Source organism: Chrysemys picta, unplaced genomic scaffold (genome assembly GCF_011386835.1).
Source record: "Chrysemys picta bellii isolate R12L10 unplaced genomic scaffold, ASM1138683v2 scaf142, whole genome shotgun sequence".
Lineage (NCBI taxonomy): Eukaryota > Metazoa > Chordata > Testudines > Emydidae > Chrysemys > Chrysemys picta.
In genome coordinates, this window is record NW_027052849.1 from 48,904 (window position 1) to 120,452 (window position 71,549).

The 71,549-nt window shown below is 50.5% G+C and overlaps 1 long non-coding RNA gene across 1 annotated transcript; it reads left to right on the top strand.

Moving 5' to 3' along the window:
- Window positions 1-15,600: 15,600 nt before the first annotated feature.
- Window positions 15,601-44,431, top strand: LOC135978146 (uncharacterized). Its single transcript, XR_010595576.1, has 4 exons — window positions 15,601-16,440; window positions 19,093-19,113; window positions 19,500-19,532; window positions 41,118-44,431. It is a non-coding gene; the product is annotated as an uncharacterized LOC135978146 (long non-coding RNA).
- Window positions 44,432-71,549: the final 27,118 nt, after the last annotated feature.

The window sequence follows — 71,549 nt, forward strand, 5'->3', positions numbered from 1 at the left end:
TCCAATGCAAAGTTTGTCATGTCGGGTGTCTTCAGAAGGTTTATGATGCACTGAGCATTGTTGTTACAATAATGTTATAGGTAGTAATTTCATCTATATAGTTGTGAGGCTGAAAATGTGTCCTCATGGCTTAAAACAAGCCCAGGCAAAACTCTCCAGGAACAGAGGGGCAGTTCACACCTCATCGAGGCATATATGGGATGAACCCAGCCCAGCCTCACAGGAACAAAGGACACTGGCCTAGGCAGCAACAAAGGATCTGTTGGACTCTCAAGTGAGTCACCCCCTTTCCCTTCCTTTGGTCAGTTTGGGACTACGATGAGGTAATGCTCACCTGACTCTGAAGGGGGGGTGGGGGCAAAGCCAAGGGCTGGTCTACACTGGGGGGGGATCGATCCAAGATACGGAACTTCAGCTACGCGAATAGCATAGCTGAAGTCGAAGTATCTTGGATCGAATTACCTGGGGTCCAGACGGCGCGGGATCGACGGCCGCGGCTCCCCCGTCGACTGCGCTACCGCCGCTCGCTCTGGTGGAGTTCCGGAGTCCACGGTGAGCGCGTTCGGGGATCGATATATCGCGTCTTAACGAGATGTGATATATCGATCCCAGATAAATCGATTGCTACCCACCAATACAGCGGGTAGTGAAGACGTACCCCCAGAGGGAAGAAAGAACATGATAATGAGGTGCTTTTGCATCAGTACCCTGTACAATTCCTTACAGAAATAGAACTGTTAAATAACAAGTCGAAGTTATTGATAAATATATTCAAGACCACCAAGATCATGAAATTCTTAACATTTGACAGATTTCCCCCCCTTAACTATAATGATCTTGTCAGGATTTTTACCTTGAAATTAATTATATTTATTCTCACTTTTGCCTTCAACATAGAGGTTTTTTTTTGCCTGTGTACTATGAAGACATAGCAAAATAGATTTAAAAAATAGAATTATGACTAGAAATAGATATAACAACAGTGAACATATTAAAGTCAGTAAACATCAACAGCCTTCGAGTTGAATTCAATACATTACCTTGACGCTGAATGATTGCAGATCAGTGTTTCTCCCTTTCTTTCAGTCCATGGATCACTTCACCAGAGAATCCCTCATGGACCAGCCTCTCTCTAAAGCTACTGGTCCCAAGTGCTTGGGTCATCAACTGTTTTATTCTTGGATTCTGGAGAATCACTAGTGTATTGGAATATAAAAATGAAACTAAGTTATGACTTACATAACTAAGGTCTGACTCTTTGCCTAATTGTACTGCCACTAGTTCTCACATTTTTATCATAGTGTTTACAGCAATGAAGCCCATTTCTGCTGGGTTCATTCAGTGTCTGAAGTAGCATGTTACCATCAATGTGCAGCAATTCCTGCTTACTAATTAATCATTGAATAATTGAATAACCAATACTTCAGTGATTAATAGGGGTCATGAGCTATACTGGTGAATGAATAGTATCTTTGCTATAAAACGTCAGTGTTCGGCATTCAGATTTTGTTTTATATCTTTCATGCAAACATTTGTAAATAAAAATACAATTTTATATATTTTAAATAAATGGGATGGAGGACTCACCACATTCACAAATTAAAGAGGGAAGCAAATATTCTTTTTTTCATACAAAAAGCCATTTTTGGGGATAAACAGTATCAATTCCTGATTTTCTGTTCCTCCTTTGCACTTTGGTGCACCCAGTGAGCATTGTGCTATGGCTGATGTTTATGTTTAAGAATCGTTGGCAGACTGGTCATTTGAAATGAAAAGGTGCCTGGGCTCAAGCAATTTTTTTAATTTCATAACTGATGCGGCCAGCCTAGAGGTGCTGGGGCTCAATCCTGGCAAGCCCTGGCACAAATGAATCCCTGGGAGAGACCCCACTGCACCTGGGTTCCACAGCCCACTGGCAACATGAGCTGGAGGCTCCTTCATGGAGCCCTGAGGTGTTCACAGACAGCAGTGGCCTGCCTCTCACACATCCCTGCCCCTTCTGCAGCTGGGGTTCAGCACCTCGACCATCCCCTTCAGATCTGGCTTCTCTTCTCCCCTCCCCTGGTTATTTATGGTCACCCTGCCCAAAGCCTCAGGAAGCCCAGGGACCTCTTCATAAGCTTGGCCTGGCATTGGCCCAGCTCAGCCTATGCAGCTCTCTCCTTTTCCTCATTCCCTCACAAGTCCAGGCAGAGCTCCCCAGGCAGCATCCAGTCACTCCCCAGACATCTCCTCAGAGCAGCAGGCATAATTCATGGTTCTCTGCCTGATGACCCCACTGGCACTCTCTGGCTTAGCCCTGTCCTTCTTGTGTTCTCCCCAGTAATTAGTTGATCTCTGTTCCTTTTTTCTCACCCTTCCCTTCCTCTGGGGGGGGGGGGGGAGTGGGCACTGCTGTCTGGCAGGCTCAGGCCAAGGGAGGGGAAGAATGAAGGCCCCAGGAAGAGACCTAGCCTGGGAGGGATTTTTCAATCTGTGCTGCATCATTTTTCCTTCAGAGTCCAGCTCCTGCCCCTCAGCAAGTGAGCCAGGGCAGCCATGGGCAAGGGGAGCCCTGGCAGTACGGCTCCAATGGACTGATGCTGCTATGGAGCTAGGATGGGCATCAGGGAGCAGAGTCAGTGTAGAACATATGAACGTAAGAACGGCCATACTGGGTCAGACCAAGGGTCCATCCAGCCCAGCATCCTGCCTGCTGATAGTGGCCAATGCCAGGTGCCCCAGAGGGAGTGAACCTAATAGGCAATGATCAAGTGATCAAGCCCAGGGGCTCTGCTCAGATGGCTAGGATCAGTGCAGGTGCCTGAGGCTTTCACTGGTTTGTGGATAGGTCCTGCAGCCTTTTCACAAAGGGCCAACCCTGCCCACTCCCCCCATGCGATGATGTGGGGAAAGGTCTAGGAGGGGCCCAAACAGACCTGCTCTGCGCCACAAAGTGAACAACAGAGCGAGCTAACACAATGTCACCGGCTCCTGCGATTTTATTGGGAGTCTCGTGATACTTGGTGTTTGACAGAGAACCCCAGCTCCTGGAGTCAGGTGACTAGGTGAGAGACTCAGTTTTTATTTAAACAAAAAAAGTCAGTTTTTAAGCCCTCCTGGTTGCAGACAGAAGCTTGAAAGTGAGTGCGGCCAGAAGTCTTGGGAGAAAATGTGTTTTGTTTCGGTTTTTTTAAATAAATTTCATGGTGTTTTGGGGGCCAGGTTCATGACTTTCTAACATTTGGGGTCAGCAATCCTGGTAACATGATGCCAACCATAACTGATCCTGGTCCAAATAGCCAGTCCACCATATCATCTATTTACCAGCTGGCTTGCCTGGTTTCTCCTGCCAGGGGGCAAATGCAAGGGGTCTCCTCAGGGGATGGATGTGGCTGGGAACATCAGGGGCTGGATAGGGGACGGAGTGGAGGAGTAGGAGTTCAAAAATCCCCAAGCAGACCAGAAGGCATGATTTATTTTTTATCTTTTGGGGGCCAGGCTCATGATTTTCTGTGCTCCTATGCTTGTGGTTGGCTATACTGGTATTTCAAATCCCTCTTCTACAACCAGAATGCTGCTGAGTATCTTCCTATGGGGGTAGGCAGGGTGGTAGGAGGATTTGGGGCTGTGAGCCGGACAGAGGGGAGGGGAGTGGAGGGGAGGAGACTGTGCAAAGCAGAGGGAAATTGTCCTTTTGAGAAATTGCTGATTTCTGCCTGTCTGTCTTGTTAGTGATTGCAAGGGGCGCAGTATGGCAGTGAAGCCGTTTCATTACAATAGCTAGAATGACTAGACCAACTCACCACAGGCTGCTTGCCCCACACAGCATCCCGCATGGGCACGTACAATTTATGGCTTCAACTTTGTTTTTAATTGTATAAAATGGCAGCAAAATTTCAGACTGTCCTAGTGGAGCAGACCTAGGTGCCCTCATTTTAGCGTCTCCCCCACAGCCTCCCAGCAGGGTCAGCTGTAAGCTAGGTTTGAAGAGATTCCCAGGTCACCTCAGGGCCATTAACTGCCTGATCTGACGCCCAAAAGAAGCCAGTCCCAACGCCTCGGCATTTACTGTCCTAGGGACTCTGTGCCCATGGCAAGGAGTGAAACGGCACAGGAGGCAGGTGTGAGAGCACCAGGCTCTGCTGCAAGGGCTGCTCTGTGCTGCAGACTCAGCCTTGTGAGAGGAGCTGGTCTCAGTGTGATGGAGGGGTAGGGTTACCATACGTCCGGATTTTCCCGGACACGTCCGGCTTTTTGGGCTCCAAATTCCCGTCCGGGGGGAAATCCCCAAAAGCCAGACATGTCTGGGAAAATCGGGACATGCGGGCCGGCGGCCGGCGGTCAGCGGTGCCGGGCCGGGGGCTCGGGGGCTCGGGAGCCAGCGGTGCCGGGCCGGGGACTCGGGGGCCGGCGGCTCGGGGGCTCGGGGGACGGAGGTCGGCCGGGCCGGGCCGGGGGCTTGGGGGCCGGCGGTGCCGGGCCGGGGGCTCGGGGGCCGGCGGTCGGCGAGGCTGGGCCGCGGGTGCTCGGCCGGGGGCCCGGGGGCCGGCAGTGCTGGGCGGCCCGGAGGTGCTCGGCCGGGGGCTGGGCCGGGGACTGGCAGTGCTGGGCGGGCCGACCCGGTCTAGGGTTACCATATTTTGAGCCTCCAAAAGGAGGACACTCCACGGGGCCCCGCCCATGCCCCCCCCCGCCCCAAGTCCGCCCCTTCTCCAAAGTCCCCGCCCCAACTCCGCCCCCTCCCCTGCTTCCCACGAATATTTGATTCACGGGAAGCCTGAAGCAGGTAAGGAGGGTGTGGGGGGAGGAGGCGCGTCTCCAGCCTGGGTCGGCTAGGGTTACCATTCATCCGGATTTACCCGGACATGTCCTCCTTTTTGTGCTAAAAATAGCGTCCGGGGGGAATTTGTAAATCACTCAAAATGTCCGGGACTTCCCCCCCCCCCCGGCAGAGAAGAGCGAGCGGCTGGGAGGGCTGCAGGAAAGTCACGGGCTGGACTCCGGAGCAGCTGTAGAGGAGCTCCTCCTCCTCCCTCCCTCCCTGCATTCTGAGCCGGCAGCTCCTCCCCGGCAGCCCCGCGCCCGGCTCCAGCAGCACTGTGCAGGGCCAGGGACCGTGTTGTGTGTTGTGCTGGGGAGCGCAGCCACATGTCCGGTTTGCACAGAGCCCAACACCCTGTTCTGAGCAGCAGGGTAAGGGGGCCAGGGAGGCAGGAGAAGGGGCAGGGAGGTTCTGGAGGGGGCAGTCAAGAAACGGGGGGGGTCGGGAGTTCGGGGGGGGCTTTTTGGGGGGAGTGGAGAAAGTTTTGGGCAGTCAGGGTACAGGTAGGGGGTAGGGTCCTGGGGGGCAGTTGGGGGGGGTCTTAGGAAGGAGCAGTTAGGGGATAAGGAACAGGGAGGCTTAGGTAGGAGGTGGGGTTCTGGAGGGCAGTTAGGAGCAGGGGTCCCAGGAGGGGGCAGTCAGGGGACAAGGAGCGGGAGGGGTGGGGGGTTGGGAGTTCTGAGGGGGAGCTGTCAGGGAGCAGGAGTGAGGAGAGGGATCGGAGCAGTCAGGGGACAGGGAGCAGAGGGGTTTAGATGGGTTGGGAGTTCTGGGGGGGGCTGTCAGGGGGTGGGGAGTGGTTGGATGGGGCGTGGGAGTCCCAGGGGTCTGTCTGGGGGTGGGGGTGTGGATAAGGGTTGGGGCAGTCAGGGGACAAGAGGCAGGGAGGCTTAGATAGGGGGTGGAGTCCTGGGGTGCAGTTAGGGGCAGAGGTCCCAGGAGGGGGCAGTCAGGGGACAAGGAACGGGGGGAGGGTTGAGGGTTCTGGGGGGGTGGGAAGTGGGAGGGGCAGGGGCGGGGCTCCTCCCGTCCTCTTTTTTGCTTGCTGAAATATGGTAACCCTATGGAGGGGGAATGGGGAGAGCTGGGGAAGGGGATCTGGTAGCTGGGCCAGGGGAAGGGGAGTGAGACCCCTGCCCCAGGACTGTGTGAGCAATAGGCCCTGGCTGGGTGAAGGAAACCCACTCACAGGAAGGAGCCATGCAGCTTTTTGCCCCTCTCCATGTTAGCTCCACCCCAGCCTCTTGCCTACCCCTTCTATCTTTGCACCTTCCTCCATGCCTGGAACGCCCACCCTGACCTACTGCCCCAGGCCTGCAGACTTCTCCTCCTCCTCCTTGCTTACACCCATTAGTGAGCCCCTAAACCCAGCCCAGCCTGGAAGCTCCCAGGACAGGGACCATACGACATGCCCAGGGCACTGAGGGGGCTACAGAAATAACATGGGAGTAACCCCAGTAATTTTTCAGACAGAGCAAAGGGGTAAATAAACCAAGACCCAGAGAGTGTGGGGGTGGGGGAGAGACAGAAGGGCTGAAAGCGGAGCTGGGGGAAATAATGTACTGCATGTGTTGTATCCAGTGAGCTCAGCTTCTGTTCCAGTTTCTCAGCTGCCCACAAACTGACCACAATTTTTTCAGATTTATTTGTTATTCAAAAATATTTGCTAAATACGTTTGTCAAATACATTGATCTGCATGGGTTAGTTCTGATTGGACACACAGGTCACATGGGATTGTTTCTGAGTCCTGAATGGATGAATTTAATTCTTATAAACAGGATTTTGGTGCAAATATTTGTGATTCAGGCTTTGGTGGGTTTCCTTGCATTGTGAGAGTTATGCATATGCTTGTTAGATTAGGGCCTTAATTTTCAAACATTGCTTCCCATGAATATTTTATAACATTCAGCAGAAATCCCTGGTTTGCATGGCCATTCCTACCAGGAAGCGCCTTCGACTGATTATACCTGGGGCGAATAGAGAAGGGGCAGGATCACAGCTGAAGGGAGTTCATGGGAGCCAGGCACCTCACTCACACAGGCACTCTTGAAAATACCACTCGGCTTCTGTCTGAATCTTTAAGTGCCTAAATAGCTTTACAAACCTGGGACAGAGACTAAGGGCAGAGTTTGGAAGGTCTGTGGGCACCTAAAGATGCAGTTGGGTGTCTAGTGGGATTTTCAACAGCATCGAGGTGCCTAACTCCCATTGGAAGCTCAGTGCCCAGACACCTTTGAAAATCCCACTAGATACCTATCTGCATCTTTAGACATCAAAACACCTTTGAAACTTTGGGCCCAAGTGACTTGCCTAAGGCCACCCAGGGCGTCTGTAGCAGGGCAAGGAATTGTGCAGCCTGACACTGGAACTTCTTTCAGAGCTGCACCTGAAGCATCTCAGAGCCCCTGAGCTCTGTCAGCACAGGCAGTGGAGTGTTTAATTATCATTTCCTATCAGTGTTTTCTGGAGCACATGGGCTCAGCCTTGCTATTACCCCAACTCAGGGCCTCTCTGTCAGATAAGAGTTCAATGATGTGCAATAAAAAAGGAGACTCTGACCCCCAGAGGCTCCCACTGGACATCGCTCCCCTCTGCAGCTCAATCAACTGATGCTTATTGTTACCCTTTGTCCCTGATGCTCGTCACTTGCCCCTTTCTGCTGCTGTTATCCAAGGTCATCATCTCAGCTGGATTGTAAATGATGGGGGAGGGGAGAATGCCCTGAGTAATGATCGGGAACAGTTGGACAGTAACTAGGGTGTCTTGATAGCTTTTCCCCTTAATTTTTAAATAGGATTTTTCTCTCCCATTCTCACCTCTTTCCTTGGAAACAATAATATGGCCACATAAAAGAACAGCTGATAAAATCACATTGTTAGTTTCTCTTTGCTCCTTCCTCTTCAGGAACTTGGGGTTTGCCACATTCAAAGTGAAAGCTGCACCTGAGTCTTATCTGAGCCTGGATTGGGCTGGGCTGTGAACGTCAGACTCTGGACCACCGTGTCCCTGCAGAATCACTCGGGTCAGCGCAAGGGCTGTTGTTACTTTCTGACATTTTCATTTTCAGGGACAGGGTGGCGGAAACCCAGAGGAGATGTCACAGAGGAGACAGAACTTTGTGAGCTCAGCTCAGTGCCCCCCTGTAACAATAGCCCAGGGGTTGCTAGGACCCTAACAATGCACATAGCAATACACAGGTGATGAGCTGTGCGCTAGGGTCAGTTCCAAGGCCCAGAGAGTCTCAGATACGTCAGAGCCCACTGATAAGAAATGTCATAAGAACATAAAACTGGCCACTTTGGGTCAGACCGGTGGTCCATCTAGCCCAGTATCCTGTCTTCCAACAGTGGCCAATGCCAGGTGTCCCAGAGCGAATGAACAGAACAGGTAATCATCAAGTGATCCATCCCCTGTTGCCCATTCCCAGCCTCTGGCAAACAGAGGCTAGGGACACTTCAAGAGCATGGTTTTGTATCCCTGCCCACCCTGGCTAATAGCCATTGATGGATCTATCCTCCATTAACTTATCTAGTTCTTTTCTGAACCCTGTTATAGTCTTGGCCTTTACAATATCCTCTGGCAAGGAGTTCCACAGGTTGATTGTGCATTGTGTGAAGAAATACTTCCTTATATTAGTTTTAAAGCTGCTGCCTATTAATTTCATTTGGTGACCACTAGTTCCAAATGTGGGATTGGAAGGGCCCTGGAGATGTCAACAAGTCCCAGGGCCGCCCAGAGGATTCAGGGAGCCTTGGGCAAAGCGGGGGAGCTGCAGCACTTGTACTCACCCGGCGGCGGTCCGGGTCTTCAGTGGCATTTCGGCGGCGGGGGGCCCTTCAGTCGCTCCGCGTCTTCGGCAGCACTGAAGGACCCCCCACCGCCGAAATGCCACCAAAGACCTGGACCACCACCGGGCCAGGGCTCGCGGGGCCCTTGCAGGGCCTGGGGCAAATTGCCCCACTTCTCCCCCACCCCGGGTGGCCCTGCCAAGTCCAGCCCCCTGCACTGAGGCAAGGTCCAATAAACTGACAGGGGTTCACCCTTGTCTCTGGGTGCAGTGGGGGAGGGGCATCCTCAGACAAGGCTTTGTGCAGACCTCATTTTGCTGCTCACAGGAGGCAATGCTGGGTAAGCCGAGGGCAGCAGAGAACAGCAGGAGGGAAGGGAGAGGGACTCAGCAGGGAGCCCAGCAGGGACATGGGGTGCTGGGCACACAGGTACTATTGCTGAGATGTAACGTGTTTGTCTATAATGCAGCTGCCACATTCAATAGGAGCAAGGCAGAGTATAGCACAGGGGAAGAGGGGTATGTGTGTGTGTGGTGGGGGGGGAGGGGGCAGCCAGAGTTGGTGTGCCAGGCTGGGCTGTCACCATGTGCATTTTCGGTGAGACCTTGCTAGAAAGGGATTAGGCAGAGGCAGCAGGCCCAGTAGTTAGAGCAGGAGATCTCTGGGAAGGATCCACTGCTGCAGGGAATCTGTGGGGGCGTGGGGGTGGCTGAAGGCAGAAGCCAGCAGAGCCATGTGCCAGGAATCTGCCCAGGCAATAACTCCAGGCCTGCCTGGCTCTGGGGCATGTCTACACTGGCTGTACTGCCGAGTTTGGCCAGCCAGGCTGGGGGGAAGCAGCCAGGCCTACGGCCCTTCTCTGGGTGGGGAGGAGAGGGGGCAGTGGCTGCAGGCAGGAGAGGGGGTGGCTGAAGAATCCACATGTGACACAAAGGTATTATATCTCTCCCCTCCCCGAAATCCCACTGCCTCCTGCTTCTCATTCAGGTGTTGGCCCTCACTCATTTGCTGGCCCCAAATGCAGTGTGTGTGTGGTGTGTGTATGTCATGTGAGGAGGGCAAGGGTTGTACTGGTACCGCGGGGCTGTATGGGACCCCAATGTCTCTGGGCCCCCTAGAGCACACACTGGTCAGTAACCCTGGCCCAGATCAGCAGCCTCTTGTATCGCCTCTTGTGTCACCCTCTTGTAATGTCAGAGGCGGCAGCTCCCCTCCCGTGAGAACGGCTTCGGGATGCTGGGGGAGGGGAAGGGGAGCTCTTCCTGTGGCAGCCCTGATCAACTGTTCAGCCCCAGGATGTGGGAAGAGCAGCGTGGTGGAGGGATGGAGCTTCCTGTATTATCAAGGGACAGGTTCCAGACTGTCCAGAATCACATCACCGTGAGAACATCGTGTGCTAGTTGCTGACACGGCCTGGCTGTGGATTGGAGCTGCGCAGGGAGCCCCATGTACCTGTATGCAAGGGAGCGCCTGTGGGGGGCAGCTGCTGCAATGGGTAGGCTGGGAGGCTGTGGGCTGAGGAGATGGTTCAGCCTCGTCTATGCAGCAAGATGAGCAGCAGCCCCTCCTGCCAAGTGGAGATGCAGCGGATAGTAGCAGAGAATGCTTTCCCCAGGAGAGATGAAACCAGCTCCCTGACGGGAACAAATTGTACCAACAAAAGGGCCACAGGGCGGCTTTTTCTGGCATACCTATGTGGGCTGGGGGTGAGGCGGGTTCAAACTCCTAAGCAAGCTAGCTTTGCCAACACAACATTTATCTGTAGACCAAGCCACAATCTCTCGGGGCCTCCATAACACTGACACTGTCCATTGTAAGGGACTCGGTACAGTGGTGAGGCCCTTTCAGAACAAGAACGACTAGGCCAGCTCAACGCAGGCTGCCCCCCCACACACACACTCACAGAGTCCCACATGGGCACTTGCAATTTTTGTCCTCAATTTTTTTTTAAATCGTATAAAATTCAGAGAATTGCAGCAGGATTTCAGAATGTCCTGGGGCCTAGGGCCCCTCATTTTAGCACCTCCCACACAATCTCCAAGAGCATCCCAGTGACATCAGCTCCAAGTCAGGGGGATTCCCAGATTCCCTCAGGGCCACTCCCAAAGGAAGCCAGTCCCGGGGGCCCAGTGAGTGCGACGTGGCCAGTGAGTGTTAGGGAACGTCCTGCCATTTACTGCCCTAGGGACTCTTTGCTCATGAGGAGGAGTGAAACAGCCACAGGGAGCAGGACTGAGACCACCAAAGCGTTGCTGTACCCATCATGGAATCATAGAATATCAGGGTTGGAAGAGACCTCAGGAAGTCATCTAGTCCAACCCCCTGCTCAAAATAGGACCAACACCAAATAAATCATCCCAGCCAAGGCTTTGTCAAGCTGGGCCTTAAAAGGATGGTGTCATGAATATAAAGGGAAGGGTGACCACCTTTCTGTATACAGTGCTATGGGGTCCCTCCTGGCCAGAGGCACAAAATCCTCTTACCTGTAAAGGGTTAAGAAGCTCAAGCTGGCACCTGACCAAAAGGATCAATAAAGGGACAAGATACTTTCAAATCTGGGTGGGGGGGAAGGCTTTGTCTGTCTGTTCTGTGTGCTTGCTGGAGTCAGATCAAGGAAGCAAGCAATCCAACTCCTATAGAGTTAGTAAGTATTTAGCAAGGAAATGTGTTAGTTTACTTTTATTTTGGCTTGTGTTTTCCTTTGTGTAAGAGGAGGTTTATGCCTGGTTTTGCATCTGAAGAAGTGAGGTTCTTACCCACGAAAGCTTATGCTCCCAATACTTCTGTTAGTCTCAAAGGTGCCACAGGACCCTCTGTTGCTTTTTACAGATTCAGACTAACACGGCTACCCCTCTGATACTATGCCTGGTTTTGTAACTTTAAGGTTTTGCTTAGAGGGGAGATCCTCTGTGTTCTTGAGTCTTTTGTTATTCTGTAAAGTACTTACCATCCTGATTTTACAGAGGTAATTCTTTTACCTTTTCTTTAATTAAAATCCTTCTTTTAAGAACCTGATTGATTTTTCATTGTTTTAAGATCCTAGGGTTTGGGTCTGTGTTCACCTGTACCAATTGGTGAGGATATATTCTCAAGCCTGCCCAGGAAAAGGGGTGTAGGGGCTTGGGGAGATATTTGGGGAAGGTAGGTCTCCAAGTGGCCCTCCCTAAATCTTTGTTTAAATCACTTGGTGGTGGCAGCGTTACCTAATCCAAGGTACAAGGAAGGATTTGTGCCTTGGGGAGTTTTTAACCTAAGCTGGTAGAAATAAGCTTAGGGGGTCTTCATGCGGGTCCCCATGTCTGTCCCCTAGAGTTCAGCGTGGGGAGGGAACCCTGACAGATGGAGATTCCACCATCTCCCTAGATAACCCAGTCCAGTGCTTCACCACCCTCCTAGTGAAATAGTGTTTCCTAATATCCAACCCAGACCTCCCCCACTGCAACTTGAGACCATTGCTTCTTGTTCTGTCATCTGCCACCATTGAGAACAGCCTAGCTCCATTCTCTATGGAACCCCCCTTCAGATAGTTGAAGGCTGCTATCAAATCCCCCCTCACTCTTCTCTTCTGCAGACTAAACAAGCCCAGTTCCCTCAGCCTCTCCTCATAAGTCATGTGCACTAGCACCCTAATCATTTTCATTGCCCTCCGCTGGACTGTCTCCAATTTGTCCACATCTCTTCTGTAGTGGAGGGACCAAAACTGGACACAATACTCCAGGTGCGGCGTCACCAGTGTCGAATAGATGGTCTGCTCTGTGCTGCAGACTCAGCCGTGTGAGGGGAGTTGGTCCCAGCACAATAGAAAGGGGATGGGGAATGGGGAGAGCTGGGGAAGGGAATCTGGTAGCTGGGCCAGGGGAAGGGGATAGAGGAAAGAACCCAGGAAGCTTTTTGCCCCTCACCCTATGTGTTAGTCCATGCCAGCCTCTTGCCTGCCCCTGCCCAATGTCCTTCTATCTTTGCATCTTCCTCCATGCCTGGAACACCCACCCTGACCTACTGCCCTGGGCCTGCAGACGTCTCCTCCTCCTCCCTGCTTACACCCATTAGTGAGCCCCTAAACCCAGCCCAGCCTGGAAGCTCCCAGGGCAGGAACCATAGAACATGCCCAGGGCACTGAGGGGGCTACAGAAATAACATGGGAGTAACCCTAGTAATTCCTCAGGCAGAGCTAAGGGGTAAATACAAGTCAGGAGACCAAGACCCAGAGAGTGTATGTGTGTGTGGGGGGGGGGGCAGGGGGGATTGTGGGGGAGGGACAGAAGGGCTGAAAAGCAGAGCTGGGGGAATAATGTGCAGCATGTGATGTGTCCAGTGAGCTCAACCTCCATTCTGGTTTGTCAGCTGCCCAAGAACTGATCATAAATAGTTGCTAAATACGTTTGTCAAATACATTGATCTATGTTGTTACTTTCTGACAATTTCATTTTCAGGGGCAGGATAGCAAAACCCAGAGGAGATGTCACAGAGGAGACAGAACTCTGTGAGCTCAGCTCAGTGGCCCCCATAACAATAACCCAGGGGTCTCTAGGACCCTAACAACACACACTGCAATACACAGGGTGATGAGATGTGCCCTAGGGACAAACCCAGCAGCCAATGGGAATCTCACCATTGATTGCAATTGGTCAGGCTCCAAGTCCCAGAGCATCTCAAACAGAGCAGAGCTCATGGATAGAAATGTCAGGCTGGATAGGCCCTGGAGAAGTCACCAAGTCCAGCCCCCTGCGCTAAAGCAGGGTCCAGTAAACCTGACTGGCAGGGCTTCACCCTGGTCTCTGGGTGGGGCAGAGGCATACTCAGACCATGCTTCATGCAGACCTCGTTTTGCTTCTAACCCGAGGCGATGCTGGGCAAGCCAAGGGCAGCAGAGAACAGTGGAAGGGAAGGGAGAGGGGCTGAGTGGGGAGCCCAGCAGGGACACGTGGTGCTGGGCACACAGGCGATATTGCTAAGCTGTAACATGTGTCTATAACGCAACTGCCACATTCAATAGGAGCGAGGCCGAGCAGTGTGTGGGGGAAGGGGTGGCAGCCAGAGTGGGTGTGCCAGGCTGGGCTGTCACCATGTGTGTTGTCTGTGTAACTTTGCTAGAAAGGATTAGGCAGAGGCAGCAGGCCCAGTGGTAACAGCAGGAGATCTCTGGCCCTATTTACAGCTGAGCTAATGGCTCCCTGCCCTTTACTGGTCCCCCCGATATGCTGAGCTGGATGGGCCTGTCTCCAGTAATTCCCTCTAATACCTTCCCTCTGCCCAACCCCGCTCCCTTGTCCACATCTGTACTGGTGGCCCCTCTCTGGGAAGTTCAGGAGGGGTGGGTGGTGCTGTATTACTCTGAGGTGGGTTAGTGATGAAGGAGCGATGAAGGTCACAGTATAGTCAGCACATTTGTTTATTCCCCTGTTCGCTGTTAATGGTTATCAGTATCAGTGATGGTGTGTTAGTGCCTAGGAACCCCAGTCACAGATGTGTAACAAGAGACTCCCTGGCCCAGAGAGCTCACAATCTACACAACAGACACAACAGGAGTGAGGCCTGGTCTACACTACGAGTTTAGGTCGAATTTAGTAGCGTTAAATTGAATTAAGCCTGGACACGTTCACACGGCTAAGTCCCTTTTTTCGACTTAAAGGGCCCTTTAAACCGATTTCTTTACTCCACCTCCAACGAGGGGATTAGCAATAAAATCGGCCTTAGCAGGTCGGAATTGGGGTAGTGTGAACGGAATTCGACGTTATTGGCCTCCAGGAGCTATCCCACAGTGCTTCATTGTGACTGCTCTGGACAGCACTCTCAACTCAGATGCACTGACCAGGTAGATAGGAAAAGCCCCGCGAATGTTTGAATTTCATTTCCTGTTTGCCCAGTGTGGAGAACACAGGTGACCACGCAGAGCTCATCAGCACAGGTAACCATGGATGGAGTCCTAGGATCGCAAAAGAGCTCCATCATGGACCGAACGGGAGGTACGGGATCTGCTCGCCATATGGGGAGATGAATCAGTGCTAGCTGAACTCCGTAGCAGTAAACGAAATGGCAAAATATTAGAAAAGGTCTCCAAGGCCATGAAGGACAGAGGCCATAACAGGGATGCACAGCAGTGCCGCGTGAAAATTAAGGAGCTAAGACAAGCCTACCACAAAGCCAGAGAGGCAAACAGAAGGTCCGGGGCAGAGCCGCAAACATGCCGCTTCTACGCAGAGCTGCATGCCATGCTAGGGGGTGCAGCCACCACTACCCCAACCATGTGCTTTGACTCCTTCAATGGAGAAACACACAGGTAAGCAGGTTCGGGCTATGAGGAAGATGAGGATGAAGATAATGTAGATAGCTCACAGCAGCAAGGAAGCGGAGAAACCGGTTTCCCCAACAGCCAGGATATGTTTATCACCCTGGACCTGGAACCAGTAACCCCCGAACTCACCCAAGGCGTGGTCCCAGACCCTGAGGGCACACAGGGGACCTCTGGTGAGTGTACCTTTGTAAATATTACACATGGTTTAAAAGCAAGCGTGTTTAATGATTAATTTGCCCTGGCAATCGCGTCCAGTACAGCTACTGGAAAAGTCTGTTAACGTGTATGAGGATGGAGCGGAAATCCTCCAGGGACATCTCCAGAAAGCTCTCCTTCATGTACTCCCAAAGCCTTTGCAAAAGGTTTTTTGGGGAGGGCTGCCTTATCCCGTCCGCCATGGTAGGACACTTTACCACGCCAGGCCAGTAGCACATAGTCTGGAATCATTGCATAACAAAGCATGGCAGCATATGTTCTCGGTGTTTGCTGGCATGCAGACAACATCCATTCCTTATCGCTCTTTGTTATCCTCAGGAGAGTGATATCATTCACGGTCACCTGGTTGAAATGGGGCGATTTTATTAAGGGGACATTCAGAGGTGCCCGTTCCTGCTCTGCTGAACAGAAATGTTCCCCACTGTTAGCCACGCCGTGGGGGGGAGGGGTGAAGTGATCATCCCAGAGATTTGGGGGGGGGTGTTAGTTGGGTTTGTGCTGCATGTTAACCCGGAAACCGCAGCCCCTTTTAAATGGCCAACCCAACGGGTGCTTGGTATGGGAAAGGAGGGTGCTACTGTTTGAAACCATTCCCACATGTTAAGAAGGTTAAAAAAGCCAAAAGACTGTGGCTTACCATGGCTGCCTGCAAGCCGAAATCTGTTGCCTGGCACTGCGTGAGTGATCTCTCACACCAAACCGGCAGGCCCTCAATATAAGAGGAAAAATGTGACCTTGTAACGAAAGTACATGTGCTGTGTAATGTGAACAGCAAAATTTAACGTGAAAGAGTGTACCCATTGTTCTCTAAAATGTGTCTTTTTTAACCACCTCTCCCTTCTCCTCCACCAGCTGCAAATGTTTCTCCTTCACAGAGGCTAGTGAAGATTAGAAGGAGAAAACGGCAGACTCGGGATGATATGTTCTCGGAGCTCCAGATGTCCTCCCACGCTGACAGAGCACAGCAGAACGCATGGAGGCAGTCAATGTCAGACTACAGAAAAGCACAATATGAACGAGAGGAGAGGTGGCGGGCTGAATCGCGGGATGAACAGAGCAAGTGGCGGGCTGAAGATGATAGGTGGCGTCAGCTTGCAGACAGAAGGCAAGAGTCAATGCTCCGTCTACTGGAGCATCAAACTGATGTGCTCCAGCGTATGGTTGAGCTGCAGGAAAGGCAGCAGGAGCAGAGACCGCCGCTACAGCCCCTGTGTAACCAACAGCCCACCTCCCCAAGTTCCATAGCCTCCTCAACCAGACGCCCAAGAACACGGTGGGGGGGGGGCCTCCGGCCACCCAGTCACTCCACCCCAGATGATTGCCCGAGCATCAGAAGGTTGGCCTTCAATAAGAGTTAAAGTTTTAAACTGTAGTGTGTCCTTTTCCTTCCCTACTCCCCCACCCATCCCGGGCTACCTTGGCAATTATCCCCCTAGTTGTGTGATGAATTCATAAAGAATGCATGAATGTGAAGTAACCATGACTTTATTGCCTCTGCATGTGCTGCTCGAGGGTGGGAGGGGAGGGTGGGGTGGTTGGTTTACAGGGAAGTAGAGTGAACCGGGTGGGGTGGGGGCGGACGGTTCATCAAGGAGAAACAAACAGAAGTTTCACTCCGTAGCCTGGCCAGTCACAAAACTCATTTTCAAAGCTTCTCTGATGCGCACCGCGCCCTGCTGTGCTCTTCTAACCATCCTGGTGTCTGGCTGCACGTAATCAGCAGCCAGGCGATTTGCCTCAATCTCTCACTCCGACATAAATGTCTCCCCCTTACTCTCACAGATATTGTGGAGTGCACAGCAAGCAGCAATAACAATGGGGATATTCTTTTCGCTGAGGTCTGAGCGAGTCAGTAAGCTGCGCCAGCGCGCTTTTAAACATCCAAATGCACATTCTGGAAAAGACCTTTCCAACACTCAGCTGGACAGCATAGCAGAGTTCATCAAACAACTGGGGTTAAAACCAGGAAAAAGGGGGAGGGAAGGGAATGTCTGTGGGGAACATGGCAAGGAGCTCACATGGTTCTGTAAGGAGATTGCCAAAGCTCTTTGTGAAGATTGCAAAGGATCCCCGACTCACCGCTCTCACGCTGTGATTCCCATGGCAAAGGCTGCTCATGGGTCCAAGGTAGGGGTGTTTTGCTAGCTAATTAAATCACTTCAAGGCCCTGTGTCACCCCCTCTCTGGACTGACGCCAGTCTGCTGTGGGTGGGCCTAACCCCAGGATCCCATGTGCTTCTGGGCCTCTCAGACACACTCCCAGCTGCAGACCCCATGTCTGCCACCCTGCTTTGTGGAGTGCTCCTGCACAGCCCAGCTGCCTTAACCCCACGAACCAGTGCTGCTGCCCTGCCAAGCTCCAAGTCACATACACACGCTCCACACACTGTGCAGATTTCCAGCTTGCTGTGCGCACGCTGAGTTCTCAACTGACCCTTTCAGGGACAATGTGTCAGCCGAGTCGAGAACACTGGCCTAGGAAAGGGATTTCTGAACCATGGGCCTTTGTACCAAAAAAAAAAACAAAACAAAACAAAAGCCGCAATCGCGATCTGCGGCGGCAATTCGGCGGGAGGTCCTTCACTCCCAGGCGGAGTGACGGACCCTCCACCGAATTGCCGCCGAATACCTGGAACTGCCGCCCCTGTCCGGAACGGCCGCCCCAAGCACCTGCTTGAGAAGCTGGTGCCTGGAGCCGGCCCTGATTCAGATGTACCAATAGTCAAAAAGGCTATTAGCTGTAATCTGTGCAATTTAAATGAACAAGTCTACAATCCATGATCCCATGGTCCTACACCACTCCGAGCCTAAGACGGGTTGACATATTTTAAGGACAATGAAGCCATCAAAGCCAGATGGAAGGAGCATTTTGAGTCACTCCTGAATCGTGAGTCAACCGTCTCTAATGCCACCATCGAATCTATACCTCAGTGACATGAAAGAGAATCTCTTGCTGATCCTCCTGCCCTCGAAGAAGTAACATGATCCATCATGCAAATGAAGAACAGCAAGGCAGCAGGGCCAGATGCTGATGACATCCTCGTGCACACTAAGACTGACCTTCAGTCCACACTGGATTTTTTTGCACAAGCTCATCGAAGCCTAGGACTCTGACTCAATATTCGGAAGACTAAAGTGCTCCATCAGTCTGCCTCAGGCCTTTTACATAACCCATAAGACAAATATGACTCCTACACTCCTTTAGGGATGCAAACCCAACTGTCTGGAGAGGTACCACCGACAATGCTTCTGGAAGATCCTTCGCATCAAATGGGAAGATTGCTACGCTAACGCCAGCATCCTCACTGAAGCCAATGTCACCAGCACTAAGCAATGATTCTCATGAACCAGCTTCATTGGGCTGAACATTGTGTGTGGATGCCATACTCTCGCCTCCCAAAACAAGCCATCTACTCTCAGATCACCCATGGTCAGAGATCCCGTGGTGGTCAGAGGAAACGCTACAAATAGACACTGAAAATGTATCTCAAGAAAACTGATGTGGACATCACAAGCTGGGAGGAGCAAGCCACCAACTGACCTCAGTGGTCAGCCTCCATCAGGTAGTGGCCCGCTTCGAGGAGAAGCGCCTTTCCCTCAAAGCTGAAGGAAGGAAAAAGAACTTTCTCACAATGGGGAGCTGACCCGCTAGGAAATGTCTGTACCTACTGCAGGCAGATCTGTGGTTCCAGGATTGGACTCCTGAGATATCTCAGGACCCATAAGTAAATCTGTGGTAGAGATCATCCACGAACCAAGGAACTGCCGATGATGATGATTTCAGCTGAAAAATGTTGCCCAACTCTAGTGATAAAAAATGTCACAAGCGAGCATGCCCAAAACAGGAAACAAAAAAACAAAAACTGCCTGTGTTTGACTTTGAAAACATAACAAAATGGATGAAGGTAGCAGGGGTGGGGAGAGAACCACTGTACTAAAATTTTTAACAGCTATTACACATTATTAATTCCTCTTTTTTGTCTTTTAGAAGAAATTCTTGCTGAACTTGGTAAGTTCAATTTTTCCTATTCCTTGTTTCTGGAGTCCCCTGAAACCTCTCCCACTAAGGGATGAGGCTTTCCTGACCTGTGCATCCCCCCAAAAAAACAACAGTCCTACATCTCCTTCCTTTCCTCATCTTTCCCCTCCCAATTCTGCCAGATCATCACACCTCTCTGCCCCCAAGTTCTATCCTCATCCCACATAGCCGACTCCTCCCTGCCTTCACTTGACCCCACTTGATCACACGGTGCATTTGAGACAGGTGTGTTTTAAACCACTGACTGTAAATCTGTCCCTCTCTTTCACAAGCACAACACATTGTGTTCAACCGTTGGAATATCACCATAACCATGGCAGAACGAAAGCTCATAATTTGCCTTTTTCTCCTTCTAGCAACCTTGCGATCTGAAATGAAGAAAGACAAAGGTAATTTCTGGGACCAGTGGGGTGTATTCAAAAGACTAGCAAAGGGGAAATAAACACAGCTTCTGCTCTTCCTTTAAGATGAAAGAAGAAGGGCTGAAACACTGTTTTTTAGAATGTGATTGTTCAATATATTAGCAATTCAGGTCCTGCCTAGGACCATGGAGGGCAGAGGGAGGCAGGGAGCGGAGCAGAGCAAAGAGGAAACCAGCAAACTGAAAAGGCCAGAGGCTGTCTGGGCAGCAGGCTATTGCTGCTTTGCCGGCTACTGCTGGAGGAATCCTGGCTGCAGGGGCTTGGAACACCTCTAAGTTTTCCTGCTGTCATTTCCCCCATCGCCATGTGGCTGGGCAAGGAGGTTACATGGGGCTGGTTCCCCTGTGGTCAGGGGGACTCTGGTTGGGTCTCAGCCCTGGCACCAGGTGCTTTTGTTGCTTCTCAAGCTCTTCTCTCCCACCAGAGACATGAAGAGCCTGATCGAACATTGTGCCAGCAAAATCAGCTGCCTCAATTGTTCTCCAACCATGTCGTCCGCTCCCTACTCAAATCCCTCCCCTGGCTCCTCTTCTACTTCTGCAGCAAATTGTAGCTTCTCCTCAATGCCAAGGATCAGCACCCAGGAGCTGGATATTTTGTAAGAGGGGCTGCTCTCCTGTCCTGGCATCTGTGGGGTGTCCCACAACCTCAGCCAGAGGTGGATGAATTTCAGGTTCAGAGATGGGCTCCCAGGATGATCAGGGTCATGGAGGGCCTGCCGTAAGAGAGGAGACTAAAAAAACTGAGCTTGTTTTGGGTAGCAAAGGGAAGGCTGAGAGGGGATGTGATTGCTCTTTGCGAATGCATCAGGGGAGTAAACAACATGGAGAGAGATGAACTGTTGAAGCTAACAATCAAATCGACCAAGAAGAAATGGGGATTATCTGGCCTTGAATTCAATTCAGGCTGGGAACTAAAGGTTTCTACCCATCAGAGGAGTGAGGTTCTGGAGCAGACTGCCAGGAAGTGTTGTGAGAGAAAACAACAGGTATTTAAAGGTATTTTCAGGTATTTAAAAGGGTGTCATAAGGAGGAGGGAGAAAACTTGTTCACCTTAGACTCTAAGGATAGAACAAGAAGCAATGGGTTTAAACTGCAGCAAGGGAGGTCTAGGTTGGACACGAGGAAAAAGTTCCTAACGGTCAGGGTGGTTAAACACTGGAATAAATTGCCGAGGGAGGTTGTGGAATCTCCATCTCTGGAGCTATTTAAGAGTAGGTTAGATAAATGTCTATCAGGGATGGTCTAGACAGTATTTGGTCCTGCCATGCGGGCAGGGGACTGGACTCGATGACCTCTCGAGGTCCCTTCCAGTCCTAGAATCTATGAATCTATGAAACAGAACTAATGTTAAAATGGAACTTGCTAAGTTTTTTAATAGGATTTTATGAAGGGGCTGTGATGGGGATCCCAGGATGTCACCTGGACTGGGGGACTGCTGAGCCCTCTGTCCCACCACTGGGTGGTTGTTGGCAAGCTACAGACCTCTGGCAGGTTCTGCATTTACACGGATATCCACAGGAAGGGACACACCTAGCTGAGTTACATGAATGCTTCTCCCAGCCACTCATGAATCGTCAGCAGAGAGGCTCCAGCCAATCCTCACAGCTCCCCAGCCTAGGACCCCAGAGCTGAAGTGTCTTGCGCTGGTCAGAAGCCTGAGCAATGTAAGTTCATTACCCAGTCTGCCCCTCCCTCAATGTGGAGAGGACACACACTAACCTTTGTATCCTGAGCTGAGATTTTCCAAGCACTTCAACTATTTTATGTAAAATATAAAACAGATTTAATAACTACAGAAAGATAGATTTTAAGTTATTATAAGTAGCAGACATAGAGATCAAAGTTGGTTACCTAAGAAAGAAAAGTAAATTTGCAATCTGAGTTCTATAAACTAAACAGGATTTGAATCAAGCAGTGTCTCACCCTGACAGATGGTACAAACAGGTCACAGATCTTCAATACAGTGGCTGGGTCTCTCCTCCAGCACCGGACCACCCTCCACAGTTCAAAGTCTTTGTCCGCTAGATGTTTCTTCCAGGTGTTGAGTTGTGGCAGGAGTGAAGCCAATCACGATGTCACATCCCTTCTTTTATAGTTTCTTCCAGTTTGCTGCAAAGATCTATGCTTGCGAGGTGGGGGTCTGCCTCCATTGGTCAAGTAATCTCCATTGTCTACGTGACCTCTCTGAGAAATCTTCTGGGATGGCTGCTGGGAAAGTGAATTCCCTTTAATGGCCCATCAGCACATCTGGCTACTCCATTGTTGCACCTGAAAGGCTGGTTGTGGATGTTTCCAACCTCACAACATATTTCAGTAACACACACCTAGCAAAACTTCATAACTTCACATACAATCATAGCACATACAATCCAACAGGATATTAATGTTAAACAGATCAAGAATTTTAAAATGATACTTTACAATGGATACTTTGTAGGAAACATATCATAATTATATGATGGGGTGAATATAGGGATTTCAGGGGGCTGCTTTGAGGTACAAAGTGCCACAGGAGCTGTCTGTGAGAGCAGGGGACTGGAGTAAGTGCAGGCTTCACTAGGGAAAAGGTCCAGGTGTATATCAAGGTAGGCTGCATGGATGTAGCTAACAGTGAAGTCTGATAATGGAGCAGCAACTCTGCTGTAGTTAGGATTGAGACTCGCAGTTTAAAAGATAACTTTTCTCACTGAGCTAAAACTGATTGAAAACTGCTCTGCCTGATGGGAATGGTATGTTGTGGACATGGTGGGACACAGCTTAAAAGGGGCAGAACTAAGGATGCTTTGAACAGGTGGCATGTAACTTAACTTTGTATTTCCTGGATTTCAGAGGTGTTAGCGCAGTGTACAGTCCAGCCCAAGGTGTGCACCATCATCTCTGACACAGCTGTCATTTCAAATAGCAGCAAAGCAGGGTACAATGGATTTACTGAGTACATGTTGTCGTTTTCAGTCAGACAGTGGAAGAGAGAAAATTTTCCATCGAATGGAGGAAATCTGTTTCCCTGCTGTATATTCAAAGCAACGTGCTGTAATTTCAGACAAGAAAGTTTACTTCACACCTTTTGAAATTCAGGAGAATAGCAATGGTTGAGCATCAGAGAGCACAGTTATTTTATAACAGTGCCATTGCTTAGTCAAAGAGCTGAGGTATTCAGATGTAACAAAGGTCAAAAAGTCTATCAGCTACAACCTCTCCAACTTAACGCCTCTGCTCCCTGGTCTGTGCAGGCAGACTGGTTGGTGAATGACAGAGTCAGAGAAAGAGCTGTTGAAATAATTGATTTTTTTGTTTGTCTGGTAGTTATAAAAACTTCAAAACTATTTCATTGTGATTTGGGGCTTTTGAAAACATTGTTTAAATTAAAAGCTAAGTCAGTTTGGAAATGAAGGGCTAGATTTAAAGAGGTGGTCAGTGATAGCAGGGGACTGGCTCAATGATTCAGGTGGTTCCTTCCAGTCCTATGTTGTTAGGTTTCACAAGGTGCCTTAGGCCAGATCTACACCACAAACATCTCGGTATAACTACGTCACTCAGGGATGTGAAAAATTATACCGACCTAACCCTGGTGTAGACAGCGCTTTGTTGACGAGAGAGCTTCTTCATCTCTGCAGTGCTGTACATGTAGACAAGCCATGACGCGTCATTCTAAAAACTAAGGAGCACCTCCTTAGTTTTTCGAATGATGCGTCATGGCTTGTCTACATGTACAGCACTGCAGAGATGATGTCCCTCTGATCACCGATAGCCCAGTTATTAAGTCACTCAGACAAACTGCGGCGGCCCAGCTTTGAATCCCTGCTCTCCCCTTTCCTAGGCGAGTGCCCTAACTGCAGGGCTGCTGGCTATTCTAAGTGGGTCTCTCTCAATCTCTCTGTCGAAGCTGTTCTAGGTGGTATAAATCATTAAATAGTCTTAGGCACAGAGACTGAAACCCAGGAGCTCACCCCTCCCCAGTGACCCTCCTAATCCCTATCCTACAGAGCCTACACTTGCTTTCTGGGCCAATGAGTATTAAATATTAAGGTACATAAGTATTTTCATAAATATTCTCTAAGGTATATGAAGTATTAAACATATAAAGGTGACAGCCCTGCCAGAGTTAAGGTTTAGATCAGGCCTGTGTTTGAAGCTGGTCTTTCCTAACTGCTCTAAAATCAGCGTGGTTCCTTGGATTGCCCTGACATATGATGTGGCTCCTGGGAACACAGGTTTCTATTACTGATCCATATTTGACCATTTGACTTTGCAAAAATACAAAAAAGGACAGGGGAGAAAAAATACCTCTATTATGAAACATCTTAACAACTATCATCATTTTCATACATTATTTATTTTTCTTTATTTGTCTTTTAGAGGAAATTCTTGCTAAATCTGGTAAGTTCCATTTTCCCTGTTCCTTCTACCTGGAGTACAGAGAAACACCTCCCACTAAGGGATGGGAGTTGTATGATCTTTTGAAAATTGTTTTTAATGTGGAACCTTAACATTTTATTTCTACACATTTAAGAATCTGATTAAAAAACTAGAAATAAATAAGTTAAAAGGTCTTGTTAGAAATGTTTGCTGACACCTCTTCTTGCTGACACCTCCACAAGCTGTTTTGTTTTCAAATATAGCAATATTTGAAATGTATTCATTGTTATGTTTTTTAAATGTGTGAGAGATTGAAGAGATGAATGAAAAGCATAGTTCCACTTTTTCTACAATGAACTGGAAAAAGTATAGCTATATATATAGCACCACTTAAGAGCTTAAAATAAGAGTCTAGCTAAGGCTTGGTCTACACATGAAAATTCTATCAGTGTAGCTACATTGGTCAGGGGTATGAAAGTCTTCCAGGCCAGTGGAAGAGTGCTTCCATCACCTTAGCTAACATCATTCCCCCTTGTGCTCCGGGGGGAAAGGGGGCTGCACACTCCGGCAGATCAAAGCAAGTTCGATATAACGCGGTTTCACCTATAACGCGGTAAGATTTTTTTCGCTCCCGAGGACAGCATTATATCGAGGTAGAGGTGTATCTGACTGATTTGCAGAATATTGGCTAAATCAGCTAGGGAGAGAAACCTTTCTCTAGACATTGCCCTTCCAGAGATCTGCTTTGTTGGTGGAAGAAACTGTTGTTCTGAGATTATTTATTATTATACCCAGGGATTTCAAAGGAGTTTGAATCCTCCTTTTATCTCTGGCACTAAGTTCACTTTGAAGCTCAGAAGCAAACTCTGAGTGCACCTCAGACTGCTGTAGGAAACAAACAGGATGGTGGGAAAAAGGTCTGGGATAAGTTTAAAGAATTATCATTAGTGCAGCCCTGTGGGTTTGGGTGAAATATAACACACCCAGAGCCTTCTGCACTCAGGCCCAGATCCACAAAGGAACTTGGGCACTATGCCTAACTTTCAGCTAGCCCCTCCCCTCCCCCCCCGTGGCATCTACAAAGCCTCAGTCAGGCCCCTAGGCCCCTGATACCATGTGTGGGGAGACGTGAGGCCTATGAATGTGATTCACACAAACTAGGCAATGAGAGATGCTCAGAAGTGGAGTGTGACCCTTGCTGGAGAAACACAGCCCAGCCCTGGACAGTGCTGCAGCGGCGTGGCTCCAGCAGGGCCTGAGCTCCCGCCGCTCGGCCGCAACTCGCAATCCCGCCCCTTACCTCGCGGCTCTGAGCGGGAGGAGCTCAGGCCCCGCCCGAGCCATGCCGCTGCAGCGCTGTCCAGGGCTGCTCCTGGATGCGGCGCGCCGTGGCGCTGGGGGATGGGGGAAGGCAGAGGCGGGGGGGAGCCTATGATGTTCTCGTGGGGGCCCCTGCGGGGCCTGGGGCAAATTGCCCCACTTGCCCCCCCAGGCAGCCCTGGCTATAGGAAAGAGAAGACGTGAGGGAGGAAGAGGACACAGGAAGTGAGGGGCAAAGTCTCACATCCCAGGTGGTGGTGGGTTTTAGCCAGACCCAATGGAGGTAGTGATGTCATCTGGGTCCCACATTCTGGCCTGGTCTGGTCAGGTGCCTTTCAGGCTCAGGATGACAAAGATCCAACGGTGTCATGGGGGATCCCGGGGTTCCAGGGGACAGTGGGGGTGGCAGCCATGATGATGCAGCTCACTCCATTCAGTCACCCCTCCCCCCATCAGCAGTGAGTCTCAGACTCTCCTGCCACAGGCTTTTCTTTCAAGAACCCCACAGGGAAGGGAAAGGTGGAATAGCTCTGTTCACTCATTATATTGTCCACCAATTACACCCAGTTTCTGACACACCAATTTTGGTCTCCTTAGTACCAGTCCCACACGTCGCTTGTTCACCAGGCATGAGCTTAACTCAATCCTTGAGTTATAGCAGGAGGTCTCTTTGTCTGGGCTATTTCAGTCTGTTTCACTCCCCTTTCAACCCCTTTCCTCTCAACTAGGGTGACCAGATGTCCCGATTTTATAGGGACAGTCCTGATTTTTGGGACATTTTCTTATATAGGCTCCTATTACCCCCCACCCCTGGTCCCGTTTTTCACATTTGCTCTCTGGTCACCCTACTTTCAACATTTATTACCATGGGTTACTGTGACTTTTGATGAGCTCTCACTCACGTCTGCCAGCGGCGCTCACAGTCAGGGTCAGCCTGTAGGGACAGTTATCACAACGGGGGTTGAAGGGAGGGGGGGTTTCTGCCTTCACCCCTTGGTGAGAAGACGAATATGGGGAATGAAGGGACGGCAAGGGGGACCCACCTGTCACTGAAAGGGGGGTTCATGACAAGTACAGTTATAATAGTTTTCAGTCTTATAACACATTTACGATCTTTTCAACTTAAAATTACCTATCCCCTCCCCATTCTCTGCCCCCTATTTCAGCTCCTACTGTCCTCTACTGCAGTCCTTCCCCTTCCCCCCACTCCCTACCCCCCCCTTCAGCTGCTGTCCCCCTTCCTGTCCCGAGGTTTTTTAACCCATTCCCTTGAATTCCCCACAGTGCATGTGACTCTGGATCCAGACACAGCTCATCCTGAACTCATCCTGTCTGAGGATCGGCGGGGTGGGAGATGGGGAGACACACGGCAGGACCTGCCCAACAATCCTGAGCGATTTGATCGTTGGCACTGTGTGCTGGGCTCTCCAGGGTTCACCACGGGGAGTTGGTACTGGGAGGTGGAGGTGGGGGATGAGGAATTCTGGGCCATCGGGGTGGCCAGGGAGTCTGTGTGGAGGAAAGGCTGGATCGGCATTTCCCCTGAGGAGGGGATCTGGGCCATGAATTGGTGGGGATGGGTGTCTAAGGTTCAACCTGCCCCTCAGAGCACCCTGCCCCAGAGCAGCTGGCACCGGCAGGTTCGGGTCTGTCTGGACTATGAACAGGGGCAGGTGGCATTTTTCAGTGCTGATAATGAGGCCCCGATCTTCACTTTCACTGAGGTCTCCTTCGCTGGGGAGAGAATCCGTCCTTTCTTTCAGATGAACTCCCAGCTCAGACTGGGTCCCTGAGATGGAGGGATGGGGGTGACATTCACCCAGGGCTGTCCTTAGGCATACTCAGCATACACAGCTGTGTAGGGCACCGGAAAATTCGGGGCACCTCCTGGGTCTTAGTGTCCACCCCCCACCTTCCTATCCCTGTTCTGACCCTTCCTGCAGGCTCCCACAGCTGGCTGCTGCAGCCTGGTGGCTCTTACTCCGGAAGGGAGCTAGTAACTTAAAAGTGAAAAAGCCTCCAGCCTGCCAATCCTATTAGCACAACATTGAAACTGTTAAAGAGCCATTCGAGTGGTAATGAAGCCATTTAACAGGCATTTGCCAACCCCTAGGTATATGCTGTCAGGGTACGTCTATACTTACTTCCTGGTCCGGATGTAAGCGATCGATCTTCTGGGATCGATCCCGGAAGTGCTTGCCGTCGACGCCGGTACTCCAGCTCGGCGAGAGGAGTACGTGGCATCGACAGGGGAGCCTGCCTGCCGCGTCTGGACCCGCGGTAAGTTCGGACTAAGGTACTTCGAATTCAGCTACGTTATTAGCGTACCTTAGTCCGAAGTGGGGGGGTTAGTGTGGACCAGGTCTCAGTTTCTGAATTTACTGACAAAAACAGTTGTGCATTACTGTAATATTTACTCAGAATATGTTAGTCTACGGGACCTTATTTTTAAAGCAAATTTTAAACTATTTCATTAGAAGATTGCTGAAGATTATGAAATCACATCTCTAAAAAATCCTTGCATAGAGTTTTAGATCCCCGATCTGAGTATTCACCTTTAGCCTCACATGCTTGGCTCTTCAGACATATAGTTTTTAAAATAAATCCTTCAAAAGACCACTCTTATCTAAAATACATATTTTAATTTTAGTTACTATAGTACAAAAAACTTGCTTCCAAAGTCTCCCTGTCCTTTCTGTCCATCCCTTTCTCCCTTCACCCCCCTGTTGAAGAGAGGCTAGCCCTTAAAGGGACAACGCTTTCCTTCCAGATAGCTGGACAAACAAGTTTCCCTTTCTTTACCTCTGAACTATTTGATGAACTAGTTTTAAGAGAACCCTCCAGCACAATCAGTACCTTAGTAAGATTTAAAATCCTTTGTTATGCCTAAAATCTTTGGAAACATAAAGTTGGTGAAATTTCATAAACATGTCTGGTTATGGAGATAACACAAAATAAATTAGTGTTCCCTTTTTCTAAAAGCAATGAACATTGTTATGAACATACTAAACCTCTGTGACTGATTAATTTAAAATAATGTCTTTGTTTCAGTCAATTAAAAATGTAGTAATCTAGAACGATTACTTTATGATCTGTTGAACCGTAATATCCTGTTGGATTGTCTCTGCTATCATTGTGTGTGAAGTTATGAGGTATTGCCTTTTGTGTTACTGAAATATGTCATGGGGTTGGGAGATGCCCAAAGCCAGCCTTTCAGTAGGGACAAAGGAGCAGCCATCAGTGGCCAGACAGGAGTTAAGGGCTCATCAACACTCAATCCACTATCCCAGAGACTTTTCGGAGAAGGCACGTATGCCATGGGGATACGCTAACCCACGTCACAGCAAGAATCTTTCGAGCAGCCGGAAAAAAGTATAAAAGAGGAAGAGTGACATCATTACTTGGCCTCTCTCCCCGCTCAGCTCAACACCTGGAAGATTGTCTGAAAGACAAAGGCTTTGTCAACACCACTTCTGTTGGTAAAATTTCTGTCGGTCAGGGGTGCGAAAAAAGAAAGCCCTGACAGACAACTGTCACAGACAGAAGTGCTGATATGGACAGCGCTATGTTGGCAGTAGAGGCTCTCCTGCAGAAATAGCTAACGCCGCTCATTGGGGGTGGTTTAATCATGCCAGCAGGAGAACTCTCTCCTATCAGCAAAGCGTGGCTACATGGGAGACCTTACAGCGGCACATCTGTAGCGGTACAGCTGTGCCGCTGTAAGGTCCGTAGTGTAGCCGAAGACTTTGAAGGAGGGAGTTTGGTCCCAAGCTGGAAAGGGGTTCAGTCTGTGTATTGGAGAACTGGAAGCTGCTTGTACCAGCTCTTAGGGTGAGACACTGCTTGATTCAAATCTTGCTTAGCCTCTTTAAGTTAGAATTAAGACCTCTGCATCTGCTACTTATAATCACTTAAATCAACTGTTCTGTAGTTAATAAACCTGTTTGATATGTTACCTCAAACAGTGTGTTTTGTTTGAAGTGCTTGGGGAATTGCAGCTCAGACTACAAAGGCTGATGTGTGTCCATTCCACACTGAGGGTGTGGTGAACTAGGTAATGAGCTTACACTGGCTAGGCTGCTGACAAGTGCACAATGGTACAATCCTGGGGTGCAAGGCTGGGGAGCTGGGGGGAATTGACTGGAGCCTCCCTACTATGGCTCATGAGTGGCTGGGAGAGTATTCATGTAATGCAGTTGGGTGTTGTTGTAGGAGCAGCAGTGATCTGTATGCTATGTATAACCTGTATGCTCAAAAGGTCTGTTACACTTTCCCCCACCCCTCCCTCCTGGAATGCTTGTGGGATGAATGGATTGGTTGAACAGCTGGAAGATCAGGAGAGCTCCCAGGTAGACTCATAGACTTTAAGGTCAGAAGGGACCAGTATGATCATCTAGTCTGACCTCCCGCATGATGCAGGCCACAAAAGCTGACCCACCCCCTTTCCCTTGACTCAGCTGTTGAAGTCCCCGAATCCTGTGATTTAAGGACTTCAAGTCGCAGAGAATCCTCCAGCTAGCGACCCCCGCCCCATGCTGCGGAGGAAGGCGAAAAACCTCCAGGGCCTCTGCCAATCTACCCTGGAGGAAAATTCCTTCCCGACCCCAAATATGGCAATCAGTAGAACCCCAAGCATGCAGGCAAGATTCTCTAGCCAGACCCTCATTGACCATTGATACTATTTACCAGTGATGGCACGCTGTTGATTAATTGACTAAAATCATGTTATCCCATCAAACCATCCCCTCCATAAACTTATCAAGCTTCATCTTAAAGCCAAAGAGGTCTTTCTCCCCCACTGTTTCCCTCGGAAGGCTGTTCCAAAATTTCACCCCTCTGATGGTTAGAAACCTTTGTCTAATTTCAAGCCTAAACTTCCCCACCACCAGTTTATATCCATTCCTTCTCGTGTCCACATTAGTACTGAGCTGAAATAATTCCTCTCCCTCCCTGGAATTTATCCCTGTGATATATTTAAAGAGAGCAATCATATCCCCCCTCAGCCTTCTTTTGGTTAGGGTAAACAAACCGAGCTCCTCGAGTCTCCTTTCATACGACAGGTTTCCATTCCTCTGATCATCCTAGTGGCCCTTCTCTGTACCCATTCCAGTTTGAGTTCCCTTTTAAACATGGGAGACAAGAACTTGCACACAGTACTCCAAATGAGGTCTCACCAGTGCCTTGTATAACGGAAGCAGCACCTCCTTATCCCTACCAGATATACCTCGCCTAATGCATCTCAAGACTGCATTAGCTTTTTTCACGGCCACGTCACATTGCCGACTCATAGTCATCCTGCGGTCAACCAGGACTCCGAGGTCTTTCTCCTCCTCCGTTACTTCCAACCGATGCGTCCCCAGCTTATAACTAAAATTCTTGTTAGTCATCCCTAAATGCATCACCTTACACTTTTCACTATTAAATTTCATCCTATTTCTATTACTCCAATTTACAAGGTCATCCAAGTCTCCCTGCAGAATATCCCAATCCTTCTCCGAATTGGCAATACCTCCCAACTTTGTGTCATCCGCAAACTTTATCAGCCCACTCCTACATTTGGTTCCGAGGTCAGTAATAAATAGATTAAATAAAATGGGACCCAAAACCGAACCTTGAGGAACTCCACTGGTGACCTCCCTCCAACCTGACAGTTCACCTTTCAGTATGACCCACTGCAGTCTCCCCTTTAACCAGTTCCTTATCCACCTCTGGATTTTCATATTGATCTCCATCTTTTCCAATTTAACCAATAATTCCTCGTGCGGTACCGTATCAAACGCTTTACTGAAATCGAGGTATATTAGGTCCACTGCATTTTCCTTATCTAAAAAGTCTGTTACTTTCTCAAAGAAGGAGATCAGGCTGGTTTGGCACGATCTGCCTTTCGTAAAACCATGTTGTAATTTGTCGCAATTGCCATTGACCTCAAGGTCCTTAACTACTTTCTCCTTCAAAATTTTTTCCAGGACCTTACATACTACAGATGTTAAACTAACAGGCCTGTAGTTACCCAGGTCACTTTTTTTCCCTTTCTTGAAAATAGGAACCACATTAGCTATTCTCCAGTCCAACGGTACCACCCCCGAGTTTGGTCTAAATCTCTTTCCTACTAACCGTTTTCCCTTTCTCGGGATACAGGCCTCCGACAGCTCCTGCAACTTCAACTTAAAATAATCCCAGGCGCCATCCGCCTTTAGATCCATAAATATGTTAGCCCAATCCACTTCCCTTACCAGTCCCCTTAATTTATTAAAATTAGCCTTTTTGAAATTGTAAACCCTAGTCTCTGATATAATTCTGTTAATCTTTCCATTTAGTTTAAATCGAATTAGCTCATGATCACTCAAGCCAAGGTTGTCCCCTACAACCATTTCCTCAACGAGGTCCTCACTACTCACCAAAACCAAATCTAAAATGGCCTCCCCCCTCGTCGGTTCAGCTACTACTTGATGAAGGAATTCATCAGCTAGCACGTCTAGCAACATCTGAGCCCTATTATTGTTGCTAGCATTTGTCCCCCAATCTATATCCGGGAAGTTAAAGTCTCCCATGATTACACAGTTCCTATTAGTATTTACTTCCCTAAAAACATTAAATAGTTCTCTGTCCATATCCAGGGTAGTCCCGGCGGTCTATAGCACACCCCAAGCACTATCCCGGGGAGGCTCTAGTAGTTCTTTTACCCAGTGTGAGTATTGCCCAGACAGACTCCGTCTTATCCATTCCATCAGTTATTATTTCTTTACAGTTTACCTCATACAATGCTACCCCCCCACACCTTTACCTTTGTTCCTATCGTTCCTAAACAGCACATACCCTTCCATATCTGTACTCCAGTCATGACTACTGTTCCACCAGGTTTCGGTTATTCCTACGATATCCGGTTTCATTTCTCGGACCAGGAGCTCCAATTCCTCCATTTTGTTACCTAGGCTTCTCACATTGGTGTATAAACATCTTAATGTATGCCGTTTAGCCTGTCTCCCATCAGTTATGCAATTTGGTACGGACCCCTTGCTGTTCATCCCCCCTCTCCTTCTTATAGCCGGGGGGAAGGGTTTGGACATATCTGTTCTTATCTCATCACCCTCCTTTTCAATGTTGGAATCTGGCGTGGAGATTAACTGGACATCTCCCAACCGTCTCCCCCAGATTCCTAGTTTAAAGCTCTTTTGATGAGATGAGCCAGCGTCCCTCCCAGAAGTCTATTTCCTTCCCTACTCAGGTGAAGTCCATCCCGTGAGAACAGTTGTCTGTCCCCGAAAGCCTCCCAGTGACCATACATCCCAAAGCCCTCCTTATAGCACTACTCCCTTAGCCAGCTATTTATCCTCACAATCCTGTCAGCCCTTTGCTGCCCTTCTCTAGGAACAGGCAGAATCCCACTGAAGATGATCTGAGCCTCGATTTCCTTGAGCGTCTTCCCCAGTCTGGCATAATCTCCCTTGATTCTCTCTAACGAGAACCTAGCTGTGTCATTTGTTCCTACGTGAAGGATTATCAAGGGGTTCTTACCTGCTCCTTTTAGGATCCTTTTCAACCGCAGGTCCACATCCCGTATCTTAGCACCCGGTAGACAGCACACCCTTCTGTTCTCTGGGTCCGCCCTGGTCACAGGCCTTTCTAACCTCCTCAGTAAGGAGTCCCCAATCACGTAAACCTGCCTTTGCCTGGCGACAGTGCGATCTACTAATCTATCCTCTGTTCCCTCTAGTCGTAACCCGTGTCCGTTCCTATTTTCCTTTATACTCCCCCTTGTGCCATCCTGTATCCTCCCGGGGCCCAGATTTGGTGCTGTCTCCATCAACTCCTCCCCTCTCTCTATTGGGCTAGCTGCTCTTCTCTTCTTCCTCACCCTCCCACCTTCAGTTACCACCTGCTGCCCCCCCTCCTCGCTATCCAAACACCCAAACCTGTTCCTGAGTTCTATTTCCCCTTCACTAGCCCTCCTTTTCCTTGGCCTGCTTCTCATGGTCACATGCTTCCACTGCCCTTGTTCTCCCTCAGATATTCCCCCCTCACAGACCTTAGCCCCTGCTTCCACCTGAACCCCTGAGCATTCCCCTTCAGCCCCTCCTTGCCTTTCCTCCATCAGCTGCTCGAACCCCCTTCTAAACTCTACCCGGGTATCTACCTGCATCTCCAACCCTCGGATCTTTTCTTCCAGCAGCTCTATTAGACGGCACTTCATACAGACATACCTCTGTTTAGGCTTCCCCCTTCTAGTACCATGTACATACCGCAGCTTCCACATGCAATCATCTGCATTGTGTCCCCTGCTGCTTGGCTCATGGCCGCTGTAGTCTCTGCCCAGTGCACCTGGGGAAATAGAGCACACGGGACACCGCGCCCTCCTGCCTCCCCTTCCACCTCCCCCTGCAAACTCCCACTCAAACTCCCCAGTTAGCAGCCCTGTTCACTGCCTCCTGTGCCACTGCCTGGCTGGGCGGCTGCTTTTATAGGCCCCCTAATCAGCCAAGCTCCGCCCCCTACTCAGGGCTCGGCTGCCCTCCCAGCACAGTGCCCCTACAGGCCTCTACACACACAAGCACTACAAAGACAGACACAAGTACAGATACCTTCTCCTCCAATGAGACTCCCACTCAAACTCCCCTGTTAGCAGCCTCCTGTGCCGCTGCTCACAGCTGTGCCACTGCCTGGCTGGGCGGCCGCTTTTATAGGCCCCCTAATCAGTCGAGCCTCCGCCCCCAAGCTCCACAAGGTGTCTGGGACTCTAATTAGGCAGCGTTCACACACCCAATGCATGGACACTGCATGGACACTGGCTGAGGTGGAGTGTGACCAACCAGATGCAGCCAAGTCATCTCTAGTCACAGGCCATGAGGAGCAGGTCCTTAAAAGGGGAAGGGGCCATGTGCTCAGCAGTGCACTCACAAGCTTGTACCTCCCGTGAAGGCCCTTCGCCCGGACCGCCTGGCCAGTGGTTCACCGCATTGCATTCCATCATGCCTCGGGAAGACTTACCTTCATCGCACAATCCATCGCTATGCTGTGGGACACTTACGTTGAAGGATCCTGACATCTCCAGTGCCATGTCTGTCCTGGGAGCATGAGTATGCAAGTGTGAATGTGACACCACCCTCTATTTTGAGCTTAGCTATCAATATAATAAACGTACTGCTTTCTGCCAAACTCTGGTGGGTCATTAGTCCTCCCTAAGCTCACTAGCTGACCCAATTTCGGGTAACAGGTGTGTCCCTGCCTGTGGATGGCTGTGTGAGTGCAGGGCCTGTCCGAGGCTTGTAGCTTGACATTAGCACCGCAGTGTGAGGGACGGCCCAGGCAGGTGGGGTTGGAGGGCTCAGCAGTCCCACAGTCCACGTTACACCTCAGGGACCCCGTTACAACCTCCCACCATGGGTGTGGGGGGAGGCATTGAGCAATGCTTCAGCTGCTGCCTCTGCAATTGGCTCACAGTTGCTAGCATTCACTCGCTGCTGTCACCCACCACTGCTGTTGTTCACTCTGCTGCTCCACCCATTTTTGTCATGGCCCGCTGCTGCCACCACTTTCTCTGCTGCCACATTCAGAGGTTCTGTCACTTACCCAGCTCTCAGGGATTTCAGCCAGTAGTGGGGAACCTCCCTGCTGGTGCAGGCTGGACAGTCCCTTTCACTGTAACATGGCCCCACACCAGGTCTAAGGCTCAGCACCTACAGCTGGTTAGCAGTGATTGCAGGGGTAGTGACCACGGAACAAAACAAGGGCTCACCACTGAGACTAACCAGCTCTGTCTTTAAACAAGGGAGAGACCACTCTTAGCCAGAGCCCACACCACCAGAAAAGAATTCCCGCCTCCACCCTTGTCTCTCTTTCACTGGGATTTGGCAACTCTACCCCCTGCTTAGCAAGTGAGAATCCCTGCGTGACCCACTCAGTCAGGGGCCTGCAAATCACAGTTCTGATGCCCTTTGCTCACACACTCAGGATAACAACATTTCATTGCCCTTCCACTCAAATACTAGAGTGATTTGTAACCCAAAACCAGCCAAAACTGATCATTTTGGCAGAGCAGCTCCCTCTGCTGCATGCCTAGGCAGTGTAGGTGTGTCTGTGCAAATACAATCTGCTCCTGAAGTCTTTTCCCCCCAGGAGCAGTCAATGGGCAGATGATGGCGGGCCAAATCCGGACCACCAGATGTTTTTGAACAGACCCAAAATCTTATAATTATCATTGTTGTTATAATGTCTTTATTATTTTCTCCGGAGTCTGGACCTTGACTATACCTTGACCAAGAAATTTGGCCCTTGACAAAAAATAATTGACTACTCCTGTTCCAGCTCATCACTAGAAATCAGAGAAGAGCTCATTCATTCAGACTCTGCTTACATCACCATTCTCACTTTTGCTATCACACTTGCTGGTGTGCAGTCTGGGTCTAACTGAAGCTGTGTTGATCAGTCAGTGTCTCTTATAACTAGCTAGGGTGACCAGATCACCAAAGACAAATATCGGGACGCGGGGGGGTGTGTGACGTGGGGGGGGCGTGGTGGGGGGCGGGGCCAAAAAAAAAAAAACCCTTCCTCCGCAAGCGCTGGAGGGAGGCCCGGGAGACTCAGGGGAAGCGCGGGGCCGGGGTAGTGAGAGTCCGGCCTGGCCCCGAGCAGGCAGGACTCAGTTGGGTGGTAGGGCGAGGAGGGGGGCGGCCCGCGGGGCCAGGCGGTGGCTGTTCTCACCCCCGGCCAGCGGGACTCGGGAGCAGCCGCTGCTGCAGCTCCCACTGCCGCGGGGGAGGAAGCAGCCATGGCGCTCCGCGGCTCTGGCGCCTCCGAAGCCCCCGAGCCCGGGCCTCCTGCGGGAACCCAGCAGCGCGCACGCTGGGCCCAGCCCCTGGCCAGTCGCGTCTGGGCTGCTGCCCAGCTGGTGCTATCGCGCGGCGGCCCCGGAGTGGGGGCAGCAGGCCCCAGCCCCCCCGTCCCGCCCGGGTTCCGCAGGGGAACGAACGGGGCTGGGCTGCCGATGCCTCCGCGGGATAGCACCAGCTGGGCAGCAGCCCAGACGCGACTGGCCAGGGGCTGGGCCCAGCGTGCGCGCTGCTGGGTCCCCGCAGCAGGCCCCGGCTCGGGGGGTTCGGGGGCGCCGCAGCCGCCGAGCGCCATGGCCGCTTCCTCCCCCGCGGCAGTGGGAGCTGCAGCAGCGGCTGCTCCCAAGTCCCGCTGCCCGGGGGGGGAGAACAACAGCCGCCGCTTGGCCCCGCGGGCCGCCCCCCTCCTCTCCCTACCACCCGACTGAGTCCTGCCTGTTCGGGGCCAGGCCGGACTCTTACTCACCCTGGTCCCGCGCTTCCCCTGAGTCTCCCGGGCCTCCCTCCAGCGCTTGCGTAGGGGGGAGGAATGGTGAGCCCGGGGAAGAGGCGGGGATTCGGGGAGGGAGCCAATCAGGGGAGGAGGGGGCGGAGTCGGGGCGGGGGGGGGTGCGAGCACTTCCGGGCTCCAGGCTCCGGGGCATTTCCTTGTTTGTCCGGTTGTCCCGACCGCATGTCGGTCGGGACGCGGGACAAACAAGGAAATATCGGGACGGTCCCGATAAAATCGGGACGTCTGGTCACCCTATAACTAGCCCATCTCCTATTAGTTCATCTTTAAATGTTCCATATTTCCAACGTTCAGCCAGACTATGAACTGCAGTAATGAAAATCTCAGCTGTTTCCTCTGGTTCCTGGCACCTGCTATTCAAACTGGCCTTTTCCTAGATAACATTCTATGTGCCCAGGAAATGGGCCTTAAACACCTCTTTCCCTTTGGCGTAGTCTTTCCTCTCCTCAGAGTGAGGAGTCTGGCACACAGGATGTCATCAGCAGCATCACCCATGGCAAATGGCCAGGCATTTACCTGGTATTCTTGGGCTTCCTCTATTAAACCAGCAGTCGTCTGGAATTGCTCAAATCTCTGCTTCCAGCAAGACCAGCTGCCTGATTTGCCACAATCACATTTCTGTCGCAGAGCCGTTTGCACTAGGGACTGCAGTGCTGCGCTGAGACACGACTCTGCCTCCTCCTGCTGCAGCTCCCACAGCTCTCCACCCTGAGTCGCCACTGTCCCCACTCACTCACCACTCTGGCCATTTTCTTCCTTTACTCCTGCTTTGGAGAGCAGATTTCACTCACTTCTGACACACTGGGGCAGGACTGTCAGCCTCAGAGATCAAAAATCATGAGTCAGATCCTAAAAAACCATCAGATTGGCCCCACAAACCATGAGAGTTAAAAAACATCAACAAACAATGTTTCCAATCTGTCTGTTGACTTTTTCACTCCCCTCTGCTCCTCTGGCGATGTGTGTGTGATAATCCAGGCTGAAAAGCCAACCTTTACTACACACATGCCTCTCCTTGGAGGCTCAAAAGGAGACTCGCTGGATGCTGGAAGGACACAAACATATGGAAGGAGAATCAGAATGGAGAAGCTTCAAAGTCTTTCTTTTATCTGACCAAGTCCTAAGTGGCAAGAGACTGCGCCAAGGACCCCAAAACTGGGGGTGTGATTGGACTCTGCTCATGCTCCATGAGCTTGAAACATCCCTGGGAATACAGAGCCAGGGCCGGCTCTAGGCACCAGCATTCCAAGCATGTGCTTGGGGCGGCACTTTTCAAGGGGCGGCATTCCGGGGGTTTTTGTGTAGATTTTTTTTTTTTTCTTTTTGCTTCGGCGGTGGCTCTCCGGTTGTTTTGTTTTTTTTTTTGCTTGGGGCAGCAAAAAACCTGGAGCCAGCCCTGACAGCAGCCTTAGCGGGTAGCCAGGAAGGAGCACTCACTAGGATCTGTGATACCAGTTCCAGTTATGATGGTAATATAGGTGAGTGATTTGTATCATGACACTATTCATAGTCTGCAAACAGCCGAGTGTAATCCCAGAAATCTCAGTGTGGAGCCTGGTCTGGTCACATGAAGACACTGCCCCTGGCACCAGTAAAATGACATTGACTAGAAAGGGGTGGAGGATGACTGGAAAAAATAGAAAAACAATCATAGAATCAGAGACGATTAGGGTTAGAAGAGACCTCAGGAGGTCATCTAGTCCAACCCCCTGCTCAAAGCAGGACCAACACCAACTAAATCGACTAAATAGTCCTTAACCTGTTCTTTCACCACTGAGGGCTGCTCACCTCCTCCTCATACTGTTTTGCCCAGGATAGCTGTCTGGGAGCTGACCTTGTCTGCTAAGACCAAGTCAAAAAAAACATTGAGTTCTTCAGCTTTTTCCACATCATCTGTCGCTAGGTTGCCTCCACCATTCATTAAGGGTCCCACACTTTCCCTGACCTTTTTCATGTTGCTAATATACCTGTAGAAATCCTTCTTGTTACCCTTCACATCTCATGATAGCTGCAACTCCAGTTGTGTTTTGGCCTTTCTGATTACATCCCTGCATGCTCGAGCAATATTTTTTATACTCCTGCCTGTCTAGGTTGGATATTAGGAAACACTATTTCACTAGGAAGTTGGTGAAGCACTGGAATGGGTTACCTAGGGACGTGGTGGAATCTCCATCCTTAGAAGTTTTTAAGGCCCAGCTTGACAAAGCCCTGGCCCCGATGATTTAGTTGGTGTTGGTCCTGCTTTGAGCAGGGGGTTGGACTAGATGACCTACTGAGGTCTCTTCCAACCCCAATCTTCTATGATTCTATGAACAGGAGACACAGTCTGTTTTTAATTGTGATGGGAATTCAGATGTCTAGATGACTAGACTGAGAAATGAGGAATTGTGTCCCACACAGAAAGATCCCAGGTCACAAAGCTGGGGTCAGCAGTCTGGATCTTTCTGGAAGGACCTGACACAACTCACATCCTTCTGATGAAAACACCCCCTGTTGTCCCAGGTTCACAGTCCCCACCCAACCTGCCTCCAGAAACCCTCTCTGGCTCCTCATCTCTCTCCCTTCCCTGCTACTGGAAACTGTACCAGGGCAATGTACACCACACACAGCTTCCCCTCTGCTGTCTGTCCAAGACCCCAGACACGGGCAACTCCAGACACCTGTTGTCCCTTCCAATCCCATCCTGAACACAGCCTACAATGACAGTTCTCTCTGTTCTCAGCTCCACACCCCAGTCTCTGCAATGTGGGCCTGTGCCATGCACTGAGCAGGCCTGTTCCCAGCGCCTGGCACACACTCAAGCCGTCATACCTAGTGCTGCCTGGCAGCAGCTTCATAGGTCCAGAGATTTGAAGGCCAGAGGGGAACATTAGAACATTGACTTTGACCCCCTGTATAGCACAGGTCAGAGAATTTCTCCCAGTTACCCCTATATTGACCCAATGACTTATGTTTGGCGAAAGGACCTTCCAGCAGGGCTTCCAGGTTGGATCTGGAGGAATCAGAATCTGGGTAATCAAATGCTTCCATTGGCCGGTTGTTCTAGTGGTTAATCACCCCCCACTGTCATAATGTTGGGCCTTATTTCCATAGGTGCCAACTGCATGGGTGCTCCAGAGCTGGAGAACTCAGTGAAAAAAATTAGCGGGTGCTTAACACCCACCAGCAATAGAGCTGCAGCCCCAGCCAGGGATAAGTAGCCCCACCCCCACCGATCAGCTGGTAGATGGCTGCATTAATCACCTATTAGCTGTTCAACTTTTGTAGCCCCCCTGGGCTTGCTGCAGCAAAGGCTGACCCAGGCCTGAGTCAGACTTCGGTGGAGGGTGGGGCTCCTCCTCCAGCAGCCTCAGGGAGCTGCTCCACTGCTCCAGCTAGGGTTAGAGGTGGGTAAGGGGGGAGCACCAGGCTCCCTCTGCTCTGCAAAAACCCAGTCTGATCAGCAGTGGTGAGACCCTGCTCCCCTGGGTCGCCCCGCCTGCTACCTAGATCTCCTGGGCAAGCTCCAGCTCCCAGCCAGTGCCAACTGCAGGCACCACTAGGTGAGTCCTGTTTCAGGCAGAGGGAGCCTGGCGGGGGTGGTGATGCTGCAGTGTTGGGGGGGGATGGGGAGTTCCACCATGGGTGCAGTTTGGGGGTGGGGGGCATGCAGACTCACTGCCACTGCCTTTCCCCAATTCTGTGCATGCCAAGCTGCTCTGCTCAGAGCTGGTAGCTAAAGTGGCAGATCATTCCCCTCCCACAGGTGCCCTCCAATCATGCCCCCTCACTAACACCACTTCCTCAGGAAACAAGGGAAATTAACTGCCTGAAAACGTGGTTAATGCAGGTCTTGTTTACACTATAGCGTCTTTGCCAGTATAGCTATGCCAGTCAGCCTTACCCCTGCTGAGTACCCTCTTCAACTCAAGAAGTGTGTTTCAGATTCCTGCTGGCACTGCCAGTCTGACGTGCCTTCTCTGGCTTGTCAGATTGGGTTTATATCTGTTATTGAACCACAGCCACTCATTAGGCTCTTCCCAGGCTGGTGAACCGCTGGGGTTCATTAACTGATTTCCTTAGGGTTGCTCCTGATTTACACGGCTACAAGTGAGAAGAGAATCAGGCATAGGCACTGACTCCATTGGTGCTCCAGGGCTCAAGCACCCATGGAAAAAAATAGCAGGGGTGGTCAACACCCACCAGTCACAGCTGGGCTGCCATTCAGCTGTTTGGCAGCTGGCATGGGGCCTCGGAGGAGAGGGCAGAGCAGAGGCAGGAAGAGGCAGAGTGAGGGCGGGGCCTCGAGGGAGGAGGTGGAGTGGGGGGGCCTTGGGGTGCAGTGAGGATGGAGCACCCACCAGGAAAAATAAAAGTCAGCGTATATGCTTATTTCTCATTTGAATTAGTCTGGCTCTAACTTCCAGCCATTGGTTTTTGTTCTGGTGGTCTCTGCTGGGCTAAAGAGCCTTTTAGTACCCGGGAGTCTCTCCCTGGGATGGTATTTATGCTCTGTAATCAAGTCACTTCTGATCTTCTTTTTGTGATATTCAATAGATTCAGCTCTGTAAATCTCTCCCCATCAGACATTTTCTCCAGCCCCTTGGATCGTATTTGTGGCTCTTTCCTGCACCTTTCCAATTTCCAATGGCCTGTGTCAAACACCGACGCTGCAGCAGTCCCGGGAGGAGGAGCCATGGGCCGATCACCTGTGCCCCCTGCCGCAGCATCCGGGCTCCTGGCCCATCTCAGGCCCCGGGCAGCGCACCAGGAAGGAGGAGGAAGCCCCGCCTGCTAATGCAGCAGCCCCAGGCCCAGCCCCAGCCCCAGCCCGGCAGGTTCCAGTCCTGCGGGGACTGAACACCATGGCCAGGAAGGTGACTGGCATCATGGGCATCCTGCTGCTGTGCCTGCCGGTGGGACCTGCGGGAGCCGCCAGGCTTCAAGGTGAGCGGGGGCCACCCAACGTGTGGAGAACACAGGGGCAGCCAGAGCCCCAGGGCCAGGCAGAGCCGGGAGCCAGGGGCAGCCAGAGCCCCAAGGCCACGCCAGGCGCCTGCAGCTCCAGAGATGCCCAGTGCAGAGGAGCTGTCCCGTCCCCCTGGCAGCAGCCAAGTGAACTCAAAGACTCAGTTCCCTGGCAGACAGCGAGCCCCCGCGTAACGCTGAGCTCAGGGCTCGTGGGGCGGTCCCTGCAAGCTCCCTTCCTTGCAAATGTTTTTTATTTTCTCATTAAAAAAATACATGGCTAGAAAACCGTAGCGGGTTTAGATACAGTTCCCCGCTCTAGGAGCAGCTCTAAGGGCTTGATTTTTCCAGAGTTGAGTGCCCACTGTCGTATTGAAGTCAGTGGGAACTGTGGACTTTGCCAGCACTTGGGCAGAGCCAGCCCTGTCTGAAAGAAAAATGGGCTGGTTTTCTTCTTGCAGAAAATTTTGATATTTTTTCCTGCAAAAATTCAAAACCTGATAATTTTCAGCTGAAACCCCTCCCAAAATTTGATCCACGCCCAAAATCATCTGTTTTTGGGCCAAAATCTTTTGAGTTTGCAGTATTTGAGTTTTTCCACAGAAAGCAGATCCTTTTTGTGAAAAATGTTTATTAGTTGAAAACCTGTTTCCATCAAAAAACAGTTTTTTTGGATAACTTTTGACCCTCCCCCCGACTGATTTCACTGATATGTTGCCTTTTTTTAAGATTTGTTAGTTCCATACAGCTGTTAAGAGAGGCAAGGGAGCACATTGCCAGCCATGTATTTTAGAACTAGTAATTTCCTAGTAATTATTACCCCCTTGACAACATTGTGCTTTTGTTTACCAATCCAACCTCCCATCAAACATGTGCAAACACATAATGGGCCAGATTCTCAGCGGGTGTAAATCATGCTAATGCCATGGAAATGAAGAGATGTTGATTTACGCCTGGATCATATTCACTGTACTTTATGTAGTTTTGAATGGCTTATGTCTCCTGCAGTTGATTCCTCACTGGGCCTTTGTTCTTTAACAAACTGCATTAATAATGATCAATATTTTATTTTGTAGCTAGGGCTTTGGGGAACTTTTCCCGAGGTTTCCCCACTGTTAGTGGCTTTCGAATTTCTGAGTACTGCTGTGGTTTTGGTGTTGCTGGGGGAATATGAATTTGCTTTTCAGACCTGCACCTACTTTCCTTGTGCACCTCCCAAAGCCAAAGGGAATTAGAGTGCCCAGGGAATGCAGGATCTGGTCTAGAGATAGCTCCAGCCCAGCCTCACAGGAACAATGGAAACTGGCTTAGGCAGGCAGCAACAAAATAATCTGTTATTAGACCCTCGAGGGAGTCACCCTGTTCCTTTAGGCAGGTTGGGACTGCGATGAGGTAATGCTCACCTGACTCTGAAGGGGACGGGGAGCAAAGTCAGAAGGAAAGAAAGGCCATGCTCTCTCTCTTCCACCTACATCTACAGACACCACTACCATCAAGCAACTGAAATGTTGATCAAAGGGGAGAGCCTGACTGAAAAGTAATCAGCCAGCCTGTGGTGAGAAGCATTTTTAAGGACATTGAAAGTGTTAAGATCAGCGTTTTGCTTTTATTTCATTTGACCAAATCTGACTTGTTATGCTTTGACTTATAATCACTTATAGTTAATAAATCTGTTTGTTTATTCTACGTGAAGCAGTGTGTTTGGTTTGAAGTGTGTCGGAGGCTCCCCTTGAGATAACAAGCCTGGTGCATATCAATTTCTTTGTTAAATTGATGAACTTATATAACCTTGCAGCATCCAGTGGGCATAACTGGACACTGCAAGATGGAGGTTTCTAGGGTTGCATCTGGGACCGGAGATATTGGCTGGTGTCATTCGCTTGCGAGTAGCTGGGAGCAGCTTACATGCGAGAGGCTGTGGGTGAAAAGCCCAGGAGTGGGGTTTTCACAGCAGAGCAGGGTAAGGCTGGCTCCCAGAGTCAAGGATTGGAGTGGCCTAGTATATCACTGGTCCAGATAACACCAGAAGGGAACGTCACAGCGACACGAACATTCCAGTCATACACATCATCCCACTGGGTTTCCCCATTTCCCCTCCCCAGGGAGAATTTCCAACTTCTCTTCCTTATTGCCCAGATTCCAGTGCCAAGAGCAGTGTTGCTTCCCTTCATGAGTGATATCTTGCAGGGCACATGCTCCGCAGCACAGCATTCCCCTGAGTCCACACTTGTGTTACTGCAGAATGGGTTATCTGTAAGCCAGGGAGAGACTCCATCTCATGTCTCCCTTTCTTCCCTCCATTGGAAAGTACCGGGAAAGAAAGAGAACCATGCTGCCCAGGAACCCTCACACCTTCCCTATCGGCTCTGCAGCATCAGAACAGCAGAGCCTGGATTGGAGCAAGGGAAAGGCCTGTTTTCCACAGAATCTTTCCCTCAGGCCCAGAGCATTTAGAGCAGAAATCCCTGTGGGAGTTAATGTTGCTCTAAAAAGAGCTGCCAAGGAGTGTGCAGCTTCTTGACAACACCACACAAAGTGATCTGTTTGTAGAGATGCATAAAGCCCTGCACTGATTTCTCTGAGCGGATTCCCCCAAGCAGTTGCGGGGGGCAGGACCTTATTCCTTACCTCTGGTGACAGGGCTGTGTGAGAGCTTGTAGAGCCAGAGGCAGCTTTCTAGAGGGTTAATTCAGAAATTCCCTATGGAACCTAGGGGCTGTGGCCTACGGCAGGAAGGAGCCAGGGGGTTGTTGGAGTGACTCTAGGAGGAATGCTATGGGATGGTTCTCTGATCACCTCTTCACTCTGCTTCTTCCCACACCCACTTTTGGGGTAAGTCCCTCACCCTCCTCCTTAGTGCGTGTGGGCTGGAAACCAGATATGGCAGTAGAGAGGTTACCCACTCAGCCAATGCACAGGGGGATCCATTGCAGCTCACGTCCTCCTGCTTGTCACAGCCCAGAGGAATGCATGACACTGAGCCTGGACTCTGTGACTGCATTAGTCAGCAACAGGTGAGTGTGGCAGAGGACACACAACATGTCTACAAATAGCTTTTTCTGGACTGCTGAGCTGGGGGGCGGGGGGGAGAGGGGAGAGGCCAGATTCCATCTGGCTCCTTAGGACTCTGAGGAAACTCTGGGATCTGGAGAGAGGTCTCTGGAGTCTCGGGATGTGCAGGTTTGGAGACATGTGGCTCCTACCTAGTCTAATATAACCTGCGGTGCTCCCCCACAAGAGCCATGTTAACAGGCAACACTGCAAGTGACCCCCATGCCTCTCTATTTCCTTGGCCACATGTATCGTGTTCTTTTTCTGGTGGCTAGTCCAGAAAAAGAGGACAAGAGCTCACTACTGCTACCACCTCAGGGATTTGTTGGGTTGAGATCGGCTGGTAGAAGCACGCAATAGCGACAGGATCTGGGAATTCAAGCCCCTAGAGTTACCTCTTCCCTTTATAGTCCTGCCCTTTCATCACACACGGCTATTTCAAAGTTTAGTGTGATAGTAGAGACCCGTTTTCAACCCTTCACCACACAAGACAAAGCCCGCATCATTAACTCTTTATTTCTACTCTCCTGGCTTTTCCTCCCTACTGCTGCCAGCTACCTTCGAGTTCTCCCTCTTCTCTCCCCGGCTCTGCTCACTTGATTGCAGCAGCTCAGCGGATGGTCCAGCTTTGCTCTTTCATTTCCATTCTTCTTCACTTCTTTGGGTGGCTGCATTTGCCATTGAGCAACCTGTGGAAATACCTGAGTCTTCTGTCTAGGCACGCAGGCCCAGCAGCTAAAGCCAAAGCCCCACTGAGAGCAGTGGGAAATTAGCTTGGAGTGTCAGGAGTGGAGGCTTGGCCCATGGACACCCCAGGCACTGCAGCTGCTGCCATCTACACAGTGAATCCTTCAACCCATCGCCAAACAGCTCTTCCACATTCTGCAAACTGGCCTCACTGGCTGACTAGTTAGGAGAACAGAAACCCTTTGTTAGAGCAGGAGAGTCTCTTCAATGCAGCGCTCTTTCCATGGCTCCCAGAGGGTCACAGTGAAACACCTGCAAGTCTCTAGGAGTCTCTCAAGGAGTTCCCTGCTCAGTCACTTGGCATCCACTAGCAATGGTCTCTGACAGCAGCATTGCAAAGGGGAGCTCAGCAGATGGTCCCTTCTATGGCTTCCTGAGTGGGAGGGGGGTTGGTCTTGTCATTTAAGGCCTAGCTGTCCGAGTCAGGGCTCCTGGGTTCTCTGGCTTTGGAAGTGGGTGGTATCTAGTGGTTGGAGCTGGACTGGTATCAGTACCATGCTTCGTTCCTGCCTCTGGCATGACCTTGTGTGTGACCTTGCAGCCAATTGCTTTCCATCCCAGTGCGCCAGCTTAGAGAGACAATACGGACCCCCCTCAGAGGGGCTGGCAGGGGTCACTACCGTAATGACTCAAACTGGGGTGAGTTGTGCTCTTAGCAGTGAAGCACCCAGATTCAGTCCCCATGGATGCCCAAGGTGTCTATATGTGGCCATGGTTGACTCACCTAGCATTACAGGCTGTTTAGCCCGGTCCTGGCCATGCGTGGTGCATCTGCTCCTGGCCCTCTCTGGCACACAGCACCATCACACACAAGAACATGGCCCACCAAGGACAATCTATCAGCTCCAGGGCCGGCTCTGGCTTTTTTGCAACCCCAAGCAAAAAACAAAAAAACCTGCGGGGGTGTGTGGGCGGAGTAGCGAAGCAAAAAAAAAAAAAAAAACCACACCTGCGGACCGGCCAAGCGCGCACGCCCCCACACACACCCCTGCAGGGTGGCCAGAGCGGCAAAGCACACACACACACACAAAAACCACCTGTGGGGTGGCCGGAGCAGCAAAGCAGAAACCCCCCCCCCCCAAAACGGCAGGGCAGCCGGAGCCAGGGTGCAGGAGGATTCCCTGTGCTGCAGACGTGCAGCAGAGTGCACGCTTGGTCTAGCGTGGAGGGGAAGGAGAGGGAGTGGGGGGGGAGAGACAGAAGTGGGGCGGCCAGGGCTTCAGCGGGGCACTCACCACGCGGCCCTTCCTGCCGCGCCACCTGCCGGGAGGGCTCTGCGCCACTCCAGTCGGCTGGGAGGGAAGGACGCGGGCTGCCCTGCCGAGTTTGCTGCAGGGCACTCCCCTCCTCCACGCCGCCGCCCCCTACAGGGCGGCTGGAGCGGCAAACCAAAACGAAAAAAAAAAAAAAAAAGGCGGACGGAATGCCGCCCCTTAGAATCTGCTGCCCCAAGCACGAGCTTGCTCGGCTGGTGCCTGGAGCTGGCCCTGATCAGCTCCCATCTGGTGTTCAGCTCCAAGATGGATGGGGAGCCCTAGTCAGACCACAGAAAGACTGGATGGTGTGCTTTGGTGAAAACTGCTGGAGCTTCAGGCTCTGCTCCCACCTCTAACAGTAAGGGCTTCAAAATTGGTCCCTGATCCCAGGTAAACACAGTAGCTGAGCTGAGGCCAGGGTGGGTGGAATTACTGCTGGGACTGATCCTAAGAGAAGAGCACATTTCTCCTCTGCCCTAGGGAGATTCCCATAGGAAAAGCCGCTGGGCTGGGGGTGGGGGAAATACAAGCACTACCCCTCTCACCCTTGAATAGCCGGCAACTAGGACTTTGGGAGGCAAGGTACTGGTGTATCTTGCTGGAGAGCAGAAAAGGGCATTGGAGAAATTGTACAAAAGTCAATGTCACAGCTGGGTCAAGGGCAGCCAGACCTACTGGTCAGAGCCAGAGTCCACACTCACATGACAGGAGTCGAGAGTCAGCTCGGTCAGGATACTGGAAGATCAGAAGCAAAAGAAACTTGTGATCACAATGTGGTGTTTAGATGCTGCTTGTAATTATTAGAACTGGGAGCACTGGCTGTTGGGGGGTCTGAAAGGACAGGAAACAGGAAGGAGGGGGCGGAGTTGAGGAGGCTGGGAGAGTTACAGAGGGTGCAGCTTCAGCTTGGAGAAGAGACTTGCACTGTAAATAAAGTTCTGTTGAAGTTGTTAATACTTTGCCTGGTGGATACAACATTTTGGCGATGAGGATGGATCTTCTGCCTCTGAACCCACCTGCACCCTTTCTGCAAAGCCCAGGTGAGCCTCCAATTGCTTTTACTGCCTGGATCCATATGTTTGAGACTTATCTGCTTACAATCAGTGCTACAGAGATTTCTGAAGTAAGAAAGCGTGCTCTGCTAATCCACTGCCTTGGAGCAGAAGGGCAGTGTATATTTTACACTTTTCCCCTTGCAGATGATAAATATGAGACTGCACTCACTGCATTAAAGAACTTTTTTGTGCCAAAAGTGAATGTAGTAGCTAATCGCTATAGATTTCGCCAGCGTGAGCAGAAACCAGGGGAGACTATAATGCAGTATATGGCTTCCCTGAGGAGTCTGATTGTAACTTGTGACTTTGGGAATATGGCAGATGAGATGATTAGAGACCAGCTCATTGAGAAAACAACAGTGCTTCATGTAAGAGAACGCTTACTTCTAGAACCACAACTTACACTAGAAAAAGCAATAACCATTGCTACTCAGATTGAGTCAGCTACAGCTGAAGCCAAAATAATGAGTCAGGGTACAAGAGGCCCAGTCCAGGCTGTGACTCCTTTGCAGAAAAGTTCACTATCACTGCAGACAAACAATTGCAAAAGGAAAACTAATGAAAAGCCACTGAATCAGCGAATGCAAAATACAGTAAAAGCATGCTTTCGCTGTGCATCCCCACAACATCTTGCAAGCTACACAGGATGTCCAGCAAAAGTAGCTCGGTGCAATCATTGCAAAAAGATTGGGCATTTTGCTAAAGTATGTTGCAGTAGCCAGTTCAATCAACAGGTGCATGCAGTTACAATGCCAGATGTTACTGTGCTGAGTGTAGACAAAATCACTACTGCACATATTCCAGAACAGATCAAGTGCACTGTAAATGTTTCTGCCATACCTTCAGGCAAATCACACTCTATTCAGCTAATGTTGGACACTGGCTCAGCAGTATCTATACTACCTGATTCCATCTATTTGCATTACTTTAAAGATGTGCCTCTTACTGAACCCAAACTTCACTTGGTATGCTATTTGAAAAACCATATTCCAGTACATGGCTGCCTGCCAGCAATAGTTACTTTTGGTGATTGCAGTGTAACTGCAGAGTTCTACATTGTCCACAAAGGCACTGCTATCCTTGGCAGAGATTTATTAGCTGCTTTAAATCTCAGGGTAGTTAATGGACGAATTGATCTTCCTCAGCAAAGCACTCTTGCGGTACACACACCAGTTTCAGCTGGGACCCAACTCCAGGTTGAGGAGAAACTCAGCTGTGCTTATGGGTTTCTGCATAAAGTTAAAATGCGGAATAATGTGTTGCCTGTACGACAGAAATTACGGCGCTTACCATTTTCAGTCAGGGAAGCTGTTTCAGAGGAACGTAGAAAACTTGTTCAAAAGGACATTATTGAAGAGATTAACTCCTCGGAATGGGTTTCACCTATAGTAATGATGCAGAAGAAGGGTGGAGACATTCGCCTTTGTGTGGACTTAAGGGAGCCAAATAAAGCTATTGTGATTGACAGTCATCCTCTTCCTCACATAGAGGAAGTATTTGCAGAACTCCGCGGAGCAAAGATGTTTTCTACTCTTGATTTGCAGAGTAGAACATACCACCAGGTTATGTTGTATGAAGGTAGCAGAGACCTCACAGCAATTATTACACATGAGGGACTATTTCGTTTTAAACGTGTTCCATACGGTCTCGCATGAGCCCCAAGTGCCTTTCAAAAAATGATGTCATTGATTCTGAAGAATCAACATGGAGTTCAGTGCTATTTGGATGATATTATTGTGTTTGGAAATACTACTGAGGAGCATGACAATAAACTGCAGTCTGTACTAAACTGCATCAGCAAAGCAGGCCTCAAGCTCAATAGGTCCAAATGCAAATTTAGACAAACTGAACTCTCCTTTCTGGGGCATACAATTTCACAGGCTGGACCTGATGCCCCAAACAGGGGTGATGTGAGAAAGACAATTGAACAAAACCAAGCAAAGTCTAAGGCTTTCACAGACAAACGGCGGGGTGCTAAGGAACCAAAGTTTGAGTGTGGTTCCTTCGTTAGAATACGAAAACCTGGAATCTTACGCAAAGGGAACCATAAATTCACAGCTCCTCTTAAAATCATAAAGAAGAAGGGACCTTACACCTATCGACTTTCTGATGGGCAGGTATGGAATGCTTCTTATCTTGCACCTGCCCATGCACCAAGAGGAGATTATGCCAATACCCAGTCTGCATTGGATGACTTCACTGTAGAACCAACACAACAAGACATTGCACTGGAACCGGGGCTTGAGAGACGGCCTGTCAGACCCAGACGACCACCTGCCTGGACTAAAGACTATGTTATGTAGTATCTACAGTGTTTTCAGTGTAATATTCCTGCCAACAGTATAGTGTCTTGTTTCATATTTGTTCCTCTGGTTAGAACAACAATGTTTATTTTAATTTGGAAAGTTTCTTAAGAGAGGAGGGAATGTGGTGTTTAGATGCTGCTTGTAATTATTAGAACTGGGAGCACTGGCTGTTGGGAGTCTGAAAGGACAGGAATCAGGAAGGAGGGGGGAGGAGTTGAGGAGGCTGGGAGAGTTACAGAGTGTGCAGCTACAGCTTGGAGAAGAGACTTGCACTGTAAATAAAGTTCTGTTGAAGTTGTTAATACTTTGCCTGGTGGATAATACACACAACCACAAATCAGATGCCAGGAAATCAAGCCAGGGGAGCGGCAGCAGAAAGGGGCAGCGCACGGTCCAGAACAGGGAGCAGTCCTGGTGTTCAGTCAGCTTCCTGTTCCTGCTGCTGCCTTAAGCAGGGCCAGGGGCCAATTAGCTTCTCTGGGACTCCTCCAATAGGACCTCAGGAGTGGAGCCTTAAACTGGGGCTGAACTTCATGGGTCCTCGCTAAGCAATTTTCAGCAGGCTGCCAGGTGGAGTGCTGGAGTGTGGCTGCTCCTGTGAGCTGTTATCACTCAAGAAAGAGATCTTGGAGTCATTGTGGATAGTTCTCTGAAAACATCCACTCAGTGTGCAGTGGCAGTCAACAAATTTGAACAAAATGTTGGGAATCATTAAGAAAGGGATAGATAAGACAGAAAATATCATATTGCCTCTCTATAAATTCATGGTACTCCCACTGTGTGCAGATGTGGTCTCCCCGTCTTTGAAAGATATAATGGAATTGGGTTCAGAAAAGGGCAACAAAAATTATTAGGGGTATGGAACAGCGGCCAAATGAGGAAAGATTAAGAAGACAGGGACTTTTCAGCTTAGAAAAGAGACGACTAAGGGGGGATATGATAGAGGTCTATAAAATGATGACTGGTGTGGAGAAAGTAAATAAGGAAGTGTTATTTACTCCTTCTCATCATTCAAGAACTGGGTGTCACCAAATGAAATTAATAAGCAGCAGGTTTAAAACTAAAAAAAGGAAGTATTTGTTTGTTTACACAACGCACAGTCAACCTGTGGAACTCCTTGCCAGAGGATGTTGTGAAGACCAAGACTATAACAGGGTTCAACAAAGAATTAGGTAAGTTCATAGAGGATAGGTCCATCAATGGCTAGAGCGAGGACAGGTCTCTGTTGGACAAAGGACAACGCCCTGCTCCTTACAATCCTCTGTGTCCATGGGAGAGAAGAGATGAATCCCTCCTTGAGAATCTCAGCAGCTTCCTAGGAAGGAGCCAGTGCTCTTCTCTGAGGACCTTCTCCTGGACCTCACAGGGGTCTGATGCTCTCACTCTGCAAGCCTGCCTGGAGCCTTGGAGTTAGTGCTCAACAGAACCAGGCAGAGACCTGTTGTCAAGCACCAGCGCCTTCCCTCTGTCCCTGAAGGAGGAAGGGCCCCAACACTGCTCTGCACTGACTGCCCTGACCACGGTGGCCCAATGGCTCTCAGGCAGCAGGACACAATAGAAACATGGATCATCCAGTCGCTCATTTCCGGGCCTCCCCATGGCTAAGGTAAAAGTCCTGCTGCCCCTGCCCATTCTGCTCATCTCCAAGATGTGCTGGAGTTTGTCTGTGCTGGGGGTTGCTGTCAGCAAGCTCTTCAGCATGTCATCCATGTCTCTGGGCAGGCCTTCTTCAGAGCCTGTCAGCGGAGGGAGACCATGGGTCAGGGTTATGGAACCTGGAGCTACACCGGCCAGGATGATAGCTGGCTCTGCAGTCCTTGCCCAGAGCAGCTCTCTGCAGAGGGCCTGGTGCACAGCATGATAGGGAACAGCCAAGCTGCTAGGGATGGGAGCTGGGCTTCCTGGCAGAGTCCAGGAACCAAAGCACACCATCTGCAAGGAAGGGATTCCCCACAGAGGGGCAACATAATCTCCCACACAGAGATTATAAAGAAACCCTTCGGTGCAGGGCAGCGGGGCCTAGTGGCCAGAGTCTATAAAGCCGCCCTTCGGTGCGGGGCAGTGGGGCCTAACGGCCAGAGTCTATAATGGTGGGGCACCCACCAAGGGTTGTGGTGGCCCCGGAAGCGGGGCCTGGGCCCCCAACTCCACCAGACACCAACCCAGGGCCCTAACAGTAGCATAGCGACTTGCCACTGACTCAGCCTACCGAAACATGCTGAGGTTTCCTGGGTGGGAGGTACCACTCCGTCACCCTCCCTGAGTCACTTCCTACCAGAGTCTGTATTGGGATCTCCCATGAGATGCTGGGTTCTCTGTGGTCAGTGGGTCTGGTCACCTCCGGTGGCTCCTCCAGTCGCCGGGGTGCAGGTGGGCCCAGGGAGGCTCTGAATCCTGGCGCAGTCAGGGGCTGTGGCTGGCCCTTCGCAGGAGCTTCCCAGACAGGTCATTCCCCTGCAGCCTCCAGCCCAGAATAAGCTGGGCTTCCTCCCTTTCTACTGCTAGAGCACTTGGAGCACACCCAGTCTCGCCGGGGAGGCGGGACTTCCGCTGTCAATAATAGGGGCTTAACCCTGTCTGGGCTAGTGCGGGGTAAGCAGACCCTGTCACAGGGTCTGAAAACCCACCATGGACTGCTCCATCCTTGTGTTTGTCCCTACTTCAGTCTGCTTCATCTCTGGGCCAACCATTTCGTCCTTCACCCCTTGCAGCACTCGACAGGGTGTGTTGGTGGAGGGTCTGCAAGGTTCACGGCCATCCCTGCCACCTCCACCTTGCCTGCCGCATGTGGGTTTGTGTCAGAGGACACCTCCTTTCTTTCTACCTTCTTGGGGCTTTGGCCCCTCATTTTGCCACTCAGCAATTTCCTAAGCGGGCCCTTTCTCATGCCCTTCTCCCTGGGCTAACCTTCTCGGCACAGCCCAGGCGCGCTCTCCTTCTCTGCTCTTTTTGTCCATTGGCATAGCAGACCCTGGGTTGATTTCCCTTTGCAGGATCTCTCACAGGTATTGCTGCTGCTGTGCATGCACTTCCTTCTGCTTTTTCTAGGAGCTGCTGGAGAACCCCCTAGAACTGCTTTGGCTGCTTAACCAGTCCCTGGAACTGAAGTGGGAAATCCAGTGACCAGCTTGGTCCTTCGATACACCCACTTCGGTGGACAGACCCTTCCTTCAACAACCAAGACTTCCATCAGCCCTCAGGGATCACAGGGGGAATTCAATCCTCCTGACTATGCCAATCATAAACAAATCTACTCATTGTTACATGCTCCCGGGCCGGGGCGGCTCTAGGCACCAGCAAAGCAAGCAGGTGCTTGGGGCAGCCCATTTGCAGGGGCGGCAGGGAGCCAGCCTGGGAGCTGAGAACCAGCAGGGGGCCCTGGGAGCTGTAGTTCCTTGGTTAGCTCCCTGCCTATAGAGCCAGCCCAGGAGCAGGGAAAGAACTACATTTCCCAGCATTCCCTTGGCCACTACCAACAGGAAAGAGGGGGAGGGAGTGAGGAAGCTGAGACCTCATACTGCAGCCTGCTATGAATGGAGAGCTGCACTGGGAGTAGGGATACCATATTTTAACATTCAAAAAATAGGACACTCCACGGGGAGGGAAGGTAGCCCCACCCTGCCACCATCCACTCCCTCCAACTGCCCCCCCAGAAACCCCAACCCATCCGACCCTTGCCCCAACTGCCCCCCAGGACCTCACCCCCTATCTAAACCCCACTGGTCCTTGTCCCCTGATTGCCCCCTCCCGGGACCCTACCCCCTATCTAAGCCTCCCTTCTCCTTGTCCCCAACTGCCCCCTCCTGAGACCCCCCCAACTTCCCCTCTAGGACCCCACCCCCTACCTGTCCCCTGACAAACCCCTGGGACTCCCATGCCTATCCAACTGCTGCCTGTCCCCCTGACTGCCCCTCCAAACCCCTGACCCATCTAACCCCCCCTTCTCCCTGCCCCTGACTGCCCCCCCAAACCTCCAACCCATCCAACCCCCCCGCTCCCTGTCCCTTGACTGCCCCCCCCAGAGCCCCCTACCCCTTCTCCAACCCCCCAGCCCCCTTACCGTGCCACTCAGACCAGTATGTCTGGCTTAGCGCAGCGCCAGACACGCTGCTGCATACATGCTGCCGTGCTCCCCTGTGGAGCTACAGCCCTCCTGTCCCCAGCACCTGCCTTCCAGATTTGAATACCTCAAAATTCAGGAGTGCTCAAGCTCAGTTTGGGCAGCTGTTACTTCATTTCTCCCAAATCAAATATACTGATCCACTGTAACTTGCTGTAGAGAAAGTAGGATAAAATTGAGCAAGAAATGCTTCCCAGTGGTTATTAGGACTGGAATTGCTATTTTCAACAGCCATTGCCTTTTGTTTGTTTGTTTGTTTGTTTAAAAGGAAGACAGTGATATTGCATTGGCAAATTCCCCATAGAATCAAAGAGTGGAACAAAAGAATAATAAAGGCACCTCAACTTTTCCTCATTTATGTAGGACAGTCTTATAATATGCATCCAGATATCCTCCAATCACACAAGCTGAAAATTGTTCCACTTTACTGCAGTTCTGTAACCATATGGGAACCAATCCTGTCTGTGTTCTGTGCACATCCAAAATTCCTGCTGAATGACCTGCCCTGGGAGCGAGTTACCAATGACCCAGGGCTGTGGCGGAAGGAAGATGCAGGTGCGGGGGGAGAGCCCAGGGCTGGGGCGGCAGGAGGTGTGGGGGGGGCAATGGTGGAGGGGTAGGGGGGAGCCCAGAGCTGGGGTGGCAGGGTGTGTGGGGGGGGAGAGCCCAGGGCTGGGGCGGCACGGGGGTGCGGCGAGGAGCACAGGGCTGGGGGGGGGCAGCTCCTGTGCTCCATCTCTTCCTGTATCTGCTTAGCCCCTTCTCCCAGCCCCCATCGCTGCTAGGCTGAGTTCCCCCTCTCCTGCACTACACTGCCGCTCTGTGGAGTCCCTTCCGCTCACCCTGTGCCTCCTCTCCTCCACTCCCTCCCCTGCTTTCCCATGGGTCAGTCCTGGGGCTGGTTTTAGTCAATATCTTCATTAATGATCTGGATGATGGCATGGATTGCACCCTCAGCAAGTTCGCAGATGACACTAAGCTTGGGGGAGAGGTAGATACCCTGGAGGGTAGGGATAGGGTCCAGAGTGACCTACACAAACTGGATTGGGCCAAAAAAAATCTGATGAGGTTGTGCAGAGTCCTGCATTTTGGACGGAAGAATCCCATGCCCCGCTACAGGCTGGGGACTGACTGGCTAAGCAGCAGCTCTGCAGAAAGGGACCTGAGGATTACAATGCACAAGCAGCTGGATTTGAGTCAGCAGTGTGCCCTTGTTGCCAAGAAGGCTAACGGCATATTGGGCTGCATTAGTAGGAGCATTGCCAGCAGATCGAGGGAGGTGATCATTCCCCTCTATTCGGCACTGGTGAGGCCACGCCTGGAGTATTGTGTCCAGTTTGGGGCCCCTCACTACAGAAAGGATGTGGACAAATTGGAGAGAGTCCAGCGGAGGGGAAGGAAAATGATTAGGGGGCTGGGGCATATGACATATGAGGATTGGCTGAGGGAACTGGGCTTATTTAGTCTACAGAAGAGAAGAGTGAGGGGGGATTTGATAGCTGCTTTCAACTACCTGAAAGGGGGGTTCCAAAGAGGATGGAGCTCGGCTGTTCTCAGTGGTGGCAGATGACAGAACAAGGAGCAATGGTCTCAAGTTGCAGTGGGGGAGGTCTAGGTTGGATATTAGGAAACACAATTTCCTAATAGGAGGGTGGTGAAGCACTGGACTGGGTTCTCTAGGGAGGTGGTGGAATCTCCATGCTTAGAGATTTTTAAGGTCAGGCTTCACAAAGCCCTGGCTGGGATGATTTAGTTGGGGATTGGTCCTGCCATGAGCAGGGGGTTAGACTAGATACCTCCTGAGGTCCCTTCCAACCCGGATATTCTATGATTCTATCAGTCCTTTGTCCATCCCCTCAGTAGGCACCGACTTCCCCTCTGGCCAGTGGGTGCTCAACTCCCGCTCTGCCCCAGGCCCTGCCCCCACTCCACCCCTTCCCCAAAGCTCCGCCCCACCTTTTCCCGCCCCTGCTCTGCCCCGGCCGCACCCCCAAATCAACCTCTTCCTCTAACCCCCGGCCCCCTCTCTTCTTGCCCCTGCTCCACCCCCGTCCCGCTTCTATCCCACCCCTTTCCCCAACCCCCACCCCGCCTCTTCCCCATCTCCTCCCCCAAGTATGCCATGTCCCCGCTCCTCCCCTACCCTCCCGGAGCATCCTGAATTCCATGAAAGAGCTGTTTTGCAGTGGGCAGGAAGTGCTGGGAGGGAGCGGGAGGACTTGCTCAGTGGGGCCGCTGGCGGGCGAGATGCACTGCGGGCAGGGCAGAGCTTCGCTGCCAGTGGGTGCTAAACACCCACTAATTTTTCCTTCTGGGTGCTCTAGGCTCCCAGATTCTTTTCCTGCTCATTAGATCGCACATGACAGGTTGGTGTCTCCTTTTCCTAGGGCAGGGGTGACCAACCTGTGCCTCCGGAGCCACATGCGGTTCTTCAGAGGTTACTTTGTGGCTCCGTGCATAGGCGCTGACTCCGAGGCTGGAGCTACAACTGCTAACTTTCCAATATGCTGCGGGGTGCTCACTGCTCAACCCCCTGCTCTGCCCCAGGTCCTGCCACCACCCCACCCCTTCCCCCAAGGCCCCAGCCCCTTCCCCCGAGCCTGCCATGCCCTCGCTCCTCCCCCCTCCTCACCAGAGCCTCCTGTGCACTGCAAAACAGCTGATTGTGGCGGGTGATTGGCGGGGCTGGCGGTGGGCGGAAGGTGCTGGGGGCTGGAGGGGGTTAGTGGATGGGGGGCTGCTGACATATTCCTGTGGCTCTTTGGCAATGTTCATTGGTAAATTCTGGCTCCTTCTCAGGCTCAGGTTGGCCACCCCTGTCCTAGGGACTGGTGGGGGCCAGCGTTGCAACAGTCAGTTCTCAACATCCCATTTTGATTTGAATGTGGGCATCTTTCAGTTCCCCTTCTGCATTAGCCTTCCACGTTCTCTGGAGGCAGATTTCCATTATTTGATCTTTCAGCAGACGAGTATGGGTGAATTTCCATGGATAGAACCTAAAGGGAAGATAACAAAACTCGTGTAGAATTTAGATTGATATCTCCATAAATAGTATTTTCCTTGGAGTTGCCTCAATACACTCCTTGCCTTCAAGTTGTGAATCTAAACCTTTTGTCTCATGTAATGATTGGCTAATGTATGTGTATTGAGACAATATCTATCTCAGAATTTACATGACTGAAACACACATAAATGAGATCAAATAATGCAGAAGAAAGAAATCTTAAGCTATTGAAAGTGATACGGCTCCACTCCCATCCCCTGGCTGTCATCTTGGCAGTTCTCTCAGAAATAATCTCATGGAAATAGACTTCAAAACTCTCTACAAATTCTACTATGCCCCCATTGGGCTATATACAATAGATGTGTAAATTCCCCCCTGCAATTCCTTTCCAGGAACGGGGTTTAAATAAACTGTAGCCTACATTTGTCATGGGTCTCGGTGTGATTTCTTTGTTATTGTGTTGGTGGCCCAACTTCTGACTGGATGTTATAAATAGTATGGGAAGTTCTACATTTAAAGTTTACTGGTTATTTTCCCCACGCTACTAAAATCAGTCAACATATTTGCAGCTGCTAATCCATCCTTCCAGACCCTCAAACCTTCTGGATGACAATCTTTTGTTCCTTTTCCTGGGTTCTCTGGGAACAGAGGTTTATTGGTTTTCAGCTTGGCCCTATCTGTTCCCAGAGTCCCAACATTCTGTGCACAAAGGAGTGGGGTTAATAATGAAGCAGTTTTGCAACTAGACTCAGGCAATGACCAAAGAAAATAGAAACTGACCTTTGTTGTTTCAATGTCTGCCCAATGGCAGAGGAGGTGTGAGATCCATGGGGTGAGAGTCAGGCTAGGAAATGTAGCCAGCGACTGTGCTAGGATGGGAGGAATTACAGATCTGGTGGATGGAGGTTTCCTGTTAGAGAACAAAAGGGGAGAACCTGTGATGTGCTCTGTCCAAGGAAGGTTATGAGAAAGAGGGAACAGGGATCCTGGTGCCTCTCCCCAAGGAAACCTCAGACAAAGCATCTCCTCTTGGAGAGGAGCAGCAACCTTCACACTAGCAGTTACAGCCAACTTTAGCTTCATAAATTCATAGTTTCAACGGCTCTAGAAGAATTCCTGTTTCACCATGGTCCCATGTGTCTTCACCTTCAGCTGGGGTAGAGTTCAGGGGTAGAGTGTTTGACTGCAGATCGAGTGGTCCTTGGTTCACATCCTAGTGCCCCCTTTGAAGTCTTTGTTAATAAGCAGCAGGTTTCACACAAACAAAAGGAAGTATTTTTTCAAACGACGCACAGTTAACCAGTGGAACTCTTTGCTGGAGGACGTTGTGAAGGCCAAGACTATAACAGCTTTCAAAAATGACCTCGATAAATTTATGCAGGAGAGGTCTATTAATGGCTATTAGCCTGGATGGATAGGGATGGTGTCCCTAACCTCTGTTTGCGAGGAGCCGGAAATGAGCAACAGGAATGGATCACTTGACGATTCCCTGTTCATTCATAGAATCATAGAATATCAGGGTTGGAAGGGACCTCAGGAGGTCATCTAGTCCAACCCCCTGCTCAAAGCAGGACCAATTCCCAACTAAATCATTCATTCCCTCTGGGGCACTGGCTACTGTCGGAAGACAGGATACTGGACTAGATGGACCTTTGGTTTGACCCAGTCTGGGCGGTCTTGTGTTGCTTATGTTCTTGGTTGTATGAACCAGTGCTGGCTATTAGAGGCGCAGATGGATTCAAAAGACCAGTCTCTTGGATCTGTGAATCCTGGGCAAACTAATTCCCTTCCTTTAGAGAATGACAGAAAAACCCATTTCCTCCTTCTTTCTACTCCAGGCTTCGTTCCTTTTTCCAAAGACTCGCCTCTAGGTTGCAGAGAGAGATCTACGTGCACAAAGTGTTCGTCCAACCTGCAGCAATTGAGGCATGCTCTGTCCTCAGCCAGCAAGAACAGGCCTTGCCAGAGAAGCCCCAGAGAAGCAAATTCTCATGGACCATCCTATCAGGCATGAAAAGACTCTGTGTCTGTAGCCAATCTGACACCTGGATGGCAGATAGCGATGAGGAGAGAACAGTTTCCTCACCAAGAAGGTGGACGCACTTGTCCCTGAAGAAGAAAGCAGCTGAGACCCAGGTGGAGTCAGAGGAGGTGAAGCTGCAGGAGAGTACAGAAAAAGTCAAACTGGGAATTTGGCTTTGCACTTTTCTCTCTGTCTCTCCCAAGCTCTGATCCTGTTGCCCATCCCCACAGACCTGAGTGCCTCCCCCGTGAATTAGATTGGCCTAGGGAGATCTCTGGCAGAATTCATTTCTACGTCCCCTGGGTAGGAGGCTCTTGGCATCATTTACTCCCCCTGATTAATGAAGCTCCACCGCCCTCCTGGGAGGTAGGAATTCTACCCATTGGACACCTGGGGAAACTGAAGCCCAGAGAGCTCCGTGACTTGCCCCAGCCTGCACGGTGGGGCAGGGTTACCATCGAACCCAGGAGAACACCCTGGCCAGGGCTCCTAGAACCAACGCTGCCTATTGGGGAGTCTGACTGTGTTGCCCTTCAGTTGTTGCTGCTGGGAATTCTCAGCCAGGCTGTGACGAGGCGATTCTGGCGGGACCCAACGGAGAGTGCCAGTTCAGGACAAATCGCTTCAAGCAGGGCACTTACAGCCCAGGGCTGGGGTCTTCCCACCTCTAAGGCAAACCAAACCAGCCAGACAGAGAGGACTTTGGTTTTTCTCCACTGGCTAACCACAAGTCACACCAGCAATTCCCTTAGACACTCCAGTTTCCCAGTATCACTACCAGTGCCACTCGTTATGGGGATGAATGGTTATGAAAACCAATACCCCTGTCATAACTATAAAGGGAAGGGTAACAGCTGTCCTGTGTACAGTACTATAAAATCCCTCCTGGCCAGAGACTCCAAAATCCTTTTCCCTGTAAAGGGTTAAGAAGCTCAGGTAACCTGGCTGGCATCTGACCTAAAGGACCAATAAGGGGACAAGATACTTTCAAATCTTGGGGGGGGGGAAGGTTGTTGTTTGTGTTCTTTGTTTGGGAGTGTGTTCGTTCTCGGGACTGAGAGGGACCAGACATCAATCCAGGTTCTCCACATCTTTCTAAACAAGTCTCTCCTATTTCAAACTTGTAAGTAAATAGCCAGGCAAGGCGTGTTAGTTTTCCTTTGTTTTCTCAACTTGTAAATGTACCTTTTACTAGAGTGGTTATCTTTGTTTGCTGTACTTTGAACCTAAAACTAGAGGGGAGTCCTCTGAGCTCTTTAAGTTTGATTACCCTGTAAGGTTAATTTCCATACTGATTTTACAGAGATAATTTTTACCTTTTTCTTTAATTAAAAACCTTCTTTTTAAGAACCTGATTGATTTTTCCTTGTTTTAAGATCCAAGGGGTTTGGATCTTGATTCACCAGGAGTTGGTGGGAGGAAGGAGGGGAATGGTTAATTTCTCCTTGTTTTAGATCCAAGGGGATTGGATCTGTGTTCACCAGGAGTTGGTGGGAGGAAGGAGGGGGGATGGTTAATTTCTCCTTGTTTTAAAATCCAAGGGGTTTGGATCTGTATTCACCAGGGAATTGGTGAAGGTTTTTCAAGGCTTCTCAGAAAGGGAAAAATTGAAATGGTGGCAGCGGAACTAGAGCTAAGCTGGTAGTTAAGCTTAGAAGTTTTCATGCAGGCCCCTACATTTGTACCCTAAAGTTCAAAGTGGGGATCCAGCCTTGACATGGTGGTAGAGTGGTGGGATCATTTTAAACCCAAAAGCCAGTGAGATTTTTTTTTCCTTCTAGCTGCTTGGAAAGCCGAGCTGGAGGTAGATAGATGCATATCTTATCTCTCCTTGCCTGAAGGCAGAGGTGTTAAGTTTTTTTAACAGGTCCTTTGTTAAGAGAAGTGTTCAAATGGGCAAACAAAGGGAAAGGGAATTTAGAAGCTGAATTGTTTTTTTTTTTCTTTTTACATCCTCGGGAGTAGCTAGTTAGAAAGTCTCTGTTAACTCAGCAGCAGCCAGAGCTGAGAGCTTCCCAGTTTCAGTCAACTGCAGAGGGGGTGACCCAGCACAAAAAAACAGGAAAATGACTACAAAAGAAGAAAAAGCCAAAGAGGAGGCCCACAAGAGAGCTATGGAGCTGAAAGAAAAAGAGATAGAGCTGAGAGACAGAGAAGAGAAAGCCAAAGAGGGGGCCCACAAGAGAGAGATGGAGATGAAAGAAAAAGAGATGGAGGAGAGAGAAAAAGAAAGGAAACATGAACTGGAACCTAGCCAAGGCTAAGCAAGCTTTCACCCCCATCCCTGTTCCTAAGCCGTCCACCAGGGCCCCGTCTGGGTTACCAGAGACCCAGACAAAGGTGGTGGAACAGGATCCCCTGCCAACGACTGCAACAGCCGTAGTGGATCCAATCCCAGAGACCCAGCCAAAGCCAGTCCCAGAACCGGAACTGGCAACGCAACCAGCACCAGGACCATTGCCAGCACTGAGTCCAGCGCTTGCAAACCCGTCTACAACTCCAACGCCAGAGGGCACCAGCGAGCCTGACCTGGCGGAAGCAGCAGATAACCCTACCCAAGAGGCTCAGCCAGAGCCTGAGATACCACATAGTGCACCAGCGGACCACAGTCAATGGAAACAGCCCCAGCACCTGCATCACTTCCAGAGGGACCAAGCCCCAGTCCACAGTCCAAGGAGGAACTGATGTCTCCAGCATCAAGGGAACAGTTCCAGGCCGAGCAGGAAGCAGATGACAGCCTTCAGAAAGCTTGGGTGGCGGCACGGAGCACCCCAACGCCTCTCAGCTCTTCGAACCAATCCCGGTTTGTTGTAGAACAAGGACTTTTATACAAGGAGACTCTTTCTGGTGGGCACCAGGAAGATTGGCATCCTCAAAGACAGTTGGTAGTTCCCACTAAGTATCGGGTAAAGCTCTTGAGCTTAGCCCATGATCATCCCAGTGGTCATTCTGGGGTGAACAGAACCAAAGACCGGTTGGGGAAGTCCTTCCACTGGGAGGGAATGGGCAAGGACGTTGCTAAATATGTCCGGTCTTGTGAGGTGTGCCAACGAGTGGGAAAGCCCCAAGACCAGGTTAAAGCCCCTCTCCAGCCACTACGCATAATTGAGGTCCCATTTCAGCACGTAGCTGTGGATATTCTGGGTCCTTTCCCAAAGAAGACACCCAGAGGAAAGCAGTACGTACTGACTTTCATGGATTTTGCTACCCGATGGCCGGAAGCAGTACCCTTAAGCAACACCAGGGCTAAAAGTGTGTGCCAGGCATTAACAGACATTTTTGCCAGGGTAGGTTGGCCCTCCGACATCCTTACAGATTCGGGAACTAATTTCCTGGCAGGGACCATGGAAAACCTGTGGGAAGCTCATGGGGTGAATCACTTGGTTGCCACCCCTTACCACCATGAAACCAATGGCCTGGTGGAGAGGTTTAATGGAACTTTGGGGGCCATGATACGTAAATTCGTAAATGAACACTCCAATGATTGGGACCTAGTGTTGCAGCAGTTGCTTTTTGCCTACAGGGCTGTACCACATCCCAGTTTAGGGTTTTCACCATTTGAACTTGTGTATGGCCGCGAGGTTAAGGGGCCATTACAGTTGGTAAAGCAGCAATGGGAGGGGTTTACGCCTTCTCCAGGAACTAACATTCTAGACTTTGTAAGCAACCTACAAAGCACCCTCCGACACTCTTTAGCCCTTGCTAAAGAAAACCTAAAGAATGCTCAGGAAGAGCAAAAGGCCTGGTATGATAAACATTCCAGAGAACGGTCCTTCAAAGTAGGAGACCAAGTCATGGTCTTAAAGGCGCTCCAGGCCCATAAAATGGAAGAATCGTGGGAAGGACCATTCACGGTCCAGGAGCGCCTAGAAGCTGTTAACAATCTCATAGCCTCCCCCACCTCCAACATAAAGCCTAAGGTATACCATGTTAATTCCCTTAAGCCCTTTTATTCCAGAGAATTAAACGTTTGCCAGTTTACAGCCCAGGAAACAGATGACGTGGAGTGGCCTGAAGGTGTCTACTACGAAGAAAAAAAGGATGGTGGCGTAGAAGAGGTGAACCTCTCCACGACCCTTGGACGTCTGCAGCGACAGCAGATCAAGGAGCTGTGCACAAGCTTTGCACCAATTTTCTCAGCCACTCCAGGCTGGACAGAACGGGCATACCACTCCATTGACACAGGTAATGCTCACCCTATTAGAACCCCACCCTACCGGGAGTCACCTCATGCCAAAACTGCTATACAAAGGAGATCCAGGACATGCTACAGATGGGTATAAGTCGCCCCACTAAGAGTGCATGGGCATCTCCAGTGGTTCTAGTTCCCAAACCAGATGGGGAAATACGCTTTTGCGTGGACTACCGTAAGCTAAATGCTGTAACTCGTCCTGACAACTATCCAATGCCACGCACAGATGAGCTATTGAAGAAATTGGGACATGCCCAATTCATCTCTACTTTAAACTTAACCAAGGGGTACTGGCAAGTACCACTAGATGAACCCGCTAAGGAAAGGTCAGCCTTCGTCACCCAGGCAGGGGTGTATGAATTCAATGTACTCCCTTTCGGGTTGCGAAATGCACCCGCCACCTTCCAAAAACTTGTAGATGGTCTCCTAGCGGGATTGGGAGAATCTGCAGTTGCCTACCTCAGTAATGTGGCCATTTTTTCTGATTCATGGGCAGAGCACATGGAGCACCTGAAAAAAGTTTTCGAGCGCATCCAGCAGGCAGAACTAACTGTTAAGGCTAAAAAGTGTCAAATAGGCCAAAACAGAGTAACTTACCTGGGGCACCAGGTGGGTCAAGAAACTATAAATCCCCTACAGGCCAAAGTGGATGCTATCCAAAAGTGGCCGGTTCCAAAGTCTAAAAAACAGGTCCAATCCTTCTTAGGCTTGGCTGGATATTATAGGCAATTTGTACCCCACTACAGCCAAATCGCCGCCCCGCTGACAGACCTAACCAAAAAGAAACAGCCAAATGCAGTTCAGTGGACTGATGAGTGTCAAAAGGCCTTTAACCAGCTTAAGGCAACACTCATGTCTGACCCTGTACTAAGGGCCCCAAACTTTAACAAACTGTTCCTAGTAACCACAAATGCGTCCGAGCGAGGCGTGGGAGCAGTTTTAATGCAGGAAGGACCGGATCAAAAATTCCATCCTGTCGTGTTTCTCAGTAAGAAACTGTCTGAGAGGGAAAGCCATTGGTCAATCAGCAAAAAGAAATGCTATGCCATTGTGTACGCGCTGGAAAAGCTACGCCCATATGTTTGGGAACGGCGTTTCCAACTACAAACAGACCATGCTGCGCTACAGTGGCTTCATACCGCCAAGGGAAATAACAAAAAACTTCTTCGGTGAAGTTTAGCTCTCCAAAATTTTAATTTTAAAATACAACACATTTCAGGAGCTTCTAACAAAGTGGCTAATGCACTCTCCCGGAAAAGTTTCCCAGAGTTAACTGATTAACAATTGTTCTTAAAATAAAACATATTGTTAGTTTTTATATAATCAGTAGTATGTCTAAAGGTACATGTGTCTTATTAACTCTGTTTTCTCCTAAAACTCCAGAAAAAAATCACAGCCAGTGTGAAACCAAACGTCCAACACTATCTGTGATTTGGGGGGCGTGTCATAACTATAAAGGGAAGGGTAACAGCTGTCCTGTGTACAGTACTATAAAATCCCTCCTGGCCAAAGACTCCAAAATCCTTTTCCCTGTAAAGGGTTAAGAAGCTCAGGTAACCTGGCTGGCATCTGACCTAAAGGACCAATAAGGGGACAAGATACTTTCAAATCTTGGGGAGGGGAAGGCTTTTGTTTGTGTTCTTTGTTTGGGAGTGTGTTCGTTCTCGGGACTGAGAGGGACCAGACATCAATCCAGGTTCTCCACATCTTTCTAAACAAGTCTCTCCTATTTCAAACTTGTAAGTAAATAGCCAGGCAAGGCGTGTTAGTTTTCCTTTGTTTTCTCAACTTGTAAATGTACCTTTTACTAAAGTGTTTATCTTTGTTTGCTGTACTTTGAACCTAAGACTAGAGGGGAATCCTCTAAGCTCTTTAAGTTTAATTACCCTGTAAGGTTAATTTCCATACTAATTTTACAAAGATAATTTTTACCTTTTTCTTTAATTAAAAACCTTCTTTTTAAGAACCTGATTGATTTTTCCTTGTTTTAAGATCCAAGGGGTTTGGATCTTAATTCACCAGGAGTTGGTGGGAGGAAGGAGGGGAATGGTTAATTTCTCCTTGTTTTAGATCCAAGGGGATTGGATCTGTGTTCACCAGGAGTTGGTGGGAGGAAGGAGGGGAATGGTTAATTTCTCCTTGTTTTAAATCCAAGGGGATTGGATCTGTGTTCACCAGGAGTTGGTGGGAGGAAGGAGGGGGGATGGTTAATTTCTCCTTGTTTTAAAATCCAAGGGGTTTGGATCTGTATTCACCAGGGAATTGGTGAAGGTTTTTCAAGGCTTCTCAGAAAGGGAAAAATTAAAATGGTGGCAGCGGAACCAGAGCTAAGCTGGTAGTTAAGCTTAAAAGTTTTCATGCAGGCCCCTACATTTGTACCCTAAAGTTCAAAGTGGGGATCCAGCCTTGACAACCCCAATAAAAGAAAAAAGTTCTCCCAATCCCAAAGGACCAAGCCCCAGACCCAGCTCAATGTCCAAATCAGAGCTTACCCACAAATCACGCTGTTGCCAATCCTTTAGAATCTAAAATCTAAAGGTTTATTCATAAAAGGAAAAAGATATAGATGAGAGCTAGAATTGGTTAAATGGAATCAATTACACACACAGTAATGGGAAAGTTCTTGGTTCAGGCTTGTAGCAATGATGGAATAAACTGCAGGTTCAAATCAAGTCTCTGGAACATCCCCAGCTGGGATGGGTCATCAGTCCTTTGTGTAGAGCTTCCATTTGTAGCAAAGTCCCTCCACGGGTAAGAAGCAGGATTGAAGACAAGATGGAGATGAGGCATCTGCCTTTTATAGTCTCTTCCAGGTGCAAGGACACCTCTTTGTCCTTACTGTGGAAAATTACAGCAAAATGGAGTTTGGAGTCACATGGGCAAGTCCCTGCATACTTTGCTGAGTCACAAGGTGTATCTGCCTTCTCTCAATGGGTCAGTTGTATAGCTGATGGTCCTTAATGGGCCATCAAGCAGGCTAGGCAGAGCTGACACCAACTTGTCTGGGGTGTCTCCCAGAAGCATAGCATAAGTTTGAAATACAGACAATATAAAGCCAATATTCATAACTTCAACTACAAAAATGAAACACACATATAGACAGCATAATCATAACCAACAAACCATAACCTCTCCATAGACCCCTTACACGACAACCTTTATACAATATTTGCTGCAGATATAGAACAGTGGTTGCAACAGTGATCTATACAGTTACAGATTATGTCAAGAACGTCACACCCCAAATGCAAAGTTGATGCAGGAAGGGATGACAAACATCCCTAACTGCATCCCAAGAGCTCCCCATCCTGGGTTCTGTCTCACTACAGCTAGTCTTGGGTTAGAAGCCGTACCAGTGTATAACAGAAATGGTTTATCAAAGTCATGTTCAATAACATGATTGAATCTCTTTACAAACTCAAGGTAAAACTTGGTTAGAACAATAGTGGATTGAATCTGCTCTTGCAGCATGGTTCCTGTATGTCTCATGTGATCTTGCCAAGAGCTAAAGAACATAGCTACTTTATTCATAAAAGCTCTGGCAAATGTTTGGAACCCAATTAACATCAAGCCAATGTAGATATTAATGTTGTTCGTAGTATAGGAATCTTGGCATTTAGCCGTGAAAGCAATATGGTAGTGTGCCTTAGTTTCCCTTTTCATACAGCACATGAGATCTGGAATGTCTTTTCCCCTGTGAAAAGTTCCAATGCTGTTTACAGGCATTAACTGTGAAACATTAGGATAACAAGGTCTTTGAACATAAAGTATGTTCTTATGTATTACTCTTAACGTGTTCAAGGGATTTTCCAAAAGATTAGGCACATTGTACATTTTTCAGTTCTTGCTAATAGCAAGACATTAGTTACAAAAATTACCATTAGCAATAACAACAAATCCATTGCAAGTGTCCATTTACAATCATTTTTGTCATGCCACACCTTTGGCCCAAAACCATTGGGTTTTTGGCATTTTAGGGTTAACCTGTGGCTTTCCTTTGCAAAATCAAGTACTCTTTTTCCTCCTTGTCCTGAAGGATCAAACCCTGATTTTTCTTGCTTAACAGAATTCACTGGCTGATTGGGTGGGCTCTCTGTGCTAATAGCTATTAGCAAGTCTTTTTTCTCCCTGCCAGCCAGGTAATTTGCATCAACACAGACACTAGCTTTTAGATTCTCAGCTGCTACCAATTTCAAGGCTGGACACTCATTCTTCCCTTTAGCAGGATTGGGTTGTTCTTCCCCCTCCCCCCCCCCCCCCCCCCCCCGCCCACACACACACCTTTTGCCTAGAAGGTTGAAAACGGAAACTTCCTGCTTACAGGAATTCCTTTGCTGGCTAGGTGTGTTCACAAGTGCGGACCCTGACGCACAGACTGCTCACTCAGGGCTTGGCTACACTTGCGAGTTACAGCGCAATAAAGGAGCCTGGGTGCACTAGCTCACTCCCCGTCCACACTGGCATGGCACGTAGAGCGCTCTGACTCTGTGGCTACAGCGCGCCTGGTTCTCCACCTCGGTGAGAGGAATAACGTTTGCTGCGCCTTGGCTACAACGCCCGGGCATCAGTGTGAACGAGGTGTTGCGTTACTGCGCTCTGATCGGCCTCTGGAGCGTCCCATAATCCCCTTAAGTCAAGTGGCCACTCTTGTCACTGTTTTGAATTCCTGTAGGAATGCGGAAATGCCCTTTCAAAGCCCCATTTCTGACAGCCGGCATGCAAGCCGTTACTGTGCAATGCTGTGTGAGAGAGAGACGCAGGGGAGAGGGGGGGTCTGCTGCTGTCTGAACTTACAAGACAGCATGCTGACGTGCTCAGCCCCCCAAAACCCCATTCTCTCTCCCCCCACATACACACAACACACTCCCTGTCACACTCCACCCCACCCCTCCCATTTGAAAAGCACATTGCAGTCACTTGAATGCTGGGATAGCTGCCCATAATGCACCACTCCCAATGCTGCTGCAAGTGCCGCAAATGTGGCCACGCCAGTGCGCTGTCAGCTGTCAGTGTGCTCTGCCATACTACCCCCCGCCCATTCCCCCCTCCCCCTTATGCCTGGCAACTCCCATGCCCAGTGCCCCTCTGGCCCACAGAGCCCTATAACCAGCACCCCCCACTGCCTAGTGCCCCTCTCACAGCCCCCCCACAACTGCCCAGCACTCCATATTCCTGAGGGAATTCAGCACCAAAACATTAAAAATTCTGTGCACTATTTTAAAATTCTGCAAATGTTATTTGTCAATAAATAAACGTGGAAGCTGCAGCCTGGCAGGGGGAGCCCAGGCCACTGGCTGCCTGGAGGTGGGAGATCACCCTGCAGCCTCCCACCTCCCTTCCCAGGACAGGGACTCGACAGTGAGGCTGCACCCGACCCTGACACATTGTAAGGGATGGGCCTGCCCCAGAAACACCTTTGGGCACTGCCCCTCTGTGCCAGGTGCACCAGGTGTGGGAGGCAGGCTCAGCCCGTCAGGATCCAAGTGTGGAGGGGCTCAGTGTGGGGGGATCCAGGTGGGGCTAACAGGGTTCTGGGTGGAGCAGTCGGGGTGCAGGTGGCTCAGTGGGGGATCTGGATACACAGGGGCTCGTTGGGGGTTGATGGGGCAGTGGGACTCTGTAGAGGAGTCCAGGTGAAGGTGCTTGGGGCTCAGCAGGGGGTGTCTAGGTGTGGGGAGCTCAGTGGGAGGGCGGGTGCAGGGGAGGTGGGGCTCATTGGGGTGGGGGTCCAAGTGAAGCTAGCTGGGGCTCTGTGGGTGGGTGGTACAGATGCAGGGCAGGTGGGGCTAGTCAGGGGGAGGGTTCGATGGGGCTGCTTAATGGGCGAGCCTCAGCTGCTGCCAAGGGGATGCTGCATGCTGGGCTCCCGGTTCTCCCCTGTCCCCGCATCCCTCATCCCCTTCTCTTCCCCATCCCATACCCCTTCCCCACTGCCCATCTCCTCCCCATCCCACCCCCTTCCTTCCCTACTGCTTATTTCCCCCAGTCTCCCCACCCCGCCCCAGCACATGCACTCCCTGCTGTACAGAGAACAGGATGGCCCCTCCCAGCACACAGACGGGGAACACCACCGGCACTAGGACCCAAAAGGCTGCGTCCAGCTGCAAAGTCAGCAGAACTGAACAGCCCCCTCTTTCCGCCGGGCAGTTCTGTGGGGACTCCCCAGACACAGCTCCTACAGCCAATCCATCAGCACTGAACAAATACTGCAAGACTAATATCTCACAGGCCCGATTGCAGCAGAGAGCCTTTAAGCCTCACTGCGGGGAGCTTCCCCCCAGGGCCAGCTTTAGCAAGAGCGGGGCCCAATTCCTGGGGGCATGGCTTGCCGCAAGCCCCACCCCCAGGAATCGGGCCCCGCTCCGGCCGGAGCTCCAGCCGGTGTCGTGGGGCTTGGGTCTGGCCCGGAGCCGTTCAGCCAGGGCCGGGCTGGAGCCGAACTGGGGGGCCGGGCCCGAGCCGGGCCAGACCCGGAGCCGAGCCGCGGGGGCCGGGCCCGGAGCCGAGCCGCGGGGGCCGGGCCGGGCCCGCGGGGGCCGGGCCAGACCCGGAGCCGCTCAGCCGGGGCCGGGCTCGAGCCGGACCCGGAGCCGAGCCGCGGGGGCTGGGCCCGAGCCGCTCAGCCAGGGCCGGGCTGGAGTTGAGCAGAGCCAGGCCGGGCCGGGCCGGAGCCGAGCTGAGCTGCGGGGGCCGGGACGGAGCCGAGCTGGGGGGTCGGACACGGGCCGGGCCCGAACCGGGCCGCGGGGCCTGGGCCGGAGCCGAGCCGAGCAGGCCGGACCGGCGCCCCAGGGTCGGAGCTGCTGGTGCCGGAGGTGCTCGGCCGGGGCTGGACTGGATACAGAGGGACCTAGACAAGTTAGAGGATTAGGCCAAAAGAAATCTGATGAGGTTCAACAAGGACAAGTGCAGAGTCCTGCACTTAGGACAGAAGAATCCCATGCAACGCTACAGACTAGGGACCGAATGGCTAGGCAGCAGTTCTGCAGAAAAGGACCTAGGGGTTACAGTGGACGAGAAGCTGGATATGAGTCAGCAGTGTGCTCTTGTTGCCAAGAAGGCTAACGGCATTTTGGGCTGTATAAGTAGGGGCATTGCCAGCAGATAGAGGGACATGATCATTCCCCTCTATTCGACATTGGTGAGGCCTCATCTGGAGTACTGTGTCCAGTTTTGGGCCCCACACTACAAGAAGGATGTGGAAAAATTGGAAAGAATCCAGTGGAGAGCAACAAAAATGAATAGGGGGCTGGAGCACATGACTTATGAGGAGAGGCTGAGGGAACTGGGATTGTTTAGTCTGCAGAAGAGAAGAATGAGGGGGGATTTGATAGCTGCTTTCAACTACCTGAAAGGGGGTTGCAAAGAGGATGGATCTAGACTGTTCTCAGTGGTAGCAGATGACAGAACAAGGAGCAATGGTCTCAAGTTGCAGTGGGGAAGGTTTAGGTTGGATATTAGGAAAAACTTTTTCATTAGGAGGGTGGTGAAGCACTGGAATGGGTTACCTAGGGAGATGGTGCAATCTCCTTCCTTAGAGGTTTTTAAGGTCAGGGTTGACAAAGCCCTGGCTGGGATGATTTAGTTGGGGATTGGTCCTGATTTAGGCAGGGAGTTGAACTAGATACCTCCTGAGGGCTCTTCCAACCCTGATAGGCAGATAGACCCAGATTAGTCCATAGGAGACGGGGGGGGGGGGGAGGGGAGGCGCAGAGGAAGAGGATGCAGGCAACTGAACATGACATGTGCTCATGAAAGGAGAGAGAGAGTGTTGGAGTGTCAGTTGGCCAACACAGAGAAGAGAGAGAGAGAGAAACCTAGGAGGAAGGAACAAAACTCAGAACAAGGAGTCACCCTCATGAACCCAACTACTGCTAGGGAGCAAACACCACTGCTGGCCAGAGAGATGAACAGCCCCCGCAAATGGCAACATCAACTCCCTTGAATCCACAGCTAGTCAGGAAACCCTTTTTCTTGTTTTTTTGTTCTTTTTTTAAACAAACCCACACCCAGCTAACGGGAAGTCCCTGCCTGGAGCCAGGGGGGCTGTGACCAGAGCCCTCACCAAACCAGACACTGATCTCACAGACAGTGACAGCTGCTCCGCTCCCAGCTGGACAGGTCTTGCCTGGCATCAACAACGCTTGCGCTCTCGCTCGCTTTCCATCTCACCACCGAGACGGACTCTGTCCCCCACCCCCACCACCCACTTCTTTTCCCTTGGTGCCAAACACAACACAAGAAGGAAAAACAAAAGTTATCATCAC